This window comes from Chenopodium quinoa, unplaced genomic scaffold (genome assembly GCF_001683475.1).
Source record: "Chenopodium quinoa cultivar QQ74 unplaced genomic scaffold, ASM168347v1, whole genome shotgun sequence".
NCBI lineage: Eukaryota > Viridiplantae > Streptophyta > Magnoliopsida > Caryophyllales > Amaranthaceae > Chenopodium > Chenopodium quinoa.
The window spans coordinates 4,206,934-4,271,167 of record NW_018742815.1 but is presented as its reverse complement, the minus strand read 5'-3'; the positions used below and the strand labels follow the sequence as shown (position 1 = coordinate 4,271,167).

General features: G+C 36.0%; 10 protein-coding genes across 12 annotated transcripts in view; 8 read left to right on the top strand and 2 right to left on the bottom strand.

The window, feature by feature from the left end:
• LOC110725491 (uncharacterized mitochondrial protein AtMg00810-like) overlaps positions 1 to 281 on the top strand; it is a 1,163-nt gene extending 882 nt beyond the window's left edge. The window contains exon 3 of the mRNA XM_021904961.1: positions 1 to 281. This exon is cut by the window's left edge and continues 152 nt beyond it. Coding sequence (XP_021760653.1) covers positions 1 to 281 — 281 coding nt within the window.
• Positions 282 to 3,594: 3,313 nt separating this feature from the next.
• On the top strand, positions 3,595 to 5,148 carry LOC110725490 (protein FAR1-RELATED SEQUENCE 5-like). Its single transcript, XM_021904960.1, has 2 exons — positions 3,595 to 3,660; positions 4,192 to 5,148. The coding sequence occupies exons 1-2, from the start codon at positions 3,595 to 3,597 to the stop codon at positions 5,146 to 5,148; spliced, it is 1,023 nt and encodes a 340-aa protein (XP_021760652.1).
• On the top strand, positions 5,148 to 6,730 carry LOC110725489. Its single transcript, XM_021904958.1, has 2 exons — positions 5,148 to 6,090; positions 6,186 to 6,730. The coding sequence occupies exons 1-2, from the start codon at positions 5,148 to 5,150 to the stop codon at positions 6,728 to 6,730; spliced, it is 1,488 nt and encodes a 495-aa protein (XP_021760650.1).
• A 1,151-nt stretch (positions 6,731 to 7,881) lies between these two features.
• Positions 7,882 to 8,481, bottom strand: LOC110725488 (protein MAINTENANCE OF MERISTEMS-like). The gene has a single exon (XM_021904957.1). The coding sequence runs from the start codon at positions 8,479 to 8,481 to the stop codon at positions 7,882 to 7,884; it is 600 nt and encodes a 199-aa protein (XP_021760649.1).
• A 4,453-nt stretch (positions 8,482 to 12,934) lies between these two features.
• LOC110725816 lies at positions 12,935 to 19,317 on the top strand. Its single transcript, XM_021905285.1, has 10 exons — positions 12,935 to 13,146; positions 15,098 to 15,189; positions 15,361 to 15,573; positions 15,736 to 15,957; positions 16,043 to 16,182; positions 16,583 to 16,879; positions 17,023 to 17,313; positions 17,480 to 17,743; positions 17,877 to 18,149; positions 18,299 to 19,317. The coding sequence occupies exons 1-10, from the start codon at positions 13,144 to 13,146 to the stop codon at positions 19,093 to 19,095; spliced, it is 2,592 nt and encodes an 863-aa protein (XP_021760977.1). The 5' UTR covers positions 12,935 to 13,143; the 3' UTR covers positions 19,096 to 19,317.
• Positions 19,318 to 21,365: 2,048 nt separating this feature from the next.
• LOC110725815 (FBD-associated F-box protein At3g49020-like) lies at positions 21,366 to 26,236 on the top strand. 2 transcript variants are annotated; one of them, XM_021905284.1, is made up of 6 exons: positions 21,366 to 21,615; positions 22,008 to 22,119; positions 22,221 to 23,114; positions 23,250 to 23,393; positions 24,307 to 24,656; positions 25,930 to 26,236. In XM_021905284.1, exons 2-5 carry the CDS (start codon positions 22,075 to 22,077, stop codon positions 24,643 to 24,645), a joined length of 1,422 nt encoding a protein of 473 aa, XP_021760976.1. In that variant the 5' UTR covers positions 21,366 to 21,615; positions 22,008 to 22,074; the 3' UTR covers positions 24,646 to 24,656; positions 25,930 to 26,236. The 2 variants fall into 2 exon arrangements, with proteins under 2 accessions (XP_021760976.1, XP_021760975.1); XM_021905283.1 differs by having other exon boundaries at positions 21,982 to 22,119.
• A 1,129-nt stretch (positions 26,237 to 27,365) lies between these two features.
• On the top strand, positions 27,366 to 43,243 carry LOC110725814 (imidazole glycerol phosphate synthase hisHF, chloroplastic-like). Of its 2 annotated transcripts, none has more exons than XM_021905281.1 (20): positions 27,366 to 27,572; positions 28,416 to 28,595; positions 28,690 to 28,772; positions 30,490 to 30,584; positions 31,682 to 31,785; positions 33,008 to 33,177; positions 33,278 to 33,392; positions 34,570 to 34,625; positions 34,717 to 34,755; positions 35,168 to 35,266; positions 36,121 to 36,183; positions 36,267 to 36,329; positions 36,507 to 36,589; positions 36,675 to 36,783; positions 36,867 to 36,920; positions 38,333 to 38,420; positions 39,163 to 39,200; positions 41,293 to 41,398; positions 42,071 to 42,237; positions 42,611 to 43,243. In XM_021905281.1, the coding sequence occupies exons 2-20, from the start codon at positions 28,418 to 28,420 to the stop codon at positions 42,668 to 42,670; spliced, it is 1,770 nt and encodes a 589-aa protein (XP_021760973.1). In that variant the 5' UTR covers positions 27,366 to 27,572; positions 28,416 to 28,417; the 3' UTR covers positions 42,671 to 43,243. The 2 variants fall into 2 exon arrangements, with proteins under 2 accessions (XP_021760973.1, XP_021760974.1); XM_021905282.1 differs by having other exon boundaries at positions 27,367 to 27,572; positions 34,570 to 34,622.
• A 3,415-nt stretch (positions 43,244 to 46,658) lies between these two features.
• LOC110725487 lies at positions 46,659 to 50,168 on the top strand. The gene is made up of 5 exons (XM_021904956.1): positions 46,659 to 46,991; positions 47,034 to 48,602; positions 48,693 to 48,836; positions 48,968 to 49,849; positions 49,941 to 50,168. Exons 1-5 carry the CDS (start codon positions 46,659 to 46,661, stop codon positions 50,166 to 50,168), a joined length of 3,156 nt encoding a protein of 1,051 aa, XP_021760648.1.
• Positions 50,169 to 50,191: 23 nt separating this feature from the next.
• On the bottom strand, positions 50,192 to 51,022 carry LOC110725485. The gene is made up of 2 exons (XM_021904955.1): positions 50,549 to 51,022; positions 50,192 to 50,323 (listed from the first exon to the last, which is right to left on the bottom strand). The coding sequence occupies exons 1-2, from the start codon at positions 51,020 to 51,022 to the stop codon at positions 50,192 to 50,194; spliced, it is 606 nt and encodes a 201-aa protein (XP_021760647.1).
• Positions 51,023 to 53,915: 2,893 nt separating this feature from the next.
• Positions 53,916 to 55,033, top strand: LOC110725484. The gene is made up of 2 exons (XM_021904954.1): positions 53,916 to 54,657; positions 54,849 to 55,033. Exons 1-2 carry the CDS (start codon positions 53,916 to 53,918, stop codon positions 55,031 to 55,033), a joined length of 927 nt encoding a protein of 308 aa, XP_021760646.1.
• Positions 55,034 to 64,234: the final 9,201 nt, after the last annotated feature.

The window sequence follows — 64,234 nt, the reverse complement described above, 5'->3', positions numbered from 1 at the left end:
TGCATTCTCTTGGTGTGCGACATCGAAAACCTATCCATCTTTTTTGTGATAATCAAGCGGCAATCTACATTGCGTCAAACCCGGTGTTTCATGAACGGTCTAAGCACATTGAAATTGATTGCCATTTTGTTCGGGAGTTGCTCATGCAAGGTGTTATTTCTACAGCACACGTGCGAACTAAGTTTCAGCTAGCAGATTTGTTTACCAAGGCCCTTGGAGTTCCAACCTTTTCTTTTCTATTGTCCAAGTTGGGTGTTCGTGACCTTTACGCTCCAACTTGAGGGGGAGTATTGGGTATCTGGTTATTTTAGGAAACAAGTATTTGTTTTTTTGTTATTTACTTGGTCTGGGAAACTTTTTATGGGCTTCCTATAGTCAGTAGTTTATTTCCTTATTTTCAGCTTTTTACTTAGGCCCAAGGCCATAATCTTGTATATATGGTAAAAACGCTTCCGCTATCAAAACAAGTCAATTGACCTAATTTCTAAAATTCCCTCATTATCAAACAACAACATTGACTCAAATCTAGAATTTGAAATGAAATCAATATATCCAAACATACCATAAAGGTATTTATGTAATGGGTAATGATATATGTAGCCCTAAGGGTTATATATAAACATTAAATACACTCTTGAAAATTGTATAAAATTAGAAATTCATGACAAAAACATGCGTAAATCAGTGTAATCAACGTTTATATTTTTATGATTTTTTTTTTTAACTTTTTACGATTTTCATGTGTAATTTAATACTACCTCTGGTCCAAATTACTCGCAACTTTGGGGTATTATTTGTAAGATATAAAATATTCCAAAGTTACAAGTAATTTCGACCAGAGGTAGTACTTATATGTAGCCTTAAGGGATGTGTATAACATTTTCCTTATGTAATTAACAACTAACAGGTGTTAATTGTCATTAGTTGCTTTCCCCCTCTCCCCTCATTTTCTCTTTCCTCCTTCAACCATCAAATTTAGGTGTTGTTTGTTTGATAAGGGAATTTAATTCCCATGAGAATTTGTATTTCATGGGAATTAAATACCTATATCTAATTCCTAGAATTTGTCTAAACTTGTTTGGTTAGGATGAAGGAAGTTGCAAATCATGGGAATTTTGAGTTACATATGGGGTTAGGTAATTAACTTTCCATGTTTTGTGGGAAGTCACCGTTGACACCGAAATTTTGTTAATTATTAGGTGTCAGATATATGTAAATAAGGAGATAATATAAAAAACTATAAGATATTTATCTTCTGAATCTCATAGATTATTATCTTTTACTCTACGACTCTCTATATAAAGAGGGTCGAATCTAGGATTTAATTAGGCTCAGGTGGAATAAGTCACAAAGACCCCATCTCCTCCCTACTACCAAACATTGTAGGTCTATAGTATGGAATAAGCCGACAAGGCCCCGTACTATAAACAAATATCAAAACCCTACCCCTTTGGAGAGAGGAATCAAGAGATCTACGAGAGTTGTAACCCACAAATTATCAATAATTGATAATTGTTCCCGTATATTTTTCTACCTCTTTATTTAAATATTGCAGGTTTGAATTTTTATGGTTTACAATTTATGAGATTCAGAAGATAAATATCTTATAATTTTTATATTATCTCCTTATTTATATATATTTGACACCTAATAATTAACAAAATTTCGGTGTCAACAGTCACAATTCCCATGAATTTGAAATTTCTTCCTTTACACTTTTTATTGTCAACCAAACAACTCACTCATTTGCAAATTCCCATGATTTTCCACTTTCCCCATTTTCTTGGTGCAACCAAACAAGCCCTTAGTGATTGCAAATATTCATTTTAACACAACATTGAGGTAGACGAAATATGACCTTTAGGGTTATCCGTGCCTTTTATTTCTCCCTTTGATATTCTAGATTTCACTGCAAAAAATGATAGTGCTAAGCCGAAAGCAGTGGAGGAATGAAAACTCACATATCTTTAAGGGTTAACCTATACATTTAAAAATTGAGGAAGTCCATTCTTGGTAATTTCAGAATTTAACTAACATACTTCATAGTTTTACATATGATTCCTCCATCTTCACTGGCTACGAAGCACAAGTTGTAAGTTGAAGGTAAAGAATAGGCCTTAGGTTGTGCCAACTAGAGTTCAATAACAAAGTTAACGGAGACTATAGTAACAAAGAAAATTGAAACTTCCTCCGTTTTATAATAATTGCAATATTAGGTGTGACATAATTGAAATATAGTATAAGAAAAATTATAAGGTGGGGTCAAAAGATGAATTTAATACGAATTTAAATAAAGCATAGTTGGTAGGGGTATATTTAATTGTTACTAGGAGAGTGATAATAATACTCCGTAAATTAATGTGGGAGAGTGATAATAATACTCCGTAAATTAATGTCAATGAGGTTGATAGGAGAGAAAAATAATAAAATTTAATTGGGTTTATACCAAATAAACTACTCCCCAACTACTCCCCTCGTTTCTTATTTCTGACAACATTTGCCATTTTGGGGTGGTTTACATTTCTTGCAACAAACTTATTTTTTTCTTTATTTGGAAACTTTTTCTGTCAAAATGACCAATACCCTTACTTAAAATTTTTTAACACATAATGCCACACATAAATTACAACTCATTATAACATTAATCTAAATTAATTATATATGAAATCACACCCAAATAATCAAACCCATTATCTTTCTCTCTCCTCCTTCATCTATCATTTCGTCATCTTCATCTCTCATAATCAAATTCCAAACCATCCTTTTAGTGGGTTTCAGATCTGGTTGTTGGTGAGTTTGGTGGTTCGTCAGTGATTTTGGTGGTGTCGTGGGTAGTTCTGGTGGGTCATCGGTAGGTTTTTGTGGTTTCGGTGGTAAAGATGGGTTTTGTGGTTTGCGGTTTCCCAGGGGTGGAGGAGAGTCGTAAGGTTGATGGCGTGGGTCTGGTGGTTTCGTGGGTCTTGAACTGGTCGTTTTCGGTGGTGTTGGTGGTGTTGGTGTGTCTAGATATGGTTGTGTTGGTGGTTTCGCAGGGGTGGAGGAGGGGTTTTGGTGGGTTCGTGGGTTTGGTGTGGTGGGTCTAGGTGGTGGTTGTGGGTGGCGTGGGTTCTAGATCTGGATGGTTTCAGATAGAAGTGGTTTCGTTGGGTGATTTCGGGTGGTTCAGGTTGGTTTCGACTTTCGAGTGGTTTCTAGGTGGTTCTGGGTGGTTTCGTTGGTAGTTCTAGGTGGTAGCTTTTTGTTGCTGGTGGTTTTAGGTGGCGTACCGCGTATGTACTTGATCAGGGGTGGTGCTGAACTTTGGTTGTTTAATTAATTATTCACCCTCCCTCCTTAATTACATTATTTACATGCCCTTACTTTTTAATAATTATGCTTAAAAACTTGTGGATTGCTAAATACCGCCAACGATTTTTATCAAACCGCCATCATTTTAAGTAAAGGGACTTTGTTGCCCTTAATAAATATTTACCCAATTATTTAAAAAAAAAAATTTAACTTTAATTAATTGACTACAATTACCGCGTCACTACCTACATCGGACCACCACCACTAATAGATTGACCACCACCACGAACAGAAAAGTTATCGGAAATGGATGATAATCACGGTGATTCGTCGGAAAACCAACCGCAATCTCAACCCTCGGCTTTTGAACAAGTACGCTTATTTATTTAATTAGCTAGTTGTATACTAATATGATTATAAATTATGCTGAATTTGGAATAAATTATAAATTAGCTAGTTGTTTACATATATGTTGCCGTAAAACTTGATGTGAAACCGGTCAACCGGTGCATGAAACCGGTCAACCTCCCCGAGAATCGGTTTTATGCTGCGGTTGACCGTAGTTGTTAACCGTTTTTGACCACCGGTTGGCCGTGTTGGTCCACCGGTTTTCCACGCAGGTTACCGTGGGCAACCGGTGCTGAAATCCGGTTATCCGTCACGGTCAACCGGTGGTAAAATCCGGTAACCCATGTTGGTCAACCGGTTTGCAGCTCCGGTTGAGTGTGGTGACGATGCTTTTTTTTTTTTTTTTAATAAAAACTAATATTATTGTATTAACTTTTATACTAGTATGAATAATATAAATAAATATTATTCTATTTAAGATTATTATTATAATTATAATTATTAATGTTATATTGTTCGTTATTATTAATTAAAAGAATTATTTGTTTGTATCAGGCGTCATTATCAGATTACGGCGGTGATGGTGTTGATTATAGCCCGCATTTTCAGACTAGAGAAGTTTTCCCGACCTATCAAGCAGCTGTTGATTGGGCTAGAGAAATTGCCACTCCATTAGGGTTCTTTTTGACAAATTCATCGTATAAGAAACAAAGAAATGGGCTTCCAATTAATTACATGAAATGTGATCGGGGGGAGAGAAACAGAGGGGAAAATCGGGACCGTGAAAATGCCACACGGAAGAACACGAATAGCAAGGGTTGTAAATGTACGTTTCAAATCTCGGCTCGATGTTTGCGGGACATGGAAGGATGGATAATTAAATCTAAAAAGGGCTTGAAAGGCATGCATAACCATCCGCTCATGGTATATCGAGAGGGTCACCGACAGGTTAGTGGTCTTAGTCCAGCTGCAAAGACGCTTGTTATTGACATGAGTTCTGCTGCAGCCAAGCCGCGTCACATTATGGCAGCCGTGAAAGAGAAGTTTCCGAATGAGAGCCCTAACAAGAGACATATCTACAATGTGAGAAGTCGTGCTCGTCTAGATGCTTGTGAAGGTCGAGATGTTGCGCACCAGTTTGTTCACTTGGCAAATGAGTACAAGTATGTCACTTGGATAAATGTTGATCCAGATACCTGTGCTATCACCCATGCTTTTTTGGCCCACCCAGAGATGGCTAATATGCTACGTACGTATCCACATGTCATTGGGATGGATTCTACGTACAAGACCAACAGATATAACATGCCATTCTTCGAGCTCGTTGGTGTCACGCCTACAAATCAAAACTTTTTGATCGGATATGCCATATTAAAGAGCGAAACTTATGAAAGCTACAAGTGGGTTTTGGAGAAATTGCAGTTGTACATTGGATTTGAGGTGGCTCCGAATGTTTTTGTTACTGATTGTGATTGGGAAGGGCGCACATTTTGTGTGGGAAGGATATGTTGATGGCCGAGAGATTTCGAAATGGTAGATGGAGAAGAGTAATGTGTTCGACCACTATTGCCGAGTATGAGTTAGAGTTGCAAACTATGAAAGCGACATGGGGAGCATCGAACCCACCACTGGTGAAATATGTCGAGGATCAATGGTTGGTCCACAAGGAGAAATTTGTGCGAGTTTGGACGAATTTGGTGATGCACTTCGGCAATGTCAACACATGTAGAGTAGAGAGCCAACATTCCGTACTTAAACAATGGTTTGACAGTTCTACAGGAGCATTAGACACTATCTTCCGTCGTGTGCACAGCAACATTGAGGGTATGCTAATTGAGATTCGTCACCATTTAGAGGACTCGAGACGGCGAATGGGGTCACAACACAACATCATGCCTTTGCTTCATCTTAACGGCTTTTTGTCATTTCGAGGTCTTGATATTTTACAGGATGAGTTGAAGAGGATGAGAGAGATATCTGATGATGTGTTGGATAGGTGTGGGTGTGCGTTACTGACGAAGAACGGTCTCCCATGTGCATGCACCATGTGGACAGCAATTCTTGCAGGGACAGGGTTGTATTTGGATCAGGTCCATCCATTTTGGAAAACACTAGTGATCGGTGAGGGCGTTGACATTCTCGTTTTTGCTGATGAGTCGGAGCAGGATGCAGCCTTGTTTAGCTCTTTGGTCGATGAGGTCTTAGATCGTGATCCAAGCTTTGTGCGGGGTATCAACCGGGTCCTATTTGAGGAGCTACACCGAGATCAGACTGATTTTACTGATCCAGAGGTCAACGAGACAACAAGGGGTCGACCACCGACAGGTCAATGGTCTACGTCTACTAGGCGTAATCGCAGCAGATTTGAGCATATTTTGGGTTCTCGTGGCCGTCGAGGTGGACGTAGGGGTGGTCGTCGGGGTGGTCGTACGACACCGATTTATACAGCTTCAGGTTATTATTATTATTATTATTATTATTATTATTATTATTATTATTATTATTATTATTATTATTATTATTTATGGCTAATTTGTGCACACTTGTAGGGAATGATTTGAACTTGGAGGAATTCGCATATTTGGATAAAGTTCCAGCCTTCATGCTTCCATTTCTACGAGGGTGGAGTGATCCGCTTGGTGATGGTAACTGTGGATTTCGATGTGTTGCAGATTTCTTCATAGGTGACCAGCATGAATGGATATTAGCTCGACGATCGATTGCAAATGAGGTTGGTCATCATCGAGACATTTATTCTCGAGTGTATAGAGTTGAACAATTAGATGTTGCAATCAACCGTATCACATGGACTGGAGGGAGATGCGGCACAGATCATTGGATGGTTGCTTTTGATGACTTGTTTCCGATTGCTAACTTTTATAATGCCGCTGTCATGTGTTTTGGTGTTGGTATAGATGGTCGTGGTGTGTTCCCATGCATCACTGTGCTACCTTGGACTGCTCCGTCAACAACAACTGGTCCGTATAGGGAGTTTTGCATACTGTCTTTAGGGTGGCATTTTGTGCGATTGGAGTTTGAAGATAATTTTCCAGTTCCTCCTATTGCTACTACTTGGTTCGATATATGTGATTGATAGGAGATTTTATTGCATTGTTAATATTGAACTCTTAATTTAATAATTTAAAAGACACTATCGAATTATTTTTTCATTTATCAACCTAATCTAATAATTTTAAAAAAAGCGGCAAATCTAATGATGTCTCAGTAATTATGAACTCCTGAATATAATAAATTATGTCCCAACAATTATTAAATCCAAATCTATATATCAAGCTAAAAAAAGGTCCAAATCTAATTATCTCCCAATATTTATTAACTCCTAAATCTATAAACCAAAAAAAAAAGGTCCAAATCTAATAATGTCCCAATAATTATTAACTCCAAATCTAATAATTTAAAAAAAAATCCAAATTAACCAAATCTAATAATTAAAAAAAATATATCAAGCTTCTAACATGTCATTCCACAACTTGATTGCTTCCTACGCCTCGATCACTGTGGGGGTGATGTTGCCTCCTTGCTCAACTATGAACTTGCGTAATGGAGACATGAATAATTGCACCCACTACACAAATGAAATTAAATCGTGTAAGACAAATTAAATAACATTATTAAATGAATAAAGGTAATGAAATTAAATTAAAAAAAATTAATTAAATCAACTTAAATATAAGAAATTAAATAGTGAAATAAACTTACAAAATCTACGTTTGTCCTGTCGGGTCGAGGTGGTGGGCCAAGCACTGCATCGGGACTCATAAGAAGTGGATGTGAGTACGTGTAGAACCAGCCCTCGTAATCATCAGAACAAGTAGGCTCCTCGTCCAACAATGGCAAATAGTCTGAGAGGGGTATACAGTAAGTCCCGACATTAAATCTGCCCCAAAACTGTGGTGCACTTGCAGAGCTAACCGCGTAATTCCGCGTCTCATATGCCGGTCGGCTATTTGGTGTAAAACAGGGAGGAGGGATCCCCTGAACGAACCCAAGCTGTCGTACAACTCTATCAGGGTGGTATGGCTCAACAATGTCTCGATACTGTATCCAACCCAAATAAGTAGTTCTCGGGACCGAATGAGTTGGACTCAAATTATAAGGCCTCCAAATAACCTACAAGCAATTAAAGATAAAAAAAAAAACAAATTATTATTGTTAACTTGTAAATCCAAAAATTAAAATTTATAATAAATATTTAGCCAAAAAATATACCTCTTGATCGGTCATCTATTCAAGGCGTCTACGAAAAGAAACTACACGATGGTAGTCCCTTTCCTGAATCCGTGTGTCCCACCTGGCGGATCGAGCATCAGTCGATGTTATGGCTAAACAACCCTGAACAGGTCGAAATGCAGGAAAATACTCGTAAATCCAAGACTGTAACAACGTCAAACACCCAGCAATCTGTTTGCAACCTATCTGTAAGGCAACGCCTAACTGCCGATAAAAATAAGCAAGGGTAGCTGAACCCCATGAATAATGACAAAGCTGAACATCCTTCTTCTTCACCTCTAAGATACAAGAAGGAGGAATACGACTACCACTCTTATCGACAAAAATAGTGCTTCCTAGAACTAACAACAAGAAACCCTGCACCTTGATATCAACATCACCTCTCTCTGCTAGGCATCTCTCATATATGGCCTGACTTGACACCCTCCCGTTATTCCAAATGGATGCTGGCTTGGCAACAAGTTTGTCTGCTCCTATCCCTAAAAAATTCTGAAAGTCAGCCTTCAAAGACGCAACACCGCTTTGCTCTACAACAGCATCACCCTCCACAGGTAACCCAAGTATGTACTGTACATCATGGAGCATAATAGTCATCTCGCCGAACGGGAAGTGAAAAGTGTTTGTGTCTGGCTGCTAGCGCTCTACAAACGCGGAAATCAGGGCCCAGTCAATGTGATGATGCATGATGTTAACTAGCCCACTCAAACCAGTACTATCAACTCGTCTACGCACATCATCGACCATAGCACTGTGCATCTCATGTAAATTTGAGCACCATTGCGTCCTAGCTTGACACTTTAACACGTCACGATCTTTTTGCGGCCCCATCCAAATTTGCATGGCGATGTGACCTGCGTAACTGGGAATGAGACTACCATCCTTGGGACCACCCGGCATTTGAGCTTGAACAAGCCATGAAGTATCATTCGATGCTCGGATAACACGAATTATACGAGTTCGGGAAGTACCAAATCCAGTACTCTAAAATCTACCATCAGCACCTCTCTTCAAAGTGACTCCAGACGACGTCTGGCCTTGCTCTCCCCTGCCTCCCCGGCGTCGAAAAGATCTCAAACTCTCATCATCGTAAATCAAATCATTAATTTGATCCTCGTCCCACTCTTCCTCTTCCTCCTCCTCCTCCTTGTCCTCACCCTCACGTCCCTGAACCTCATCATCAACACATGCTCCATCAGCTATAGGAGCTGATGAACTCAGTCTCCTAGTCGAAGCAGTCACTGCACGAGTCTTGGTATGTCTCTCACCCGAGCCATCAATACGATCAAACGTCATTTTGAGCCTACCCAACTGTCGTCATAACCAAATGAACAAAATATTTACAATCAATTATAATAATAATGATAATAAAATAACTATAATAATTATAACTGTAAAAAAAACAATAACAATCATAATATTAGTCCCTCACTTTTTCATAATAATAATGATGATAAAAATTAGTACTGTGACCATTGTCCCTCACAGGTTCACTGTCCCTCAATTTTTCATAAAATATCATTGAGAAACAGTAATTGCCTAATATTCGAGCAGGGAGGAGCATCATGTGATCTATATGCAGTGTCAAATAGAAGAAAAAAATCCACAATTTAAGCTTTTTTCTCCAGCCAATATGCAACATTATCCATTAATGTGGAGTTCCTTTCAACATTAAGGCCGCTTAATTGTGCCATGTATCTAGATGCATAAATTCTAGCTATTACCCCAAAGTCAACACCGAATAGATCAAAGTTGTCCATTCTAACTAGACAATACCTAACCAAACAGTGACCAAGTCCTCTTCACTTAAAGACTCCATCTAACTAGAACCTTAAACTACTTTTAAGTCCACAACCTTAAATTAAACCTTCACTAGCTGCTTTCCTTTATCTTTCCTTGTTACAATTACAAATATTAAAACTTTAAATGATCATATTAATACAAATGCATCCAATTCAAAGATGAAAGCATATTTTATAGTGCTCATAGTGTTAGGCTGCCTTGAGGTCTACCAGACTGCCATTGCTTTGGAGTTTGGACTCTTTGAAGTTGTTGAGGTTGGTTTTAGAACCTTAAGGACAACTTTGTGGTAAATATGTGTATATAAACAACTTTGCTGATGTTCACTTGATTGGTTATGTCTTCTGATATGATTCCATTACTTGCTCGGTTTTTCTGTGGCCTTGGGAAATTATCTAGACACGTCAAATATTTGTATACATATTGTAAGATGTTTCTCTACATTTATCCTAGTGTCACCAATGATGTCTCATATTGATGAATTTTGACACTGATGCTTGATGCTAACAGAATTTGACACCTCTATTTCATATTTAACTTTTCACATTTGTTGTTGGTCGGTCCAAAACAAGGTGTTACAGAAGAAGACTATTGCATGAAGGAATGGGATGCAGATGAGCAGGCAAAAGGGCTTCATAAAGTAAGCATGAAATTTGCCGAAGGCAGCAGGAATGAGAGAAGTTCTACAACCAACAATTATGTATCAGAAGATGGTAGCACTCCACGGGGAACAATGAGCCGCTTGTTACCGGTGACTTGTGAACCTGTGACCACCGCTATTAACCGGTTATGGTTGCCGTTTGCCGGTGACAGTCAACCGGTTTTCCACGCCGGTTAACGGCGACGGTCACACGGTTACAATCACCGGTAACCTTAATTCGAATTTAAAAAAAAAAAAAAAAAAAACAACCACCGTCGCTGGTACCTAACCGGCGTGGTAAACAGGTTTTCCGCTGCCGTTAACCGGTTTCGATCGCCGGTAACCGCAATTGGCCAATCGGTTTTACACGCCGGTTGCCAGCGATCGATTTTTTTTAAAAAAAAAAATACAGAAAAAAACTGAGAAACTAACCTCTTTTGTCGAATTTCCAGCCATGAAAACACCAGGCCACCGCCGCCTACTGCCGCCTTCCGCTGATTGTGGTCACTAAGTGTGTGATTGTGGTGGTTGTTGAGAAAGAAAGTGGTGGTTGTGGTGTTTGATGGGGCAGTAAAAAATAAAAGGGTAAAAAATAAACTAAAAAAATAATTAGGGTTTAATAAGGGTAATAATGGCATTTTGCTTGAAATGAGGGCGGTTTTGATCATTTTGGATGGCGGTATTTAACACCCCCCAAAAACTTTTGACTTGAGAATCGTGCAACCCCCTTTGTTGCAAGAAATAAGAAATGGAGGGAATAATAAAGATGTGTAGCAATTACTACAAAACAGAGGGAGTGCCAAACAACTACTCCCTCCGCCCTTATTAAAGTCTCTTTTAGCTCAATTTTAGTCTTAAAATATTTACCTCATTTGTTTTTTCCAACAACCATTAATATTAATTTTTTGTTTTTTTTTTACCTAAATTCCATTTCATTTCCAACAATATTTGTGCAAATTAAATTTAACTTTTTCATGTAAATTTTGTTTTTTATGTACTTTTATTACTTTCTCTTCCTCCTTTTTTGCATACCCAATGTAAATTTATCTTTCTAATGTACTTTTCCTACTTCTATTTATGTTTATTAATTATCGTGAAAATTGTCTATAAGAGACTATCAATAAGGGAATGAGGGAGTAAAAAAAGATGTGTAGCAATTACTACTACGGAGTATTAAGTTATCATGAAACATCAAATAAATGTAAAAAAAAAACAAAGTGTTGCGATTATTACGAAACTGATGCAGTTCCAAACAATATGAAAATCGAGTATTCCCTTCGTGTTTTAATAAGTGTTACAGTTTGACCAAATACGCATGTCAAGACACAACTTTGACTATTAATTTATCTAATTATATGTTAGTAAAATTATAAGAAAATTGATATTATGAAAGTATATATTATAACGAATCTAACAATGAATTATACGACAACATTTGTTTTTAATGCATAAATTAGTAAACTAATCAAGTCAAAACCAAATACTCGTAGTAAAAAAAGTTAAACTACAACACTTATTAAAACACGGAGGGGTAACGAATGTAGAAATTGGCCTTGTTTGGCAAATGACTGTTGGCGGTTGGCTGGTTCACTTGGCTTGTTTGACCAGCTGAAATGTTTGGCTGTTTATAAAGGCTTTTGAAATAGGCTGTTTAAGCTGGCTGTTAAGGATGGCAATGGGGCGGGGCGGGTTGGATGCGGATGATGGTACCTCCATACCCATACCCGGCTAAAAATCTAATACCCATCCCCGCCCCACCACCCGTGGCGGGTACAATATCCACATCCATACCCGCCCCACCAAGTACAAGATAGGATCCATCCCCGCCCCATCACCCACTTGGATATTCATACCCACCTCATACCCGCCCCAAAATCGTCCCAAACCCTTTGCCGTGATGCTCTATTGTATCACATTAATGACAATTATATCAAATTAGATTAAGAAAATTGGGGCTTTCACTATTCAAGCTTATTGGGTCTTAGAAGATATCAAGTTTCATAAATTCTCAACTCTTCTAAAAGAATATGGTGAGGGTATAAGGTGGGTACGGGGCGGGTCTACTCTAAAATCCATACCCGCCCCATCACCCATGGCGGGTACACATTTTATACCCATCCCCGCCCCATCACCCGCCAAACCTCCCTCCATCATGCCCCACTTGGGCAAGGATGGGGCGGGTCTCCCATTTAACCCGACCCACTGCCATCCCTACTGGCTGTTTATAAAAGTGTTTGGTAAATTAATTGTTGGTTGTTAGTTGTTGGCTGTTTATTAGATAATTTGTGGGCCAACAAGCCAAAAGCCAACAAAAAAGCTACTCAAAACAGCTTTTTCATTTTGGCTTAAAAGCCAGCTTTTTCGCTGACTAAAAAGCCAATTACCAAACATATTTTTTGGCTATTTGACTAACTAAAAAAGCCAAAAGCTAACCAAAAAACCATTAAAAAGCCAATTACCAAACATGGCCATTGCCAATTTGCCATTCAAAGCACTTTACTCACAAATTACACTCTTATCCCCAACTAATTAGTGAAAGAGACGAGCTTGCCCCTAGATATACAAAGATAAGTTTCTCAGATTTTCATCAATTTGTATTTTCTCCATTTCACACCTTCACTAAACTCCTTTCTTTGTGTTGAAAAGTAAAAAAATCAAATGTTTAGTTCTTTCAGGAAAAAATATCACACATTATCACACATTTGGTATTTTGGTGGGAATCCAACTTGAGAAGCGGCAAAAATGGCGAATTTTTTGTATTTTCACCATGAAAACCCAAAATTCAGCTCTTCATCTCTAGATTAATTCCTCTGCAAAAAATGGTGAGTTTTTTTTTTTCTTTTTCTTGTTAATAAAAAATGCCTATATTTTAATAAAGTCGAGCACTGAAAGTTGTTCTATCATATTTTCTGTGATCATATCCTCAATTAATCTCTCCTTGATCTTCCTTTTTGCATGTTATGTCGTCATTTTTGCTTCTTTCTGTAAAATTGTATTTATTTTTATTATTGTATTTTATTTTTATTACATTAATTATTATTATTTTATAATTTACTATATTTGGAATGTGTAAGTCTCTTAAGTTGTGGGTTTTGTAAAAAAAAAAAAAGTTGTGGGTTTCCTTTTTGAGATAATTTTTTAGTTTTTCATGAAATGGGGTTTTTGCTTTTATGGGTTTGTTTAATGAATTGGAGCTTTTAGTTGTTTAATGAATCCTAGAGTGACAAATTGGTAATTGCAATATTTGTCTAATCATTTGCTTGTTCAATTGGTTATTCTAAGTTTGGTAAGAATGAACAACAAATTTTAGTGTATTTTGGGCTTAGAAATTTGTTAATTGATATACGCAACCAGAGATAAGCATTAAATATATTACTTCGTATTAAGTTGCTGGAGTATTATCTTTGTGAAGAAAGGAAGATAAACCAGAGATGAGCAGAATGTATGATGGTTTTTTTTATAATGTCATTTTCCTTGTTAATAATCCAGTCTTTGTAATTTATGATTTTGGACCTTTTACTTTGTAAGATGTAAGGATAAATCTGTGCGCTTACCTTCTTAAATGAAGGTTTATTTTTTACTGTTCAAATTAATCTTTTATGATGATGATGATCTTGTCCTAAATAAACACTCTATACACTTAGAAGTTAGAAGCATAATGTGGGTCGTCCTCGAGTTATCTGGTTAATATGGATGCAAGCCTGCAAGATATTAGAGCTTAGTATTTGAAAGTTGCAGGATTGTTTTTGATCCAACTGGCTGGTTCTGTAAGAATTATCTTAAGACTGCACAGGAAATGCAACTAGTTCTTAATTTACATGAAATGGTTATAGTCAATATTGGTTTCATAATCTATGTTATTGGAAAATCTTGGGGGCCTCTTTTCTTTTTAAAACATAGAGGATGTATGCCAGCTTACTTTCTTAGATTAGTAGTAAACCCCATATAATCTAGATGTACAATGTGGATGGTCACACTTGAATTACCCAAATTACCTAGAAATATATGTGGGTTGTCACCGTTGATTTACCCTGATCCGATCAGTATAATGTGGGTCGACAGCCTTGAATTACCCTCTATCATCTAAAAGTATGATTTCAGATACCCCTGAATTACCCTTCAAATTTGTTTGACATTGCTGGATTAGTGGGTTGCTCTTTGGTATAATTCATAAATTTTCTTGTTTGGAGCTATATGTTAATTGAAAAAGTAGTTTTTATAAGTGTAATGATTATAAATTAATTTTATGAAACAACAAAAGGCATGCGAGTTATGATAACAAATTGTGCAACTCAATTCCATTGTGTTGGTGTTCGCTTAATGTTGAAATGGATGCTTTAATCACGTGCTTCTTAAACCACATGCCAACTTATAAAATTACGACTTATTCTGCATGTTTGCATACTGTTTAAACCACATGCTGCTTAAACCACATGCCAACTGATGGGATTAAGGCGTTGATTGATTTTGATTGATTCTGCATGTTTGAATACTGTTTACGACTTGGAATTTCATTCAATTTAAATTTATGCTAGTTAATAAATTTTACCACAAAAATCATGGTCCGTAACTTGATATTTTTCATAATATGCGTAAACTGCAATGCATACCATCATCCTTATATACATACTCTTCTTAGCAGACTCAGTTTGTTAGCATGGTCAGAATAAGACTTTCCTCGAAAGCTCCCTTTTTAAGTTTGTCATGCACAGAGTCTCCAACTAACAAGCCATTCATGTATTTGATAGATAATGCTGTTTCTTTTCCCTGTAGGACAAAATCTGTCAAACATGTGGATATGGAGAGAAAGATTTCTCTAGATATTTAATTTATTGTACCGAATGTTGGGACACGGTTGAGCACATGTAAGTTGAACAATCATTCTTATTCAAGGAATTCTTCAGGAGTGAATGTGTGGAGTTTGATTATTTGATTTCTGCAGAAAGTCAGTTAATGGCTAGAAAACTTGGTTAATTTTCTGCTGATATCTCTGGCAATCAGGACTGTATAAAATCAACTATGTTTTTTATTTTCAGATATTGTCTTGGCTTATCAGCTGATGATATTAGTGAAGATTTCAGTTGGAAATGCGATTCATGCCCATCAACAGTTGAATTACTGGCAAAAGTGATAAAATATGGGGATAAACAAGATGAAAAGGTTGAATTTGCTGGTAGTGGTCCATTGAGAATTTTAGATTTTGCTCTGCCTGATGCTAGTGCAATCCCGGTAGTAGGGCCAATTTGGAGGTGTGGTGTTTAACATATCTCATGTGTTCTTCCTACATTTTGTTCATGTTTTGATTGGGAGGCAGATAATTTAGTTTGCTTCTCTCTTTCCTTTCTTTCCTTTTTTTTTTTTTTTTGGCTTCGGCCCCCTTCATCGCACATGGTTTGTTTGCTTCTTGATAGGGGAGTTTTCAATACCGTTGGAAGTTTATATACAAGTTTGAAAGGGCTCGAGGCCTTTATGCCAAAGACTTCATATTCAAAAGTTGTCAATCTTGTACAATCAATGCCACCCTCTATTTTTTTCAGCATGAAAAAGAGGTGCGAGGTTTGGCCTAAGGATTTTGATGAATTGGGGGCTGCTGCCTGCAATATTGGACTTTACATCTTTCCTGAATTTTTGAGGTATCATTTTTAATAAGTTTTTCATTTGTTGTCTTTAAATTTGTGTAATAAAAGAGTTGGAAAATAATACCACTTTTTTGTTAAGCTTTTGTGACAGGAATGAGGCTGATTACAACGTTTTGATGGAGTACATGAAATCAAATGACCTAGCCATGACAGCCAAGATTAAGAACTTAGAGTTGTTGGTTTTTACTTCCTTTGAGATATTGGCTCCAGAGAAACGCAGTAATTTACAACTTTATACTTCATATATGGAAACTTAATACTCCTTCCGTCTATTTTTGGTGTACTTTTTTCGAATTCAAATATTCTATTGCAAGTTTAATTTTAGATCTTGTTGATAAAATAATCACGTGGGATCTAGTTTGATCTGTCTTGAATGTGTAGTTCCCAAACATCAGAATTTTATAATTTATATAATATGTTTTCAATATTTTTAAGCTTAGATGCAAGCTTTGAAAACTTAGCAAATAGTGAAACATGAATAAAAGAAACGGAGGGAGTACTTTATAATTTATCTTCCGTTTGATGGATGTAATCAAAGGGTTGATTGGAAATTATATCCTTTACTTCCATTGATATTGATAGATAATACTTAATGATATTGACAGTTGATTTTGTTCAGAAATTCAAGGAAAATACTATCTTTGGGGGACATTTAAAGAAAAAGAATTTCGACAAGAAAGTCCATCTACATGCTACCGACCAAGTGCTGTAAAAAATGGGACCGGCAAAGGTGTAAGAGCAGTGGGCTGCCCAGGAGAAAAAACAGCCAGTCTTAGTACCCCTTTATCAACCAAAACTGGTGCTATATCCAAGCAGTGGAAAACACTCAAGAAGACTAGAAAAATAAGGTCTCATCTAAGGCGCGAATGCATACCACCATTAAGGCCTGAATGCAAGAGAGCTAGGAGTAAAAGAGGTAAGATATTGCTCTTTAAGTGAGGAGCCGAGGAGGTGCAAAGATTTATGACGGGTCTAAAACTACTAGATTCACTTTCAATGAGGTACAACTAGATTTTGCGGTTACATGTTTGACCTTTATATATGTGGGCATTAACACAGGTAAAGAAAGGAAAGTGGTATCAGGCAATGACCAGAAAGCCACTATGCTATTTCAGACATCCAACAAACAAAGCCTAGCTGAAACCTGCCCAATTGTAGAAGCCCCTCATCCAGAAGAATGTCTACCGCGAGTTAAGATAAAGATACCTAAAACCACAACTGTTGATGAGTCCTCTGTCATTACTTCAGGGAAACAAGTGAGCGCTGGTCTGCCGAATGATATGATTGATTCTTCAGAGAACATTATAAAACTGAAATCCTCAAAAGTAGATGATAGGTCAGCTAGCCAAGGTATATCTTTTCCATCATTGGTCATAGTCAATTCACTCAAATGTTTCTTGTTTATATAACAAATTTTTGGTTATCATATGCTCTAGTTTGTAAAATTGAGTTTATTAGTTTTCTCTCTCTCTCTCTTTTTTTTTTTTTTTTTTGTCCTGTTTGTTCATTGGTGAAGATCCAAAAGAGCTTGTTCCTCCTTTGACCACACTTACAAAAGAAAGATCACAAAATAACGAGACCTTGAATATATGTGATGTTTCCCGCTCTAGTCTTGGAAACCCTTTTGATTCAAAAGACTGTGGCGAGGAGACCATTTCAGTTAAGCCAATCAAAGGTTTCAATTCCCAGCAGCAGGGATCTAATTGGTCTGCAACAGTTAGGGAGAGCAGAATCATTGAAGGAAAATCAGCTGAGGCAGAGCAGCTGAACTGTGAAGATGGTATAAAGTTTGCCAAATCAAAGTTGCTTTTCATCAATATTATTCATTTTGAGTGATATATTTCCTTCGTTGTTAATTATTATAATACTAAGGAATATAGGCCTTCTCTTTTTTATATCTTGTGTATGTTTAGGTATTAAGCTGCATGGTGCATTGCTTCCGAATGAACTTTTGGAATCCTCACAGCTTCAATTACAAGACAGCAGTGTCTATCTAGCCTCTAATCCCATGAATAAAGCCTTTTTAGTCCCTTCGGTTGGTAATCAAGAAGATTCTGAGGTAAAAGAGCCGAATCCTTCAAGCAATGGACAAAGCAATCCTTTCTCTAAAGATGAACCCTTAGCTGATCATCAATATACTGTTGACAAAAAAGTTTTTCATGAAGTTAATTCCCCAGCTGATGATGGTATGTGAACAGGATAATTACAAATGTTTTTTTTTTTAATCATTTTCAACTTTCAACGTTCTATACTATTAACACCCTCCTGCTCCTGTATTAGATATTTTATCTCCTTTCTACACCTTATTTACCCTTTTTTTGGGGTATGTTTTCAGGTCTACCACAATTTCCTCCCCTAGAAGATCAGCATGAGATACCTCTTGAGAAAGGTTTAAGTGCGACTCCCGTTATTGTTGATCTTGAAGAAGAAAAGCCCGAAGCATTTATCCCTTCATCTGTTGCTCCTATTGTAATCTTGGATTTTGATGGTGAAGAATCTCCCAAAAGTGGGTCTGAAAGCTTTAGAGAGTCAAGTTTTATGACAATACCAGCCTCCATTTTAGAAATGGCAGGTAATTACCATGACATCAACTCAAATTGTGTTGGCACACAAGTTGGCCGGTACAACATCAAATCTGACTTGGCCCCTACTCTTACCAAAATTCTTGAAATGCATGGAGATATTGCTTTAAATTGCAAAATTGATCCCAAGGTTCCATTGGAGAACATATGCAAAGCTGTTCAGGACCTTGAATCAGTCTGCTTAAGCGGCCTACGCTCCCATCATGTGAACCACCTAAGAAGCGTGCTGCAACTTGGTGAAGCTGTAGGGATCAATGTGAAATGGCTCTGCAAGCGATGTAACTATCTTGAGAAGCTTGCTTCTTATCTTAGTCAGTACCCTACTCTAAGGAGTGAACTGGCTCATACCAAAAAGGATATTCAGCATAGAGAAGAGATGCTGAGTTCGAAAAGAACCATGGAGGCAAACCTGCTACCGGAAATCAAGTCACTGGAAGCAGAATTGGAGCCGCTGAAGGAATACAAAGAGAAGTTAGATTCTGCCTTGCAGTACATTACTTCGATTTTTAGAACCTTCCATGATAAGTCCTTGGTGGTTGGACTACTTTAGAAACCCAGGTTGGTAGGTTGGTAGGTACATTTTGCTAACAACTATTTCTCACAATAGTCACAAACATATACATGATTTTCACGATATTAACATGAATGTATATTCTGCCTGCTGTTTTAAAGGCTAATCCTGAAGTCAGTATCTCTTTGAATCTTCAAACTTTTGCACTATCTTGTGACAGTTAATTTAATAACTTTCAAGTGAACCACCCTTCAGTAATCATATTGTACTCCTGTACATGCTGTAAACCTATCTCCTTTCTTACATTGTTACACACATGGTACCTGTAATCAGAATCAGTATTGCAGCAACTGTGGTTCGAATCTCTAACATTAGATTTGTTTCATGTGTTAGGCGCTTACTGGTTTTTTAATGTTATATCTTGGTAGTCAATCTGGTATTCATTTCTTGTCCACATCTACATTGTACATATATTTGGTTGGGATTTCTGACTATGCATTATATGTTGAATGCTGCACTGATCAACAAGCAGTCGAACTCTGAGACATTGGTAATCTTACTCATTTTTGATGTCAAATTTTCTCGTTGATACTACAACACCTCCGATAGTGAAAACACATAAACAGCTCAGATTTTGGAGAGAACTAATTCTGTACAATAGTTATGACAGCAAATAGGTTAATGTGTACAATAGTTATGCCATCAAATAGTTATGACAATAGAAATCGATTACGAAAAATGAATCAATGAGACAAGCAATCTGAAACCAAGACACAAAAATCGTGTGTAAAAGAAGGTTAATGTACTTCAAATATACAATTAATATTGATATTGAGAATATATTCATAACTCATTTTTGCAACAGTGCTGCATGAAGTAACTAGGCCAATTCAAGATGAAATCCCATGGAGTATCCTATTTGCGGATGATATCGTTTTGGTGGATGAAACAGATGGGGTTAATTCGAAGTTAGAGCAATGGAGGCAAAGGTTGGAATCTACAGGGTTAAGCTAAGTCGAAGCAAAACTGAATATTTGGTATGCCGCTTTGGTACTTAAAGGGGGACAAACAATGAGGTGGTGAGTTTGGATGAAAAGGACTTAACCATAGCGAATGTTTTAAATATCTTGGGTCGATCATCCAGAAGAATGGTGGCATTGATCAAGACGTGGCCTACATGATTAAGTCGGGGTGGCTTAAGTGGAGAGCGGCCACGGGGTATTATGTGACCGAAGTATTCCCTTGAAAGGTTATATATATATTTTGTGAAAGATAAATATTGGGATTATGTTACTATTTTTTTAACGGCTTTTTCACCAAATGCCCCTGATTTAAATTTTTTATTTATCATATACCCATGAAAATTTCAAATTCACCATATGCCCTTGAGTTTAATGAAAATGTCATTAAATGCCAAAATGACTGATAGACATTAACTCTGTTAGTCATTAGGGCTAATATTTTTCTCGTGGCTGCATCTTATTGTTTTTTTTTTTTTAATTATTTGATTAATTTAGAATTCTTTTTTTAAATAAAAAATCACCACTATAACCACGAGCCACTCACCTTCCACCGGCAATGGAACAACCTTGCACGCCTAGCCATCTCGCCACAACCGCCACCCACCTCCCACCAGCCTCGCATCAGCACCACCCCTCCCACCTACCCCGCGCCAGTGCCCACTCTTTCCACTAAACTACCTTACCCCCTCCCTCTCTACCTAAGCTTGACCCGTAAACCGCTTTCCGCCTTTCCACCGTCGTCGAAACCCCGGGCCACCACCTTGAAACTACTTTGCCGGCAGCCTAGACCCCCACTACGCCGCGACCCTCCTTGACGTTCGTTAGTCATTTGGGTATTTGAGATCAACTCTAATGGTTGTAACTAGGACTTGCTTGCAATATTAAATAATCTCTAGCCACTAGCTTAACCATTGGAGCATGGAAATGCAATTAGTTTGGTCAAGCAATTGAAGTCCATTTAAATAGCAAAGCTATTAATTAGCCATTGGGGCTAAATTGACAATTAGTTTAAAAGCTCATGTGGCATGACAAACTAATTTGACAATTAGCTTGCCATTGGAATTACTATGATGATTTTTTGTGAAAGTCATAAATATACAATTAATTTGTAAATTTTAATGGGTATACTGCATATAAAAAAAATAACTAATCTTCCTTCTCTGTTTCAATGTTTTATTTTCCACCTTTTCTACAGAAGGGTTATTAATTTATTGTAGATATATACTTCCTTCGTTTTTATTTAGTTGACACGTTTGGTAAAAAGTTACCCTAAAAGAAAACGTGTCAACTAATTTTTTTTTCTTTCTAAAACGGAGGTAGTATATAGATAGATTGTGGGAAATCGTTGGAGATAATACCTTATTGTGAACCCAACAAGGCTTGGGGGTTTTGCGCTTTTGCCACTCTCTTGCATAATTAAAAAAAATAAAATAAAAAATAAAAGCCAAACCTGTCCTCCTCTGTCATCTTCCAACCGTAGCGCTCTCCACATTCTCCATTATTGATATTACTATCCTCCATTGAAGCAGAATCCGAGGTAAATGTTTTTTTTTTTTTTGTTTTCTTTTCTTTTTTTGTAACAATCGAATATCAATGTCAGGGTTTATGGTTGATCTAATTTAGTTTAATTAAAAAGATCACAACTTGTGATTATGTTGTTAGAGAAGAAAATTATGAGCCTAATTTGATAACTAAACCAAATTCCGTTGCTAATGTAATGCAAAACCCTTTAATTATGTGCCTAAAAATCCAATTTGGTCTTAAAGTTCCCATCTTTACTAATTCCGAATTTTTTGATGATATTTTTCATAATCATAGTGTTCAATTTGGACTTGTTAATTGTTTGGTTTACTATTATTAACAGTTAAGCTTTTCTGTTACTGGATTTTGACTACTTTGATAGTTTTTTGGTGCTGTTGAATCTTGCAGAGCTAAGTTAAGCTTAGGTTAGGTTACTGTGAAGCTTTGATTGTCTTTGTCTTTGTCTAGTTTGATTATGGAGAAACGGACATGGCCTGCACTCAAATCTTGCAAGCATCAGGTGCATTATATTTGTTTCCTTAACATTACTTATATCAGACTTATGAGTCATGCTGATTTGTGTTTCGTCTGCACTGTATGTCATGATTATAATAAGCTTAGCCTTATCAAGGAAAAGGCAGTGATAATGATCGACTGAGTCAGTTGCCGCATGATATTCTGATGTCGATCATGTCCCTCCTCACAATCAAGGAAGCTGCACAAACTAGTGTTCTTTCGCACGGGTTGAATTACATTTGGCGATGTTTTCCCATCTTAATCTTTAAAGATGATCACCCTATTGTGCATTGGGTTGCACGAAATCATCTGTTACTTCCCCAAGAAAGATCGAATTTTGTGACGATGGTGAAAAGTGTTTTGGAGTCTCATCTTGGTGTGGCTATAGACGAGCTAAGCGTGGTTTTTGACCTGGACGTAAGTTATGAGTCTGATATCGATAGGTGGCTGGCCTTTGCTATAGAAAAACATGTCAAAAGGCTTGAATTGGACTTCACACCACAAATTGGTAGAGCTTTTTCGTTGATAAATTGCTACACTTGGCCCCTTGAATGTCGTTTGTTGTCTCTTGGTTTGCATTGTAATTTGGTTTCCCTAACATCTTTGTGTCTTAAATATGTCAATGTAACTGACAAAGACATAGAGTGCGTTCTGCTTTCTTGCCATGCCCTGGAGAATTTGTGCATTGTTGATGGGTCAAGCGGTTTGAAGTGTATAAACATGCCTCAAACATCCCTACAACTCAAACATCTGGAGTTATCATGCTGTTATTATCTGTCGTGCATTGACATTATGGCCCCAAAACTTGTGTCATTCACTCTGCATGGGCATCCTATAGCACTGAATATTAGAGCTTCATCGCTTTCTAAGGTATCAATCGGAAGTGGAAATTATAGAGGAGAGGTTGTGGCCTATGCTTATAGATCCCTTTCACAATACTTGTCCAACTTGGAGTATTTGAGTTGGCACTTGTTCTTAAAAACTGCCTACCCTATCCAGGTATGCATGATATTAATGCCTTTGTGAATGACTCTTATTCCTATTATGAATAAATATCGATCCCACCTATATATGTACTTGCTTTTTTTCTTCTTCTTTGTCATATTCATAATCAACTATCACCGTCTTATGCAGTGGAATACAGGGATATCTAAACCACCAATCATGTCAAACCTTAAGCATTTAGAACTCCATGTCCAAGCAAAGGGTGATGAAAGCCTACTTGGGTGGGCTTACTTGATTGGCGAATCTCCGGTTCTGGAGAAGCTCACTTTGAAGGTAGATCTCCCCGTACACACCCTCACATATAAACTTGATATACTGTTGATTAACTTTATATTTGTATCTCATTTCATTACAAAGTCTTGTCCTGAAATAATTTAACAAAGTCCCATCACAAATTCCATTTTAAGCTCAGGGTTCTAAGTTCTAACCAAGTAACCATCATAACTAAGCAAGCTGTAAGCAGTTGTGTAGACTGAGCTAGAGCTGAGAGCTTGAACATCACCTTGAATTTGTATTGTTAACATGTCCTATTTTAAACTCTCATTTATGGACTACCTTATTTTTTATCCATCTTTGATTAGCCAAACCCACTATCCTCTTCTTTTATTCACCATTTGGTATATTTCATGAATAGTCTAAAAGGTTGGTTGCACCTGTTAGTTAATGAGCGAAGTTTGCCATTTTCCATCCTAAACAAAATTTGTAATAGAAATGTCGGACAACACTTCAACTCATATGTGAGCTGTTTATAGATTTGGGGAGCCTCCTCAATTTGGGAAACCAAATATATGCCCATTGTATATGCTCTTACCCCCACCAAAGGACCTGCATTTTGTCCATATGCTTACTGACAACCCCTGCCTTTTCACTCTTTTTCCTCTTTCTTTGATTTTTTGGGCTAACGGGTAATTGTCAAGCACATTAAAGAGTGAATGCAGTAGTTGTTAGCTTAAGTGTATAGGCTTCATATTGGTAGATGTTTGCAAATTTAGTAACTATCTTAAAGGGTAGACTTGATTTAACTTAAGAGTAAACTTTGTGGTTTTTCCTCCGTAGGGAAGCAATCTTTCTCCTAAGCTTGCATTTTAATTACCATGGGGAAGCAATTTCCTTTATCACCAGTTATAACCAACTACCATACGGGTCGTTAGTTTTTTATACTGATCTTGTTTTTCTCATGTTGCAGTTCTCAAGGCATCCTTGGGTTTATAAGGCTAATGTACCTCAAAGGAATATAGTCAAACACAAAGGGCGTCCCCTGAAAAACTTGAAGACCTTGGAGCACTGTGGTTTTTTGGGACTGCCAATTGACATTGAGTTTGCTACCTATGTGGTTGAGAATTCCATCAAGCTGAAAGATGTAATCTTTACCCATCCACAAATCATCATATATCGTGACCCTACCAACAATTACGCAAAAGGTCGTGTTTTGGAATTCATAAAGACACTTCCTCAAGAAGTTGCATTCAAATTTGGCAAACCTGCAAACCATTGCTGTCCAATTTCAACATATCCTTATTTTTAGATCTTTGCTTGGTGAGTACCATTCTGTTCACATAATTTGTTTGAAATTTTGATGTTTAGTATGATGATTCTAACATGTTTCTTCAAAAATTCTACATCCATCAATTTTCTTTTTATATGCATTTATTAGACATCATACTACATTACTACTTATAACCAACAACTCAGAAAAACTTAGGGGGGAATGGGGCTGCCGGCTATGACCAAGATCCACCCCTATCTTCACCATCTCTATCACTGGCATTGCAGATTTCAGTTAACTTGCTCTGTCCTTTGAAGTTTTTCCTCGCCAAACAGTGGAATTAGTTTTGTATACATGCCTTTTATTTATTTATGATTTGTTTATAAAAGTCTGAACAAATACCCTATGAATCCAAACATGTTTACAAAAGTCTGAACAACTAAAAACTTGTTTATAAAAGTTTGAACAATACCTATGAACCCAAACATGTATGAACAAATAAACAGTAATAAACATATGGTTGCAAGCGCCAACTGAAATTAGTAGATACAAACCATAGAACTACTGATGAAGTTATGGAATTGCATCTTCTTGAGCATTACATAAATCTGTTTCTAAGCTATATCATATTATTGCAAGTTAAACTATAATGCACTCCATTGCTGCTGTGAGTACACTGGACCATGGTATACTGTTAAAGTCAAGATATAGCGTGTTTCCAACTTATGAAGTTTCTAGTGAAAGAAACTTTGAAAGAGAATACGAAACCCTAACATGGGTTCCTCCCATGTCTGCCTATTATCCCTCAAATAAATCAGTCCAATTTTTTTACATGTAAATCTCAAATTTATCTATCTCTTCTTTCAATATACCAATTCTCACTTTTTATTCTTAGTTGTTTTTTCATTGCTTTCTTCTTCTTCTTCTTCTTCTTCTTCGCCTTGAACGCCTTAATAGTTTATCCCATTAGTGGGGTCGGCTACATGAACCAACATGAGGACTTCTCAGGAGGTCACCCATCATAGTACTACTCTCAATCATTGTGGCTCATGCCAAGGGATCTGACAAAGTTTTACATTGGCTGTCACTGGCTTACTGTAACCCTCCTCCTTTATCCAGGCTTGGGACTGACAGCGGAAAACCCACTGGCGGAGTTTTATTTTTCATTGCTTTCATTCTGTTTATTCAGAACTTTTGACTTATGTGTCTTCCTGTTTCAGGATGATTATGAGTTTGTGAAAATGTGCTTTTAACACTAGTACTAGCATTTGATGTCCTCCTGTGTAGGACTTCCCTGACTCCTTTGTGCCTCTGATTTGACAGATGTTGCCCATGTCTGTTGTGCACATTCATGGTGATGGATTGAGGTGTTGGCCACCATGTCTGGTTTTGATCTTCGAGTTTGTTGTAAATTATTTGGTTTTTCTGAATTACATATACCGGATTTTTTTAAATTTTATTTTGAGTTGCTTGAACTCGTGTATTGTTGTAATTTATGATCTTCATTGTAATTTAATTATTATGTATTTAACGGTTATTTTCATTAATTTGTAACTATAATGTATTAGGTTTCTCCTTATATGTTTCTCTCAAAAAAAAAAAAAAAGGTTTCTCCTTATATGTTTTCTTCTGCTATTATTTCCTGTGGATTTTTTCATCCTTTGGACTATGAATAATTGAATACTCCGTATGTACCTTTTTTTTGTTTTTTTTTTTAATTACTTTATTACTTAATAGCTGGATTGTTCAAGGGGCAAACTTCTTTTTTGGAAACTACTCGTATTAATCCGGGTGAATAGCTAATTACTAATTAGCTATTGTAACAAAGCTTCTGGTAGAAATAGTACGTCTGTACGTCCTTGCAAAAGTTCAGGTTATGCAAATTTTTGTATTTCGTACTCCCTCTGTATCTTTATACTTGTTCGGTTTCTCCGGACACAGAGGTTTAGAATGAGTAGTAGAAAATAGTATAATGGAAATTGGGGCTGGTTAAGAATAAAATAATCCGAAAAAGCAAAAATGAATATAAGTTGGGATTGGGGAGTAAAAAGGATATGAAAAATATTAAAATATGATATGAGGAGACCGTAAGTGGGGGAAAAAATACAAGTACTCCGTGGTAAATTATTGTTAAAAAATTCCAAAAAATAAATGGAGCAATTTGTAAAATACGGCTGCAACAAGAAAGTGGAGCAAATAATAAAACACTAACATAGCATTACAATTCACATTTTGTTGTGGATTTTTGATAAATTTTGCAACAATGTATATGGTACTTGCATTTGTATTTAATTTAGATTTATGTTTTTTTTTTCTTTCCAAATTACGAATTTTCTCCAATTCTATTATTGGTTTAGCTGAATCCACTAAACTCATATCGAATCCGCCGATGACCTACAAATCCATTTTAATTTCACACTAAATAAGTTTAACAAGGTATGGGGTTCTCAATCCATACAACCACAATATAGCTCAAGTGGTTAAGGTGAAACTATGAAATTTTCACCACCGCCCAGTCGCCCTTGTGGCTCTTTAAACACGAAAAAAGATATAGTACGAGTTTTTAGGCCCCGTTCACTTCACCTTATTTTTGCTGAACTGAAATTATTTTTACTGAAACAAAATTATATTTGCCGAACTTAAATTATTTTTACTGAAATTAAATTAATTTTACTGAATTGAAATTATTTTTTTGCTGAATTTAAATTATTTTTACTGAACTTAAATTAATTTTACTGAATTGAAATTATTTTTTGCTGAACTGAAACTTATTTTTATTGAACTGAAATTAATTTTAGTGATCAAAGCCCTTAATCAATTCCAATATGTTAAACCAAATGACCCCTTCATTAAAAAAAAACCAAAAACCTAGAGCTGTTCTCTTTCTCAGTTCTCACTCTATCAGTTTCCCATTGAAGCGCACTCCATTGAAGCAACTTTTTCCTTCCATTGAAGCAGTTTCTGAGGTAAGATGTTTGTTTCTTTTTGTAATCTTCGAATTTCAGTCTCAAAGTCTAGGGTTAATCGTTGAATTAATTCTCAGTATACTCAAATTTTCTTCTAAGCTCAATTGTTCTACTATTGTTATACAAGTAATTACTAAACTCGATTTTGTAGCTAGAGAAGAAAATTATGTGACCTAATTTGATTATTAAATCAAATGTGCCTTCAATGTTAGAATGTAACTATGAAATTGGACCTTTTCTTCCTAAATGTATGTAATTTTTGAGCGTAATTGATAATTGAATCAAATTTGGTTGCTAATATGTTGCAGAATCCTTTTATGTTAGGATTGAACTATGAAATTAGGACCTCTATAGTTTTCATGGTCTGATTAGACTGTAGAACTCTCCTGTTTACGGGGAGAAGGCGGTTCGGGACACTGGTATGTGGCATGATGGATGTTAAGGGAAGATAATGGCGGGGATATGAATTGGTGTAATTTGTGTGGTGGGTGTTACAGATTGCAGATGAAGTTTCTTGTTGCTCGGTTAGACTAAGAGATATAATGAAGGATGGCGGGTGACCAAAAGGCGCTGTTTAGGCTACTTTCCTGTCCGAGTAGTGAACCAAATACCCCTTAACCTATTAATAATGATCGATATTTATATGAGTTTTACTCTTAAAAACAGAACAAATCAAAGCCAGAAAAAAAGTTTATATCGGCTCAAAATAGGAAAATTAAGTAAGATCAAATTAGAAAATAAAAAGATAGACCATATCAAATCATATCAGGAGAATTAAGGTGAACTAAACAAAACCTTCTTACTATTATTTGTTAGTTTAACTAGCAACTTTGACTCATAAAGGTATGGAGGTGGCAGCTTCTCACACCATAACTGGGTTATGTTCATCATCAACCACCTCTCCAGTTTCTGGCTATGGTGGACTGTTTCTTCAGCAACGAGTCCACGTACCAAAGAAAAATATCAGAGTCAAGTCACCGACAACCTTCTCTATTCGTGCGGTCGCTGGTGGTGGAGATAATGGTTACCCTTCTCTCTCTTCAGCTCTATATGCGGAACACATTTTTTTCAATAGTCTGACTTAAAGTTGTTTGCACATTGTCGCTGGAGCAAACAGCTGTGACATTGCTGGATTACGGTGCCGGAAATGTAAGGAGTTTGAGGAATGCCATTCGCCGCCTTGGTTTCGATATCAAAGATGTGGGTAATTTATTTCCTTGCACGCTTTTAATTATTATATCATATCTATTTTCCTTGCACTATTTGTTTTTTCATTATGTATTTGTTTAGCATTCTTGTAATCACTTTGCTTTTAGGTCTGTGTTCAATATATGATGATGTATCAACTATCTGTAATTGAGGATCCTCAGAACGTAATTTTATGGATAAAAACACTAATGTCAATTCTCTATGTTAACAGAAGGGGTTTGTAAGAAAGAGAAAAAATAAAAAAATTTGAAAGCCAATAAGAAAGGGGGAGAGAAACAAATATAATTTTTTTTTATTTTTTTTTGGTGTTTAGAGAGCCACAAGGGCGGGGTGAGAATCGATCCCAGGATCTCTCTCCTGGAATCGGGAGGGAAGCTCTAACCACTTGAGCTATCCCTCACTCTCAGAAACAAATATAAAATGATGAGTGGGGAACATGGCTTAGGAGAGAGAAATTTAAAATTTTTTAGAAGGTTACCTAATATAGTAGCGATGCATTTATATATGAACGGTTGAATAAGGCAGGTGATGCAATTATTTAAGCGGGGGGGGGGGTATTAGAGTATAGAGTTAACTATTTGCTTTGTCTATATTATATACGATTTATTTTTTGCAGTGTGTATTCTCTTGGTGTTTGCAATTGCAACATGTGAAACAAAATCCCTAAAAGGATGTTAATTTGATTTGCCAATTGTAATTTTAAAGAAGTTACTTCTCGATTTAAAAGAGCTGAAATGAAAAATAAAAAACAATTTTTAAGAGCATTAAAAAATATCACTTGAGTAGATTAGAATTAGGGAATTCTGGATACACTTGTTATGGAGCTTTATCTTTGTTGATGAGTAATTGAAGATCCTCAAAACATACTTTATGAGAAATTTGCTTATGTGGGCCTAAGGTGCACGTGCGCCTCAATGCGCCTTTTTGAATGCGCCTCGCCTAGAGCATAGCGTTCCATCCTAATCGCCTAGTGCCTTAACACCCTTTTTATACACTGTCTTGAACTCCGCTTGCTAACAACTTTTTTTTTTTAAATCTTTGATAGAGGTGATTTAAAAAATATTTACAAGCCACTCTCGTGTGTTCTAATTTCATCTATGTAAGGCACGAGACACCAGATTTGGATTATGTGATGACTTAAGCATTGAAAACACTAATTGACGTCAGATCTCAACTCATCCAATATATGCTCTTCTATGTTATAAAGTAATTAAAACCTTTTAAAGTTTTTAAATCCGGACTGTAGCTGCCATTCAAAAAAAAAAAAAAAAAAATCTGGGCTGTTGCTCATATATTTGGTCATGGAATAGAATTTCTTACTTAATCAATTTTTTATTCTATTACATCATTGAAATAACTAATTAGCCCTTGTTTGTGATTTTGGAAGATTAAAGTTCCTCCTGAAGTTTATATTACCTCCGTTTCAATTTATTTGCAATGATGTGAAATTCACCAACATCTAGGTAAAATTTGTTTGTGAGTGGTAAATGGAGAGAGAAAAATAAAGTTGCATTTGATGAGGAGAGATAGAAAGAATGAAAAGTAAAAAAGGAAGAAAACATTTGTTGCAAATAATTTGTCTTGCTCAAAGTTGTTTGTGCATGTTTTATGAGGATAGTTGATATGTATTAAATATCTTATACTCCTCTTTGATAACAAGTATCACTCTGTTAGGTTGATTGACTAACATTTACTAACAAATATTCAGGTCCAAACACCTGATGATATTGTGAATGCAAATCGTCTTATATTTCCTGGTGTTGGAGCATTTGCTGCAGCAATGAATGTTCTAAATGAAAAGGGGTGAGTTGTCTAATTGTCTTGCAAATTGTGTTATTCTCAAAAGGCTTTTAACAATCCATTCACCCCCTTTTTTTTTTCTTGCTATTATTTTGTCAGTTCCATCGTATTTGGTAGATTATGTATTGATTTTACCCTGTAATTATTGAATTAAGTTGTATAGTTCTATTAGAATAGATGCTCCTTTATTTCGATGACTGATTACTGATGTGGAAAGAAAAGCCCTTCTATACAATTAGAGGTTTAAATTGAGAGTTTCTAAGCTCTAGACTCTCGTGAAGCCTTTTTTGTTATCATAAATTTAAGTTTATCTTTATCTCTTGGTATCCGTGTGGAGTGTTGAATGTTGTTGATGAACTATGTGTACATCTCTTTGTTTAGGCTTCTTATTCTGCTTAGCATTTTAATTGTATTTCGAGTTATATAATTTATTGTTTGTGTCAGTTCACGATGGTGTTAAGCATATTTGCTTGTAGCTGCATCTCAATGGTTATTTTTTAATAGCTGAACAAAAACTACAACTTACAGATGAATTGACGTTTATTGTAAGTGAACAAATGCCAAAGTATATTCAATGGGTAGCAAATCCTGATCTAACTAAGCAACTTTTAGTTAGCATCATTAAGACTCATCTTATGCTAAATTATGACTGACTGCCTTTCTCACTTTACCGTACTAGCTGTTAAAAAAAAAGGTTCTAGTGTTGTATCAATCATTATAAGTTTGTTTCAAATTATTGGTTAGTAATCCTAAATTTCTGTTTTAAATTGGACGGTCTGGGCTAGGTTGTTAATGGGCGCGTTTTGAAGACACATCTTATGTGAACCATAATTGATGTCCTGATACTATCGGGTTTCATAACTGTCATCTACACTTTTTGTTGTTGTTTTTGCTGTTTATTGCTCTCCTATTTGTGTTATATCAATCTTTTTATGTTTGGTTGCTTCACTCCAAGATCAAACCTTATTTCTATTGTCTTAGCTTTGTATGAAAGTCAAATCTTGTAGTTGTACAATGCTTTTTTTTTTTTTTTTTCTTTAACTTGCGTCCTTTTCTCTCTATATTAATAATCTCTTGTTTGTTTTTTCAATTGTCCATAGGATGGCTGATGCTCTACGTGATTACATCAAGAATGATCGCCCTTTCTTAGGCATTTGTTTGGGCCTCCAACTTCTTTTTGAATCTAGTGAAGAAAATGGACTTGGTAAATGTTTTATCCTTCACCTTCTTGTTCTTGTTGAAGCATTGAGATGAAACTTTTGACTAAAAGGTTGTGATGAATTTGGCTCACGCTTCTTGTCAAGTACGGTAACAATGGTAAAATTATGGTTTTTTCATATACATTTTTTTTTTCTTTGGAGGGTGGGGGATTAATTTTAATTTTAGCGCTAAAACTAATGATATTCCAACGTTGTAAAATTCATCATTAGTATGATGAATAGGACTGAAAAAGGTCTGTTATATATAAGTGGGAAAGGCAGGAAATGTGGTATTTTATCTTATTGGACGAAAATTGTAATTATGCTCACAATTAGATGAGAACAATATGTTTGGTTAAAATATACGATCTCCGAATCGAATAGCTCTCAACACTTTCAATTTTTGAAAATTGAAGAAAGTCTAAACATTTTAAATTTATTTCAATTTTGGCAAATCTCATTCAGTACTTTACCTCTCTTACCCCGCAATATATTATGTGTATACCTTTCCACTCACACACTTATATTATCTACCTTTTTCTTACACCCTTTCACTACTGTCCTCACCTCTCTTATTTTATTCACCTTTTTACGTATCCTCGCCTTTTTACTTTATATGCATGCCTACTCTTATGGCCATATGCTTTCTAGCAGGATGTAAACATTGGTGCAGAAGCAGTATTTTTATTTGGCTTATTGTTGTTATCGTCATGGCATCACCTGAATAGCCATCAAATAGCTTGTCCCATGTATTTGACTAGGTGATGCCTTCTTGCACTAATTGTAACATAACCTTCAATCGATTAAATTCTTGGAGATTGAGGCTGCAATCAGTATTAAATATGGAAAAATGATACTATATTAAGATATATTATATCTTTCGATCTGAGCTTAAATGCCACGATAAATGTTAGTGCCATTTTGTTTCATGATGTAAGCTACGTGATTAAATTTAAGCTAGGAGATTAAAAATGTAAAATAGCCTTACATTTTTATTTGTTTATTGATCATCTCAATTAAAAATTACGTCTGTATCCGTTGCCATCATCAGTTTGATGGCATAGTATTCCATCAACATAAGGCTGGCTTTATTTCATTGTATGAAATTTGATTGATATGTTATGATCAATTGTTTTTATTTTTATTTTTTATTTTTATATTTTTTTTCCTTTTTAATTTTATGAATAAAAGTCTTCGACTTGGCCATCATTAGTTGTTTTTCCTTAGTGAAGGGCTTAGGTTTGATACCTGGTGTTGTTGGACGCTTTGATTCCAGTAAAGGATTGAGAGTACCACATATTGGCTGGAATTCTTTGCAAATTGAGAAGGATGCTGGAATTTTGGAAGATGTAGCAAGCCGTCATGTCTACTTTGTTCATTCTTATCGTGCCATGCCTGTATGGTTTCATCCTGTTACTTACTGATCACAAGTCAAGTGCTTACACTTTCTTTAAGCGCCCTCCTGTTATGTTGTAGCTAACTGTATTGTTTTTTCAGTCACATAGTAATGAAGAGTGGGTGACTGCAACTTGCGACTATGGAGACAAATTCATTGCTTCTGTCCGAAGGGGAAATGTGAATGCTGTTCAGTTTCACCCAGAGAAGAGTGGAGGCAAGACATTTTCCTTGTATTTTACTTATTGTTGTGGGTTTCATATCATGATTTATCCTTCCTCCTATGTTTGACTGAGAATAGTTAGCGTTTTTTTATAATTTTCAGAGCTGTATTTGGAACTAACCTATATGATTAGAACTATTGGTCATGACATAAGAACTTTATCTTAATTTTTGTGGGTATTTAGTGATAGTGGAGTAGATGATTACGCTTACCATAGTTACGGCTTTGCTCGCTATCACGGGGTCATGATGCTGCGGGAACTGAAATGTTGCTTGATCGTGAACTGATAGTTGTAGGGATATGTTATTGATGTCTAACACTTTCTAGGATCTTACAATAATTTTACGCTATTACAGTAGTTAAAGTAGCTTCTTAGGGGCTTAGAGCCATTACTTGTGAAACGTGGGGAATCCTTCACTGAATAGCAAGTAACTTTTGAGTGAAACATGGGTTGTAATGTTCAATGCAGGGTGATTCAGTGTTTGAATGTTTGCTTTGGATGGGATCGTGGGTTTTTGAACACCCATACATTTGCACAAGAAACGTGTATAAACCATGAGCTGTAGTTATTCTATCAATTTCAGTTCTTTCAACATATCTTTAATTTGCTACAGGTGCAACATGCTTAGGTGTTGTTTGGTTGCCTTTAGTTTCCATAGGCACTCAAAATTCCCATGAATTTCCTTTTGGGTATGTTGTTTGGTTGACATTAAAAAGTAAAAATGGGGGAAGTCACAATTCATGGGAATTTCCACTTCCCACAAAATATGGGAAGTTGCTTACCCACCCCACCCTTGGTCATTCACAATTATTAGGATTTACAAATTCCTACATGACAACCAAACACATTTATGTATTTCCTAGGAATTTTTATAAAGGAAGTAATTTCCCATGGAAATTTACTTCCTACATCTACCAAACAAGGCCTTAGTCTCTGAATCATTATCTTCCACTAGCGTGATGGCATTCTTGCTTAAATATAGTTGCAATTTATTTTACTTGGGTGTTCTTCAGGTTTGATAATATATTAGATGGTCTTTTGTGTTCGTACGAATTTTTTATATGATGGATTGATAATCTTTTAATAGACGTACTATATTGCTTATGAGCAAGGCAAATTATTTACCGAGGCAACTTCGTATGCTTATCTGTCTCTGATTGAATCTAACAGATGTTGGTCTTTCTATATTAAGACGTTTCTTACACCCGGAGTCCATATCAAAGGTAGTTTGTAGAGATTTTGAAACATAAATACAATTTTATCTTGTATACGTTTGCTTATTTTCAATCTAAAAACTTAAAGCTTGTTACTTCACAGAAACAAATTGAAGGAAAAGCATCAAAATTGGCAAAGAGGGTATGCTCTTAATTTTTTTTTACTTTGTTTCATTACTTCATTTCATCAAAGTTTACAGGTCAAGTCACATGTGAAAATTTTTGTCTCTCTGATTTACTGTTTGGAGCTCCAGTGCCTCCATAATTACTAGTGTAACTAGATCCTCAATATGTTCATTTATTGCGGTAACTTGGCATATTATATTTAAGTTGCATTTTAAAACATTTCACTATATTCCGGAGAATCCGGACCATGTTAAGAACTCAACTATGGTTCTCCTGGAAAGTCTTTTTACTCCAAAAGTCCAAATTGTATATCCATTCAAAGAACAGTTTCTGTACTGCTAGATGTTGAAGTTTATGTGCTTTATATTTTAATGAATGTATAACTTTGCTTCCATTGGACATGCTAAGTTGGTGAACATGTTTTCTAGGTGATTGCTTGTCTTGATGTGAGGGCAAACGACAAAGGAGATCTTGTTGTTACAAAAGGAGATCAATATGATGTTCGAGAACAAACAGGTGAAAATGAGGTATGTTGTTACAAAAGGAGATCAATATGATATTAGAGAACAAACTGATGAAAATGAGGTACCACATAAGTATCTTTGTTGCAATTTATGATGCAACTCAATATGTGTCCGCGATGAAAGTGACATAATTTCTTATGTTTCCATCTGTTACACGTAATATTATCAATATATATGATTTCTGATGCATAATTTCTCACGGTTTTGCAAGATAATTAAACACAAATTATTAACAATATCGGTTCTATCAATTGAAAATCCTTAATAATACAGCCCAACTGAAACGATTTGGCCTTGTTGAGAAAGTCAGCATGGTCTTTGCCGCTTTCTAGTTTTATGCTATCCTGATGTCTTTGTCAATGATGGTAGCCTTCTACTTTATTCTATGTTTGGCCATTTTACCCTCTTACCCCATAATATCTACACATTTCTGCCAACTCTCTCTTACTTTGTTTCCACTCCCTTGAATCAAGAGTCTAGTAAGTGGGTATAAACTATAACCAAACATGAGTCTTTTTTTTAATTTTTTTATTCAAGCCTGTTCTTTCATAAGTTTCTCTCTTCTTAAGAATACCATATTTGTCCCTTTTGCCTCACACCCCTTCTACTTTAAATAGTAGATTCGATTTTGCCTAAAATGCTTAGACTTGGTATTGAATATTTTGAATTAGGTATTTTGTATCTTCCTCTTAAAACTCTTTGCATTAAACTCTCATCATTAACTGACAAACAAATTGTACAATAGGTTGTTTTACTTTTCTTTTTTCTTTCGCTTTTCTCCCCAGTTTTACTTAAGCAATTGCTGATTGTTGATGGAGTTGTGTTTTTTTTTTTCTTTTCTTTTCTTTTCTTTTTAGGTAAGAAATCTTGGCAAGCCAGTAGAACTTGCTGGGCAATACTATGAAGATGGAGCTGATGAGGTATGTGTTTCCCTGGTTGAATGTATACGACAGTGATACTGTACTTTAAGAGGTTGAAGCTGAAGTTATCCGTTCTTTTGTAGATCAGTTTTCTCAACATCACAGGTTTTAGGGACTTTCCATTGGGTGACTTGCCGATGTTGCAGGTTTTTTTTTTTATCGAGCTTCTTTGGCTGCAATGCTCTTTTACTTATATTTTTTTCTTCTTTTTTCCTCTGCATGTTAAACTTTATAAGTTTAGCTTTTTCTCCACTACCCATTGTGTGTGTGTTTATTTTTTATTTACTAATATTCCATTTCTGTTGTTCTCTTATTACATTTAGGTTTTGAGATTTGCTTCGGAGAATGTATTTGTTCCATTGACTGTGGGAGGTGGCATTAGGGATTTTACTGATGCAAATGGAAGGTAAATAGACCATTTTGTTCGCATAAAGTACCATAATAGACAGCTGACTAAATTTGATTTTGCTTTTGTTTCCCTGTCCTGTCAGGCACTACACTAGTTTGGAAGTTGCTTCAGAATATTTTAGGTCAGGTGCTGATAAAATTTCTATCGGTAGTGATGCTGTTTATGCTGCTGAAGAGTACTTGCTAAGTGGAGTATGTCTTGTTAAGACAACTTTTTGATATTTTGTTTGCTTTTTTATTGTCGGTTTTAGAGTAGTTTTGACTGAATTTTGTAGGTGAAAAGTGGAAGAAGCAGCTTGGAACAGATTTCACAAGTTTATGGCAATCAGGTATATCCCGTAGTTACTTGTGCATTTTTCTTTTACGGTTCATCTTAGCTGCCATATTTCATGATAATCAATGATAAAGGTGGCAGTATCTGATAGTTATGTTTGTACTTTCTCCGTTTCAAAAATTTTGGAACACTTTCCATCTTGGGAAGGTTTTGAAAATTTGCAACACTCTATTTAGTTAGTTTCAAACTTTCACCCACCCAAAACCCAAATATGCCCTTCTTAGTTTATAAAGTGTGCCCAAACTGTGCTTAGTGTAAAGCGTAACACCTAGCCACCTTATATGACAAGGAAATATTCGTATGACCTTTTTTTTTTTTTTTCCAAATTGAAAATCACCCCATATTTAAAGTGTTAATTCTAGCAGAAGCCCTCTATTTATTGAATGTGAATTCATGGGTGGCTAAACCAATTAGGGAATTTGGTGGTTGTTACTACAATAGAGATTGCCAATGAGCAATCGTTGATGGTTTTCAGCGCCAAATTTCCATCCTCACACAAAAAATGTGGTGTTTTTGGTCTGTGTGGGAAGAAGAAGGGGGGGGGGGGGGATTTTGTCTTGTGATAGGTGTGTTCCATGCATTTTTCTTTATTTACTGGCCCATCTTTCTTGTAAAGTATACTAGTATTTTATTATTCTGTGATTTAGGCCATTTTAGTTTGCCTGCTTTTTATCCGTTTGGCATGGTACTGTTAAATTTTTTTTAGCAGTATCTACTTATTTATTATTGTTGTAGGTGTGCATGTTATATTTGTTATTGAAAAAAAAAAAAAATCAAATTTAGGGAGATTTCATGAGATACTCGTGTACTTTTTCCATATGCACAATACTGTTTTCTACTAATGATTGTAATGGCGTTTGCCTTTAGCGCTCTTTAGTGAAGGGGTTAATATGTACTACTTCCATTTTTTGAATTGTACCATTTGGGATTTCACGCTTGCCAATGTATTTATTTGGAGATTAATTTCTTCAATTATACTTTAGTAAAAACCATTAAAAAAAAATTGATATTTAAAAAGTAGATATTAAGACGAATTTAACTAGATCCCACATGACTATGTTCTCCTTATAGATAAGTCACAAAAGGTGGTCAAGGATATTGTGTGAATAGAGTAAAAGTCTAAATGGTGCAATTAAAAAAAGAAAGGAAGTATTACATATTTCTCTACTTAAAATGAAACGGACAAGCCTATTTTCATGATGCTTTTGACCAAAGGTTATAGAAAATTGTAGCCATCTTATTGTAGAATCTTTTGTATACTTGCGTTATATTTTCATTATTGTTGTATGCATGCAGATGATCCAGCTAGTGGTACTGTTGTGTTGTAAAAAAAACATTTCATTTTGAATCACTTCATAATTTCATTTAGCAATGCTGTATTTAAGAGATTAATGGATTATCTTGCAGGCAGTTGTGGTAAGCATTGATCCCCGTCGAGTATACATAAATACTCCTAATGATGTGCCATTCAAGTCTGTTAAGGTTACTAATCCAGGTAGAATACCTTTCATGGTGTATGCTAGTTTGATTTTACATCTATTGCATGTCGAATTGCTGGCAAGAATACCTAATTTGAACTTAATGAATTTCAATGTCAGTTTAGTTAAAATTAAACTCAAGTATGATTTTATGGCAAATAGTGATTGGCAATTCTTTATTTGTTGTTGGAACCAAATATGTTGAATCTTGAATCATTTGGTTTTTACACGGCTCTTTAGTGCCTAATTTATATCATGATTGCCTTAGTATTCAAGTAATAGGACTTATTGCACTTAGATACTGTATTTCATGATGTTGTTATGATTTTCAATTGGTTTTGAATCTTTACATATCAAAAATAAAATAAAATACAGTAATTTGGTGTTTGCCTTTTTAATGATCACAACTCACAATAAGTTGTCAGCGTTTTGGGTGAAATCTTGATCAATATCTCCATTCTAACTCCAATTTAAGCACTATTGTCCTGTTTGACAATATCTTGATTGGGATCTTCCTTTACATCAAATTCAGTTTTAATATGTCTTTTGCACCTTGTATTAATAGTTGTTGTACTAATTTGTCAATCGGCTATAAAAAAATTGTTGGACTAGTACTTGTTTTAGTTTGAGGTTTAATATTGTATTTGTTAATGTATATTTTATATTTATTATTTTTTCTCTATCTTCAATCATCTCATGTTCAGATAATGTATTCATTTATTATGATTTTTTTTTTCTAAATGCCATGATGGTTTTCAGGTCCAAATGGAGAAACATATGCTTGGTATCAGTGCACTGTAAGTAAATTCTCTGACCTGCTATGTGATTAACTTTAGATTACTTTTAATTCAAAGCTTAATGTAGTTGCCTCTTGGAAGACTGTTTTATGTCCCTTGTAACTGCTGAATATATTTATATTTTTCTCACATTTAAAAAATCATGGATAATAGCTATGTACTATCACTATTAATTTTAGATGCAAATAGAACTAAATATAACATATATTATGATCTCCTAACCTTTTTAGTTTGATGTCACCTACCCTAAGCTTGAGCTCTAAAAGGAATTAGCAATGATTTTTGTTCTAGGCTTTGCTATGTTTTATTATACATGTGATCATAGTAGGTGCTTTTGAAGTTATTTTGAGTCTTTTGACCGAACATCTAATTTGCATATAAGAGGGTATGAGTTGTAGACAATGCATGAAAGAGGGCTGTTGTACTTCCCATTGTTGCTCCACATGAGGAGTTAGAGAAGCTTCCTTCAGTTGATTGCAGTAGTGTATTCAAAGGTTTGGACAAGGGACTGTTAAGGAACATTTTCATGTTAACAATTTCTCTGTTGCTTGACTCAGCCCCTTAAGTTTTTCTATTTTTCCTGGTTGCAAATTTGAGACGGAAGGCAAAAGTCCCTCAAAGGTGAGTTTTTTTTCTAACATTGGCATAAGGTAGGAATTGTAGGATTAATACTAATGACATTCTTCAAAGGCATAGGCTGACTAGTTCCTTCACCTGATGTTTCTCTAGTGCTAGTCAGTCTTGTTCACAGTTTTCCTTCATTGTGAAATTGCATATTACCTTAGGTGGAGAGTGCCTAGTATTCAAAATTATGGATTGTTGGCTCCAAATTTGTTTTGCAGGGTTAGGTAAGGACAAGGATATGATGTTGTGGTGCATTGCTTTCTGGCAATTTTGTACTGTGTTTGGTGAATTAAACCAACTAAGTCATCTTGGTGATTCCCTTTTAAAATCCAAGGAACTAAGGAACCAACCACTATGACTATTAGACAAAATCATACTTCCTCCGTTCCCATAATATTGCAACATGGGGATAGTGCATGGATTTTAAGATGAAGAGAGAGATAAAGAGACGTAGAATTAGAGACCCGTGTGATGAGAGAGATTATGAGAGAAAGCATGCACAAATAAGGAAATGTTGCAATATATATGAAACTTCCTAACATGCTAATTGTTGCAATATTGGGGAACAGAGGAAGTATATTATAAAATGGAAAAAAAAAAAAAAAAAGAGAGATTTTAAAAAAGAAAAAAATCCGACTCTCACCAATTTTTATTTATTTTTTTTCCTCCTTTTAGACTCGATAATGATTCATCACTTTCCTGACAATGATAATATAGGCTTAATTATGAATCATCACTTTCTTGACATGAATCATAATTCACACTTGATAATGGCACCATTCTTTTGCTTCATGTATCATCCTGTTTAAGAATTTTTACCTAGAGGTGCCACTTGTTAAATTGCCTATTACTTGCACCGTCATGAGGTGGTGGTATACAACTTCAGTCTGTTGGGTCATTGGGATGAAGATGTTGTATGAAGGAGTTTGGTCCCTATATAACTTTGCACAAGGATTAGATAAATCAAATTCCCTTTCTCTTGAATGTTGTATGGTCAACTCCATCAACGTAATGTGATTATGAGGGAAATCAACAAATAGTTTTGTGTATAGTGATTTTACATGGTAGAAGTCTTTATGTAACAAGTAATGTTCAAAATATTTACTTTCTTATCCATCTGATTGAACTAAAAAAAGTGTTTAATAATATTAGCTTTTCATCTAGTTTATCTAGATTATGAAATACTCCGTACTAATTACTTTTTTCATCAATTGATATGTTTAGGCTTGTATGTTTGGTCTAACACAATTTAATGTTGTTCCAAATGCTACGTGATATCTAGTCAATGAGATATTGCACTTTCTTATGTTGATTGGCAACAAACATGTTTATGCTCCTTTATCATGCAAGAGTTCATAAAAGTCAGCTGAATAATGTTTCTTAATTGTCTTTAAATGCTTTGCGTGATGCTATGTTGGTGTCTAAAATTTTATTAATACAATGGTGCACATGCTTTTTCTTTCTTAAGGTCAATGGTGGGAGAGAAGGCCGCCCAATCGGAGCGTATGAGCTTGCAAAAGCTGTGCAGGAGTTAGGAGCTGGTGAAATATTGCTGAACTGCATAGATTGTGATGGTGGGCTTTCCTGCTTGACAGAGAATTGAATGTGTTAAGACTCTGAATACTATGCTTGGCGTGACATAGCTGAGAGAAACATGTATACTTTGAATTAAGAGTAGTGCTGCATGTATTGTGGACATGTTTTTGACTTAAAAACCCTGCTTGTATGGTTTTCCTGTTTGGATTTGGTCTATTGTATTGTTCCTTCTAGATCAGTAGTAGTTGCATGAATGTGCTCTATTTTTCTTCTCTTATAAGTGTTGTTTCATGATCATTAACGGAAAACAATTACTGATTATGATCTTCTGTCATTGAAGAACCCCTAATACTCATGTTTTAGCCATTTGTCAATGTCAATTTGCATACAGAGATTTTTTTGCTACACATTTCCAGTCTTAGTGGTCATATTATGCATTCAAATGATCCTTGACTGGGTTCTTTAGTCATCTTGTGTAAATTTTGCAGTTGGGTGTTATTTTTTGATTCAGGATTACACATTAGGATTTCTTTGTTTATTTACTTTTTTTTTCCCCTCATTTCACTATGGTAAAGGTTTGGAGTCTGTTTTTGGCAGTTTTACATGACAATATTGACATCAATTTGTTTCCTGACCAGAAAATTAAAATTGCATTGTGTGAATTATGATTCTCATTTCCTCCTTTCCCGTGTTATTATTCATTATGCCAGGTCAAGGAAAAGGATTTGATATAGATCTTGTAAACCTCATCTCTGATGCTGTTAGCATCCCTGTAATTGCAAGTAGTGGTGCTGGTTCTGTTGAACACTTTTCAGAAGTTTTCAAGAAGACAAATGCTTCTGCTGCTCTTGCTGCTGGAATATTCCATCGCAAGGAGGTAAAGTTTACCCATGGATTCCTCTTTTAATAGCTTTCAAGCTTCTACATGACACTTCAGAAGGATGATTTGTGTATTATATCTCATGTAGTAGTTGGGATTTCCCTGTTATTTCCCCTCTTCTGCTTGAAAAATGCTTATAAGTTTACAACCCTACTGGCTATCAGAATTCAGAAATCATAAGCAATTCTGTGCCTATTTCCTTGAAATATAAAATACATCCTTTGCCTGTTAAAAAAAGTAGTATTGGTGGTGTAATATGAGTATATGACAACTTGTTGAAGTTTTTCTTTTTGAACATTTACATCCTAAATCTGATTTAATTTGCATAATCTGTCACATAGGCATATTGAAACATGTTATTTGTGGGCAGGTACCTGTTCAATCTGTGAAGGAGCACTTGTTGAAGGAAGGCATTGAAGTCAGAATGTGAAGTAATCCTACTGATATGGGGCGAACCTTAGCCTGATTGAAAGGGAAAGTCGTCTATTTTTTGGGTGGAAGTTTGATTGATAGTTCTGTTTTGGTGTTGTATGTTGTACTTATAATGGTCTTCTGCCTAGTACTCCCTCTCTCCGCAACAGATTGTCTACAACCCTTTTCTTCACTTGTTTAAGGCAAAGCCAAATCTGTGATCACGGGTGGGCAATTTTAGTGATCAGGAAAGAGATAGAGAGAGCAAGTGAGGTTGCAAGGGGGAAAATTTACCAATCAAGGTATGGAGCAATATTTTAGGGACAGAGGAACAAGTTGATAATCTTTTCATAATCAACTAACCTCAAGAGTTTCTATTGTCAGGGCAATTGCGTGAATTTATTGGATTCTTTTTTGCGGCTATAAACTGCTTGATTCACATACCATTCCCCTAATTTTGTAATGCATACATTTTGCGTAATTTATGAGCAATGAACGTTCACTTACCATCCTTACCATTCCCCTAATTTTGTATTATGGGAATTCTGAATGACCTAGGAATTCTAACTTTGAATTCCAATTACTTCCTCTATTTTGCACTTTTTTGGTTAACTAAACAACTTACCACATTTGCATTTCCTATGAATTTTGGGTGTTTATCGTAAATTAATGTAACCAAACAATACCTAAGACAATATAGTCCAGGTTGGGAAATACTAAATTTAGGAATTTGGATGGTGAGAGTCTGTAAAAATATAAGAGTATACACAATGGTTAATCATAACCATTGGGGTTATAATTTATTTTATTCATTTATCTCTCTTTTACCTCATTTGTAACCACTGGTATAGCCAATGTATCTCAATTGCAACAAACAAGCACTAAATCATTCAAATTGAAGTTGATTTTTCAAATTTTGATATTATGGGCATAATTCAAGAAGAAAGCATAACATCACAACAAAAGATTTAAGTAGAAATGTATTCGATTTGAATTGTTAATTTGTTGTTTATTGTAGTCAAGCTTAATTTGAAAAATAATTTTAAATTTTTTTTCAATAAAAATTAACAGAGGAAGTATAAATTGAAGATGAACATAGAAATATAGAGTTTTATTTTTAATTGCACATGAATAATTCTTGTTTGTTAAAGTTAAACACATATTATTTTGAAAATTGTAATCTGGATTTGATTTGAATTGAACCAATGTTAATTAGTTTTGAATTTGGTGAGAATTGATTGTAATTATAGTACAAAACTACAAAGGTGTATGGAGTATTTTTCTAAATCAGGTGTTGCCGTATGTAAGCCTCATCTGATGTAATTTTGTAAAAATCTTATGTTATTTTACGCAAATTATGCGTTATTTTACTAAAACCAAATACTACTCGTAATTTATTTTACGTAAAACTTTTTATTTTTTTTAATTTATTTTAGGCAATCTTTTGAAATCATTATTGACAATATTTTTAATTTAAATACCTTGAATAGAAGGTTTTACGTTAAACGATTTGATATGATTAACATATTAGTTTAATTTTGAGTCATGATGACTTGCGAGGGGTTTCGGCTAAATAGGATCCTTTTTCACGAGTTCGGCTATAAGGGTAGGAAACTGAGCGACGACTAAATCATTAAATTAGACGTCAAAACGTAAATTATATGAATTTGCCATCTCGAAAATCTACTAAGCTTGTATGGTTAAAGGATACTATTGTTAAGATAATAGTTGCAATTTGTTTATATACATGTAATATATTTATATTACTCTAATTTATAAATCTAATATATAATTTAAGAGTATGTTTTTGAGGTTTCTCCAAAACTTCAATCCTCAATTCTTATGCACTCTTGTTTCATTATGTTTTTTATTTTTTATGCACTATCCTCCAAATAACTTCCACCTTTTTATTTTTTATTTTTTAAATATCCAAATAACTTCCACTACTACTCTTTTTACGTAGTATTATTTTTCCTATTAACTTCCACTTTACTCTTTTTATTATTTTTCCTAATAGTAACACACATACTATCTATTTTAGTCAATATTTAGAAGAAAAAAAATACTTCCTCCGTTCTTTATTACTTGACCCGCTTTGACTTTTACATTGTTCACCACCCCTTCTTTGACAGTCTTTTGTGAATAATATGTAAGGAAAAATATATTAATGTATGATATTTTTGGATTCGTCTCAATAAGTACTATCATAATATATAACTTTTATAATATTTACTTATAGAGAATTTAAGTTATTGATCGTTAAAGTTTTGCATTGGCAAGCGTGACAAAAGAAACAGGTCAAGTAAAAAAGAACAGAGAAAGTATGTATTTAAATATATCAACCAATAATTTGGTTTTTAGAAACCCCAATATTACAAAGAATCTATATTATTATTGCACATTTTTTTCCTAATTTTCCCGCTTAACACTTGAAAATCAATCTTAAAACTATGTGTACTTCATTTAAAATAAAAAATACAACCACCATAAGATCCACTATTGTAACAATTGTTAGTATATTTTTATAAATTACTAAATAATCACCTTTTTAATAATTCAATAATTATCAAAATCAAAATAGCATGATTTTAATTTGGTTGGCCACACCGTGTGATCGACATACACACACTAAACACTAACCAGGTAACCCCAGTTAGAGTAATTTCTGAATGAATAACCCTTGCCCGACTGAGTAATCCTTGACTAAGTAACTCTTGATGGGGTTACCTCTATAACACTGAATGGATAAACCCCTATAAAACTAATAAAATAACTCTTATAATAGCTGGTAACACGGAGTGGTCAGCCATATATAAGAGTTAGTTACCATATAAAATTTAACTTCCCGTATTTGAAACATATATAATTTTTGTCATTAGATTTTTTGTAATATGATTGTATAATTATATATATCCCATGCATTGCACGGGTACACTCTAGTAACTAAAAATGGATGAGTAACTCGTTTCACCACAAAAAAAAAAAAAAAAAAAACCAGTTTCACTTAAATTATCCATGAATACTCGCAACTTTATTGCATCAAACACAATTTAAAATGACCGGTAAAATTAAGGATTTTTTACGAAACTGAGCCCTATTAGCAAACTATTTACGAATATAGACGCTTGGCCAAACTATTTACGGAATTGAGCTTCTGAGGTAAAACGCTGCCTCGGTCAGCGTTTTACCTCTGTTATTATTTTTTGGCTAAATTAGAAAATAACACCTGTTAAAAGACCTAATTTTGTTTTTAACACCTTAAGATTTCGAAGTTTAATTATAACACCTGTTAAAAAATAAAAATTTTGCTTTCACCACCAGATAACAGAAACTGTGACGGAATTTTTTGGTGGGGCCCACATAGTCGTTTACCCTCCAAATTCCATCCCCTTCAATTCGAATTTATCTTCTCTGTCATTTATTACCACCCAACTAATTTTGCTTCATTGAATTTCGTCTGCAAATCTTGAACAACCAAAATTACTGCGAACATTCAAACCCTATACTGATTATTGTGATTGAGAAATTGAGTTGGAAGAGGAGGTGTCAATATTGGAGCGAATCAAGTCAGCGAGATTCCGTCAGCCATTTCCAACATCCAAAAAGCTTGGACTTTTTCGTGGATTCTGACAGCAACAGGAGTAAGATTCCAATACAGGTACCTTTCGAACCCTTTAAGGTAGTTTTCAACAAGTACTGTGTGCTGCATTATGCCATTTGTGTGGGTGTAGTAGGGTAATTTGGGAAAAAAAATTAGGAACCCTAAGAACAGTAAAATGGGTTAATTTGTAATTAAAGTTGAATTTGATTAAATTAAGTATGATTTAGTGTAATGTGTGAATTATTTAGTTTAAATCATTGATTTTATTGACTGTTGACTGGTTTGTCATTGTGTTGGTTTAAATATGTTTGATTTTGTTGATTAAAGTATTGCGGTTGACTGTGTAATGGGGTTAGCTATGTTGGGTTTTATTGATTTGCTTTGCATTTGTTTATTAGGTAGAAAAATGGCCGACAACGAAGATGGATTAATTGATATAGTATTTAGAGTAGGGGGCGCTTTTGTTACTAAACAAGTGTCAAAATCAAAGCATTTGCTTTGTTGGTGTGGTGGGTTATGTTATTGGAGGAGGGATGTGGTAGTGGATAAGATAGATTTGCATTATTTGAGGGTAGCTGCTGTGCATGGGTTTGTGAACTTTAATGTCCATGTCCCACCTAACTACAGACTTTGGTATAAAGAAAGAGGTAGGACCTTTAACACAGGGAGAAGGGAGTTAGTAAATGAAGAGGAAGTGAAGGGGCTGCTGGAGACAGTGAATGGGGAAGGGTATGTTGAAGTATTTGTGGCTGCTAATGAAACATTAAGGCCCATACATTAGATCCAGGCCCAGTCCACTCCAGTAAAGGCTGAGAGAAAGGGGAAGAAAAGTTCAAGTAAGCCTGCTGTAGTTAGGAAGAGCCCAAGAATTAACAAAAATGAGCCTAAGGTGAGGGAGGGTGAAGAATCTCCTAAACCTAGATCTAGACAGGGGATAGAAAGGGTTGAAGGGGTTTCTGCTGAGATTAAGGGGGTTCCTGGTAAAGGGAAGTTGTTGAGTAAGGGGAAACAAAAGGGTAAAGCTAAGCTTGAAAGGGGTTTTGGCAGTGTGAAGGTGTTGGATAAGGGAAAGGGTAAAAAAAAATCTGTAGGCAAAGGATTGATTTTTGAGGATAGTAGTGAGGGCAGTGAGACTGAGAGGGAAGATGATTTTTCTTCAAGTGATGGGAGTGAGATTGACATAACTTGGGAGCCTGGAGAGGAGGAGTATGACAGTGGGGATGAGAGGTGGTTTGTGCAGAATTCTGAAGAAATTTTAGCTAAGGTAACAAGAAGTCTTGGGAAGCAGTTTGATGTACATGATGAGGGGGTTTCCAAGGATCCAAAGGCAAGGTTGACAGATAACTTGGATGTGAATGAGGTACAACTACAAGAAGAAATTGAGGGAGAATCAGATGACCTAAGGAGCTTGGATGGTTCATCTGATGAAGAGGACAAAAGTCCATGGTTTAATGACAAATCTGACTTCTCAAAGCCTGTTGTACTTGTTCATAGGCTTAGGTTTAGCAATGCTACAGTGTTGAGGAAAGCTTTAAGAGTTCATGCCATACAGAATAGGTATGAGTACTATTTTTTACACAATGATAGTACTAGGATTACTATTCAGTGTAGGAATAGGTGTGGGTGCAAGTTTGACACAAAGACAAGTAGGATGCCTTTGTGTATATGCAGGGGTGGAGTGAAGTGTAGTTTCAAGATCCATGCTACTAAGTTAAAAAGACAACAGACTTGGCAAATAAAAACCATGAAGTTGGAGCATAAATGTGTGAGAAGCAGGGAGAACAAGAAGGTCACAGCAGAGTTCATTGCTGAGAGGTATCTTGAGGATTTCAGAACTAACCCATCATGGAAGGTTAAGCAAATCAAGGATAGGGTGCTTCATGACTTGGGGGTAGAAGTGACCTACTACAGGGCTTGGATGGCAAGATGTAGAGCTAAGTTGATCATTTTTGGTTCAGCAAGAGAGCAATATGCTAGGGTATGGGATTATGGGAAGGCTGTAATGAAATACAACCCTGGGTCTGGTTGTAATGTTGTGATTGATGGCATTGAAAAGTCTGAGCCTCCCTTGTTTATGAGGATGTTTATTTGTTTAAGGCCTTTGAAGGATGGGTTCTTGAAGGGTTGTAGGCCAATTATAGGGGTGGATGGCTGCCACTTGAAAGGAGGTTATCCAGGCCAGATTTTAGTTGCAGTCTCCAAGGATGGGAACAACAGCATTTACCCCATTGCTTGGGCAACTTGTGAGGTTGAAAACAGGGAGACTTGGGTCTGGTTTCTGGAATCCTTGATGCAATGCATTGGAAGTGCAGATGGGGCAGGCTTCACCTTCATGTCAGACAGGCAGAAGGTAATATTGTTTTGATTATTGTAGTCTTATTTTCTGTCCTGTTCTTTATTGTTTGAAGTGTGACAAGTAATTGTTGATGATGTTAAACAGGGACTGGTTGAAGCTCTGTCTGAAGTTGTGCCTAATGCAGAGACTAGGTTCTGTGTTAGGCACATTTGGGCAAATTTCAAGTTGAAGTTCACTGGATCAGTTTTCAAAGAGCTCTTTTGGAGTGCTGCAAGAGCAACAACATTTGTAAGTCTCTAGGTTCCTGTTCATGTACCTACTTCATGTAATAATGTTCCTGTTGTGTATAAAAGCAAAATAAGAGCAACAACAGTTGTGTATGTTATTCTTTCATGATAATGTTCCTGTTGTGGTTGTAGGTTGAGTTTCAGATAGCCATGCAACAGATTAGGGAGCTTGATGAGGATGCTTACAATTATTTGGAGAACATCCCCACTCATCACTGGTGCAGACATGCATTCAGTGACAGTTGCAGGTCCAACATGTTACTAAACAACATGTGTGAGACTTTCAACTCTGTTATCAGAGATGCAAGAGACAAACCTATCCTCACCCAAATGGAATGGATGAGGAGGTACATGATGAGGAGAAATAATGAGAAGTGGGAGGACTCCAAGGAAATCACAACCAACATCACTCCATATGTGCATAAGCTATTTCAGAGGATGAGCTATGTGGCTAGGAATTGCATAATTGAAGCTGCCAGGGATGACACTTATGAAGTGCAGCTGAATGATGACCAGGTTCTAGTTGACTTGCCAAATTGGTCTTGTTCCTGCAATCACTGGCAATTAACAGGCATCCCATGTATTCATGCATTTGCATGCATAATGGATCAGAGGGTTGATGCTGAGCAGTTTGTCCACCCCTATTACACTATGGACACTTACAGAGCAGCATATGAGCCTGCAATTCAACCTATGCCAGGCCCAAAGCATTGGGAGAGAGTGAACATGAGAGAGCCTCATCCACCAGCATTCAAACAGCAGCCTGGAAGACCTAAACAGAAGAAGAGGAAGCTGGAACCTAGGGAGGGAACATCTGCAACAGGAGGGGAGCAGGGAAGAAAGAGGAGGAAAAGTCAGTGTAGGATTTGTGGTGGATTTGGCCACTATCCCAAGACTTGCAAGGGCCCACATGAACCTGAACCAACTGAGCAGAGAACTGCAGGAAGGCCTCCTTTAAATTCACCTTGGGTAGTTGAGCAAAGGAAGAAGAGGGAGATTAAAGCTGCTAAGAAGGTATGATGTTGGATTTGTAACTTTTCTTTTAAAATTTGTGATGAAATTGGATGTTGATACTTGTTTATTGGTATTTGTGTTTAATAAACAGAGTGCAATAGGGGCTGGTCCAAACAGCATTGGGAATAGGACTTTTCCCCAAGAGCAACCTGGCTGTGAACCATTGAGTAAGAGGAAAGGTTCACACAGTCAACAAGGGCAGCCACAAGCCAAGCATCACACCACCCCCTCTTCCAGCCAACCTGAACCCAATGCTACTGGAGTGCAGACAAGGAGGGCTAAGCTGCTGACTTCCAGACAAGGAGGGCTGACACAATGATGTTTGAATTGTTTTTCTGAACTTTAGTTGTTGGTTGTATTTTCTGAACAATCAGTTGCAATATTTGTAGCTTTACTTTTGAGTATAGGACAAGGATCCTGTTTTGTTAAATTAATACTTTGCTTTAAGGCTTTACCAGCCAATTTTGTTAGGCACTGCAACAACAAATTTGATCAACAACTTAAATGCAATATCAACTACTTAGGTACTTACTTAATTCTTTGCTTTCATAATTGTGTACATTAGTTTGCTTGCAATAGTGGTTCACTGCCACTTATAAATCATTACATTACCATATTACTGTTTCATGCAATTACTAGCATTACAAGTTATACTTAATGCATTACAAACCCCCTAATAAGAAGGATCACTAATATGACCAAACTAATCCCAACAGCAAGACTAAGAACAGAGTGATCTGATCTAGCATTCCTTCCATGCATCTCTCTGTTCATCTTGTTCCTGTCAGAGTTTAAAGCCTTGCATTTCATTTTCAGCCTGTCCACTTCATTCAGCAAACACCTCAACTGTCCACCAAGATCATCAACTTCCCTCTTGTAATCACTAATTTCCCCCTTCAACAGTTTCTTATCTAGCAACAAATTGTTGATCACCTCTGTTTTCCAGGCTGTCCCATCTTGTTCATCCACCCATTCAAATGCTTTACAACCTCTGCTCTCAGTTACAGGATCGTAGAACTTGCATGTTCTGAACTTACGACTAGGGTTCTCCCTTGTCCAACTGGTAAGCTTTGCAAAGGGAACACCACATTTGCACTTCTTCTCCTTTGAAGGTGAGAAACTTGTAGAAGACATTTCCTGCACCAATTTGCCATCCATAATAAGCAAAACCATTCGTACTATGAAAAAAATACAATTGAACCAAGGGAATTAAACAGTCACTCCTACAAATCAAAACCCCCAAATTATTTCTACAATGAACCCTAATTTCATTTTCTCGCAAATTACAGCACAATTAACACACAATGAACCCTAACTATTTACGAATTACATGACTATTGCCAGATACGACCTGAATTATGCATTTAAGTCAACAACATATAGATTAATTTACGCCTTATTTTTGAAAGATAAATTAGGGTTTCTAAAGTGCTATTGACGCAATTACCTGATTTGATATCTACGTCCCCCAAACAATGATGGTAAAATCAAACAATTTCGCCAATTTGTTAGTCAGAATTCGCAAAATGTGAAGCAATTTTGTGTAATCAGCTCAACAATTCTACATTAGTGAAGGATGTCGTAACTATATAAAGCAGTTTGGAAAAAATAGCCGTTATTGTGGGCCCAGCTAACAGATCCTCTAACGTTGTTCCAATTTAGGTGGTGAAAGCAAAATTTTTATTTTTTAACAGGTGTTATAATTAAACTTCGAAATCTTAAGGTGTTAAAAACAAAATTAGGTCTTTTAACAGGTGTTTTTTTTCTAATTTAGTTAAAATTTCTTATTTAGTGAAATATAATTTTTTTTTTAAAAAAATATGGAAATACATAAAAACGCTGCCTTAGTCAGCGTTTTTGTCTCAGGCTGTAACAGCCCTTAAAACGCCGACTGAGGCAGCGTTTCATTAATACTAGAAAACCGCTGCCTCAGTCAGCGGTTTTTCCTGGTATATTTTTCGCGCACTCGCTCTTCCTCAAAACTAAAAACTCAAACTCACTCTTCCTCACGCAATAGCCTATCTTCCTCAAAGCTCTGCCGTCGTCGCCGCCGCCTGCTGCCTGCCGCCGTCGCCGCCGCCTATTGCCTGCTGCCGCCGCGCCTCTCCTCTTCTTTATAATCACATTGTTAGTACTTCTCACTTATTTGTTTTTAAAATTTAAAAACCTAGGTTAGTTTGATAATTATATACTACATTGTTTTAATTTGATAATGTTGTTGTTTATTCTAAGTTAGTTTGATGTAAATTGACAATTATGTTGATAATTCTAAGTTGGTTTGTTGTAATTTGATAATTGTCTAGTATAAAAGCCCTAAATTGATGTTAGTTTAGTAAGAAAGTTTATGATGAAATTGTGGAAAAGTTTGATAAAATTGTTGAAAATGTTGATGAAATTGTTGATAATGTTGATGAAATTGTTGTTTTAGTTTGATAAAGTAGCCTACATTGTTGTTTAATTACGAAAATTTTGTTATGTAGAATATGTTGGTTGTTATAGTGTGAATATGTTCGTTGTGTACTTTGTTGTGGTTGTAATGTGAATTGGAACAATATTGGTTAATTATGTTTATAGTGTGAATATCTTGGTTGTTTTTGTGCGAATTGGTGGAGATTGCATGCAATTAAGATGTGTTTTTGGTTGTTGTATAGAATATGGCTGCACAAAACGCAGCTTTGTTATGTCGATGGGGGGGGGGGTGAATTTGTGTCTGATGGACCGAATGTCCAGTATAGTGGTGGAAATATGGAACCATTTCCACTTGGACCGGACATGACTTTCAACGATCTGATGAACGAGGTTCATAGCATTATTGGCTTAAACCCAATGAATGTACAACTTAACATTCAAATGAGGTTTGAGACTAATAATGCGGTTCAAGTGTTACCTTGTTCTAACGATAGACATTTGAAAGCTTTGAGGAGCGCTGTTTTAATGAGGGGTTATCCACATGAGATATATGTAGAAATAGTGTCTACGTGTACGCAACAAAGTACTTGACCAGATCAACAAGCTACCTATTTTTCCGGTTACACAGAGTCCTTCCGAATGCCCTCACAAGACATTCCATCAACTGAATATGGGATGGGGTCCTTCAGCAGACTGCTTCATGAGGATCGGTTCCAGATGTCGTTGAGTTCACATATAGCTTCACCTGTATATGGTGGAACATCTACGACAATGTTTGGCCAATCTGGGCCTTCGACATCGAACACAGTTATATCTTCTCCCATGCAACTCCAAAGTTATTCACCTACGCAGCATGATGATCATACATCACCGTCTCAACCATTGGTGAATCATCTTGAAAATCTACAACATATGGTGAATAACAAGTTGTCTCTATATGATGCGCTCCGGGAAACAAATGATGAGGCTGAGAGCGAAGAGGAGGAACCAATTCTGGATAACATGGATGTTGATTCTACAGACATGGAAGATGGGGAGGCCATGGTTAGAACTCCTATTCCTTGGTTAAGTCAAGTAAATGAGAATTATGAGGTTGATCAATATTGGGCCGAATCAGGTAGTCATACAACATTTGTGATCGGGGGGGAGTTTGAGAAGGGTATGTTCTTTGAATCTAAGAAACTGCTTCAGGAAATGGTGAAGAAGTATTCTATACAAAGGAACCAATTCTACACCACAGTGACCTCGAATGAGAAGGTCCTTCATCTGCGGTGCAAGAAGAATTGTGGTTGGTCGCTACGAGGCACCAAAAAAAGTGAGCACTCAGACGGCTTTACCATAGTCACATACAAAGGCCCGCACCGGGACACCTGTGTCACTGAAGTGTTATCTACAGATCATGCACACTTGGATTCATCCATAATTTTCGATTTTGTGAAGTCTTTTGTGCAGAAAGATCCATGCTTGAAAGTTGAATTTATACAGGAACTCATATCCAAGCATTTTCAGTTCGACGTTACTTATCGAAGAGCATGGTATGCTAGGGAGAAAGCCATAGCTGAAGTATTTGGAGAATGGGAGAGTTCTTATGGCCGACTCCCGCACTTCATGGAAGCACTCAAACAGTCAAACCCGGGAAAGAAAACTGGTAGCTGATATGAGTTTGATCGGTCATGCGTGTACCAAGGCCATACAGTATATTGTCCAAGTGCCCTTGCCTATGTGGTCTTTGTTTCACGATGCTGGTCGCAGATATGGGATATGTACTACGAACTTCTCAGAAACATTTAACAATGTGTTGAAGGGTGCTCGATTTCTACCTATCATGTCCCTTGTTGAATTAACATTCCACAGAGTCAATAAGTATTTCACTGATAGAAGGGAATTATCTCAGGCTAGATCTGAACAGGGACTTGCATACTCCCCCAAAGTCACATCCATTATGGAGAAAAACATTGCAAAGGCTAGATATCACAAAGTGGAAGCGTATAACCGTCGACTGCATATATATCAAGTTGAAACAAAGAGGGGAGATAGAATTGGTAGAAAAGGAGGCCATAGACATACTGTTAACTTTCAGTTAAGAACGTGCACATGCAATAAACCACGGATCTTCCACCTCCCATGTTCTCATGTTCTAGCAGTTTGTGTGAAGTATTCGATATCAGAGCGGCCATGGGTAGACCGGGTACTGCAATCAGAGGCCTACGCAAACACATACGCTCCCCAATTCTGGCCTATCCCTTGTGAGACGACATGGAGAGAGAATGGAGGGCCTAAACTCATTCCCGACAACAGCATGGTACGAGGACAAGGTCGCCCTAAGTCAAGGCGCATACGCAATGAAATGGATGAGACCAACCGTCCCGCGAGCAAATGCGGCCTCTGTCACCAGCAGGGTCACAACAAGAGATCGTGTCCCTCTAGATCGACCGGGCACTAATTTTTTATGTTTTATGTTATTTAGAGTGATGTAGTAGAATAGTACGGTGATTGTATTTCTACATTTCAAATGATTGTAACAGTTGGATTTTTAGATTGAAGTATGAGATTTGAAATTCTGTATTTTGTTATCGCTTATATGTAACAGGCGGGCATACTGACATGCAGGCACTACACTGTCGCGTTCCTTGGCGATTGGGTTATCGATCCCCGCATTCTGCCTTTCGTGGAGTACGCTGGCTTCATGGGTATACATCGGCTGCTGTTGGGGGCTGCACTGGCTGCTGTTGGGGGCCTGCTGTTGCTGCCTTCAGCCAGCAGATAAAACGCTGACTGAGGCAGCGTTTTATGCTTAGGTGTAAAACGCTGACTCAGTCAGCGTTTTTCTCTGTTATGGATACAAGAAAAACACTGACTGAGTCAGCGTTTTACTGTATTTCCAATTTTTTTTAAAAATTTGTATTTCACATAATACGAAATTTTATAAAAAAAAATAATAACCAAAGGTAAAACGCTGACCGAGGCAGCGTTTTATGTCAGAAGCTCAGTTTCGTAAATAGTTTGGCCACGCGTCTAGATTGGTAAATCGGAAATTTCACCATATACCACTGAGTTTAAGCATAATTCACCGTATACCACCAAAAACTTTCTATTACACCATATACCACTCAGTTATTGTATATTAACACAAAATGCCCTTTTTGCTAACTGCCGTTAGTCTGCCGTTTGGGAGTCTTTACCATTATGCCCTTATACATCTAACTGGCGCCATTGATAGGGTTGACTCCATTGACCCCCCATTTCCCCTTTCCATTGAAGCTTCTCTCTATTCTTCTCCATTAAAATCGAACCCCAAAATCAATCAAAAAGCTTCAAACTTTCATCGATCCCCCTGGCGGCAACAATTGCGATCCCAGCCACTTCCCAGATGGCCGGCGACTGCCCTCCCCTGGCCCCTTCCCCCCGCCGGCGACATTCTCGACCCCTTCCCCCTACGCCGGCGACCATCCCACTCCTACTCCCCTTCCCCGAAAATCATCCCCCACCTGTAACCCAATTCCCGATTTCCTCGCCGGACTCCCCTTCCCCGATTCCCGATCTCTCTAACCCTAAAAAAATCCTCAATTTCCCTCTTGCAAATCCCAATTGGAATATCGACGGCAAAGAAACCACCCATCAAATCTTGACGAAGAGAGAGAAGGTCGAATTAGAAGCGAAATTGTTTGAAAAAAATGCTGATAAGTCGAATGCTGATAAGTCCAATTGATGTTGTTGTATGGTTGCAGATTTTGAGTGTTGTCGGTTCAGGGGGAGAGGGAGGCCGACGCGCTGGCGAGAGAAAGGCTGGGCGCCGGCGTGGGTGGGGGCGGGATAGGGTGGTGGCTGGGGGTTCTAGTCATATTTCGTGCAAGCAGAGGATGTTAGGATAGGGTGGTGGTTGGCTGGGAGATGTTGGTGGTTTGGGAGGAGGACGGGAAGGGGAGATGGCAGGGGTAGGGGGAGCTCTAGAAGGCCGGCGAGGGAGGAGACTAGGCAAGGCCGCCGACGAGGGAGGAGGCTGGGCAAGGCCGCCGGCAGGGAGGGGGAGCTGGGCTGGTGGGGGAAGGGGGTGTCGGGGTTGGTGGAGTGAGGAGGTGGTGGCTGTTTTTTTTTTAATTCTTTATTTAACTAATTAATTAGATAATATTAATAAGAGCCAATATGTGACAGCCACGTGGCATAATTAACCTTAATTACTAACGGCGTTAACGACAGACTAACGACAATTAACAAAAAGGGTATTCTGTGTTAATATACAATAACTGAGTGGTATATGGTGTATTAGAAAGTTTTTGGTGGTATACGGTGAATTATGCTTAAACTCAGTGGTATATGGTGAAATTTCCGTTGGTAAATTGTTTGCCAATTAAGCTTACTTTCGTAAAAAATCCTAAAATTAATACAATAAAATTGTGAGTTAATCTGTTGCCGTCGATAGTCAAGTAAAATGTAACAAGATTAAAAATGAACGGTGGATTAAAAATGAAAGCCAGATTAAACACGGATCACGGATTTCGATTTGTTCCTAACAATATTACGGAGTACTCCGTATCAAATTGACAAATTCCCTCTATTAAAAAATAATAATAATTGTTTCTTAAAAAAAAAAAAAAAAAAAAAAATTAAATTCCCTTTATATTTAAGGAATGTTTCTCTCTCATCTTAATCAAAATTTGAATATTCTCTCTCCTCACGCTTTTAATTGAGTTTCTCTGCTTTCCCTCTCAAAACCTCATTTCCCTCCAACAATGGCTGCTCCACCACCACCACCACCACAACTTCCGCAACCTCGCAATTATCCTCCGCCCACGGTGAACCCACTCCCGGCCCCTGACCCATCTACTGAGATTCTCCGGCAATATGTCGATTGCCTTATTCGCAACACCAATCTTGAAGCCGCTGTTCTGGAAAACCCGAAAAACTATGGCTTACTCTCTCAGCTCCACAAATTGAACGAAGAACGTCAGAGGCTCGCGCAGAAACTCGTGTCTTACCCGATCGTCACCGTTACAAACTACTCTGAATTCTCTGTTTTCTTGGAGGATGTTGAGCTTCCAATGGACACTAAGATATGGGTTCACGAGATCACTTCCCCGAGGTCTGTGGCGTGTATCCATGACCGCCACGAGGAGTCGAGAAGGGGTCGAAGGATTTTGTTTGCTTCCGAGCTCACTGCAGAAGAAATCGCCGGTGACAGAGATCAATTGTTCAATTCCAAGAATCCAAATTACTCTTCTGATTCTAGTTGATGCTTCCTCCGGTTCCTCCAACGGGTATTCCGATGAAGATCTTGCCGCAGTTGCTGCCGAGGCGGATAGGCTCCAGTAAATGATTCTCACTATTACACTAGTGCATTTTAATTTCTTCAATTTTGAATCAATTACTATCAATTTCTAACAGATTAGATAAGCTAGCTCCAGTAAATGAAATCTTACTATTCCATTAGTACATTTTGATTTCTTGATTTTTGAATCAGTTACTATAAAGTTGTAACGGATTAGGTTTTGCTCAATTCTCAAACTATTTCAATTGGGTTTTGTTCTTTTGTAGATGAGTGTTGTCAAATTACTCAATAGTACTTTCGATTTTGTGTACACCCTTTGTAATTGAATATGTTGAATTTTAGTACATTGGATGATTTTAAGCAATATTAAGTAAGAAGATTACTAGTTTAGAATTGTTAATATTCTATACTATCTGGTTAATCAACAAGCAATTGGTTATACATCGCGCTTGTAAAAATCTTTTTTATATGATGTTAACTTGTTCTGTATTGTTTTTGGATGAATGTTTTGGTTGGAACAAGTTTTTTTTTGTTAATCGTTATGTACATAGTATGTGCCCTATTTATGTTTCATACGTTCTGCCAGCCTCGGCCCATGCCGTCTTCACATGATATATTAAAGGCTGACAAGCTTGTAATTTAACAAAAATAATGAGATTGAGCTTGGAAGGTGATACTCAGGCATTTGTGCGCGTTTTCTATATATATTTTACTTCATATTCATGTCGTCTATTACAACTTTCTTCTTTCTGAATTATTATCTATAGTATTAGTCAATTAGATGCTCGAACTTGATTTCAGTATTACCTGAAAGTGTCTAAGCTAGTTTTACAGTCCACTTCAGCTGTCCAAGGCTTTGTTCGGTGAATTGAGTTGGAATAGATTTTACGCCTTTGGCTGATGCCATTCTTGTGGCATTTCAATAAGTCTACTGTGAGACCTTTGTCCTAAAGATCACGGCTCAAAGATTGAAATCACAAGGCTACTATGGAAGATTTGGGTGCTCAAGTTAGTTTCCAGTTCTATTCTCAGACAAATAAATTTCCTCTTCATTTCTTTTCTAGTCATGACAATGACCTAGAGCAAGTAAACACTAGTCGTGTCAGTCCAACTGTTAGCACTGGATCAAGAAAAAACCGGTATGATGAACATAAATCAGTTTTCTGCAACATTTTACAGCTCAGAAAAAACTACACAGTAATATGTGTACAAGAGGGATTTACAAGTGCTGGTACCATGGCTGCTGCTCTGGTCATTAGAGTAAATAGATATCTTTGTTTAGGCATCCAATGACCAAATTGAATCGTGAACTCATAAATTCTGTGAATTATTTGGTGTTACATCATCAGGGTCTGCATGTTAGGGTGGTAAAACATTGCTCTTTGTTGGAGTCAAAATGTCTGTAAATGGTTGGTGAAACAATTGAGTTTCTAACAAACCAGGCTAGAAGTCTGAATCGCCAGTGGGGCTTTGGCATTCCTGTTAGTGAATATGTTGAAGATATCGCTACCTTTACTAGTTCTCAGGCCACTCAGGTGACTCCTTAACATGTTAAGTTTTTGTGTCAGCTCATTCTACATATTGTTACGTACTGGTCATGTTACTTATCCTTTCTTTTGCTATGAATTCTTATAATATAAAAAGTGTTAAGTGTTCCAGGCAACCGGTATCCATAGTGCTTTCTGTGACTACCGGTATCCATAGATGCTTTCACATTGAATTGGCAATTGCTCCCAAAAGATTCATCATATTACAAGAGCAAGCGAACTGAATTTTATTGTTTTACTCTTAACTGGATGTTACTACTAATTAAGATAGGCTTATAAAAGAACCTTAAATTGCTTTGGTGGAAACAAAACGCTGGATGCCTGCTAAAAGTTGTAATTCTTGCTGTAGTGTATCTATAGTATAAGATGGCTAACAGAGATATATAGGAAACCATCTAAATTTAAAAAATGTGTACTAAAACTGCTGCATGTATGTATGATCTTGACTGATCCAGCATGTCCGTGTCTGGCTCATTAAACACATCAACATGCTTGACAGCCCAATGATTGAATCTCTGTGCAAGAACCCAATTTAAAGCTTCCACCCAATTCCGCGTTTTCGCAAATTTTAAGATGCACCATGGTGCACCTATTTAGGTGCACCACGCGTATACTTTTGAACAATCAGTAAAAAAAAACTGAACAATTGCAAATTTTGAACATGTAGTAAAAACATCGCAAATTTTGAACATTTAGTTAAAAAATCCGAACAATTGCAATGCATCATGCCTATACTTTTGAACATTTAGTAAAAGAAATCTGAACAATCAAGAATTTTGAACATTTAGTTAAAAAATCTGAACATCACAATTTTGAACATTTAGTAAAAAAATCTAAACAATTGCAATGCACCACGCCTATAATTTTGAACTTTTAGTAAAAAAAAATATGAACAATAAAATATTTTGAACATTTAGAAAAAAATCTGAACAATCGCAACTTTTGAATTATTACGAGTCAGACAAATTTTGAACTAACTCGTAATAATTCAATAGTTTCGTAATATAAATTGAACATTTAATGTATACAAAATGAACATTTCTTGATAAAATATGAACATTAAAATTGCATGTTTATGTTCAACTTTTGTGACGTGTTCATATTCTTTTTACTAAATGTTCATTTTTTGTAAAATGTTCAATTTTTTTTACTAAATGTTCAAAAGTATAGTCGTGGTGCACCTATTTCTAGGTGCACCATGGTGCACATAATACTAATTGTCGCGTTTTCATTGTTTAAAACATGTAATGCCACCTGTTTAAGTCCAATATATGTCAATTGGGCCGGTCCATAAATGATTCAATTATCAAGCCCAAGGGCAAAGGTCCAAACCTCCAATCCATGCCAAGTCAAGGTCAGCAGCCCAGTCAACGTGGTAAGCCCACTTGATTCGTGGCCCACATCTCTTCATTGTACTAAGGTATAAAAAGCCTTCACTTCTCCCACTTTGCATTCATTCACAAATAGCCTCAAGCAATCAATTCTCTTGCATAACACTTTCTCGATCTACACTGTACTGACTTCGACATCGGAGGGGCCTTCCTCGAAACTACCCCGAGGCCAGTTTACATGTACTTGCTGTGCAGGAAACCCTCGGCCCAGACTCACTTGGACTGAGTTCAGTCTTCAGCCCTTCAACAAGGACCTCGCCAAAAGTCCCATTGTTTTACCCGAAACACCACCTTAACAAACTCATGAGTCATAAAGCTCATAACTAGCCAAAGGAGGCTATAAAGCTTAGACATTCTGCTAACAGATAATATATACTCATAAAAGCCATGGAGTTGAGTCATTCTACAACTAAAAAAAATATTTGGCCACGGAAGCTAAGATCCTGTTAGTTGAGACGATTAATACAAGAGGGGGGTGAAAGAGTTCCTAGTGACTACTTTTTGCGGATAAATAAACAATGCGTATAGGAACTTATGCAAACACACAGTTTTTATGAGGAAACCTTCCAGGGCCCAACTGGAAGTAAAACCTCGACCCTACCTTAGGGATTTCAAACACAAATCACTTCACTATAATAGGGCAAACACCAAGTTACAACCTATTAGACACAGACCTTTATTTCACAAGTTCCTCACTGGACTTGCTACTTGATAGGACCCTATCCTACCCAATCTAAGTACCACACTTAGATTCACTTGTACCACCAAAGTACTACCCGTACTTCCAAAGTACAAATTACTTGTACCACCTAAGTACAAAACTACTCACAACCTCACCAAAAGGCTTAAACAAAACTGTGTAAAAATCAAACTATAAAATCACCCAAATAACCCAACCAATACAAATACACGATGCCTATTATGATAGGTAAGCAATGCACGAAATCCGAAACTAATATGATAAGTTAAAAGCTTGGTAAACTTACTCGTTTAAAGCACTTAGATTTCTTCACGCATAAACTCACAAAAACCTAAAACATTTTGCTATCTACTATTTATACAAGTAACACTTGTATAGAAAGTAGGTTTTCTAAAAAGATAAATATGTTAACTTGACTTATCTTTTATTAAACACGGTTTTTGTAAATCTAGTGGAATAAAATCTTTTCTGAAAATAAGAATAAAAGATTTTTATAAAGAAAACTTATCTTTCTTAATAAACCGACTTTAGATAAAAATAATCTTTTTGTTACGAAATCTTTTCCTAAAGTCTATCTTTTATTATCTTCCATATTTATTTTATTTACCAAGCAAACTTATCACGTTTCTAATAGATCTCGTGCACTAACCTACTTACCATATTTACAATAATTTCTAAGAATAAACTTTAACAATTATTGATGCGCCGCATGCTGGTCAGATGAATTACTTGGGCTTCAAGCATATCAAGTTCCACCAAAGAACTTAACTGCTAGTCTTCGAGTTCCTGTTAGGGAACGTTCCTGTTAGGAAACTTAGTTCTTGTTAGAGAACTCTTCCTCTGATTTGTTTAACTTCTTCAATAAAGATCTTCTTCATGTCTTCTTAGATTCAGACAGTTCTTCAATCACCAAGATTATTCTGCACCTTGACTAATCACACACTAGAGAATCTTTATTAGATGAGTTTGCTTTTAGTTTAAGTTTCTCATCATCAAAACCTTTATGCATCAACAGATCCGTTTTATAACTTCACTAAACAACATCTCTCATTCACTTGCCTTACCAAATATGTACTGTTCATGGCCTTCAAGAGAGAATCTATATATCTTTAACATTTTCTCATTTACATCTTCCCTTTTCTTTTTGCTAATTTTAATCCTGTGTAATGAGAAGATGATTCACATTTTTGTTTTTGTGCCGCAAAAATGTTCTAGTTTACCAAAATTTCTTTCTACTTCATAGTAGTTAATATGAAACACATGTACGAGTAGTATTTAATTAAATATATACACTAAGTTAGTTAGTTGAAAAGTAAGTTTTTATTTATAAGGACAAATATGTCCTTTTACTTTGTGTTTGAATTACTTTGAAAGTAAATTAGTCATAAAATTCCTGTAAAATAAAATAATAAAATAAAATAAAATAATATAAATTGGTCATAAATTCTATCGGGTGATTTTGAATTTGAGATGTCAAACGTAAAAATTAATCATGTTAACAATTTTTTAAAATTAGATTTAAACCATTTATGCAAATTTAATCGTTCAACATACAAATTTATATATATATAAACCAATGATAATGATCCTATATATTTATATTATAATCATTTTATAAACCAATAATAATCAATAACATTCATTTTGTTTAAAAAAAAAACACACACACATTCATAGAATTATTCTTCCAATATGTTCAAATTTGACATAATTGTGTATTCTATTTCACTAAATGATAAAATTGAGAAGTGTCAAATCACTAACCATTAAGGATATGCCATGAATCTGACTTTGTTGTCGTGTCTACCAAAATCTAGCTTTTTGATTGCAATTAGTAAATTAAACCTGTCATTACAGTGCGCATTACCATAGGAATTAGGAAGTTAGGAACATAAGAACAACTTTTCATACTACGTAATACTTCCTTTATTTGAAACTCCATTTTCCGATTTTTATAATATATATATTCTCTTAATTTCTAATTGATAATCGTGTTTTACTTGTAAATGGTTATTAATGCATGTCTTTGATTATTAATATTGCCTCTAATAATTAAATTTGATACGATTTAAAACACTAATCAAGACAAATTAAACAAAATTCACTATAGCTTCAATAATCCAAACAAGAGCATAATAAACAAATAGAGGGATCAGAGTATATTTTTAAAAAATTTAAGGAAGGAGTATGTATCGCTTATGCGAAGTAAAAATAAAAAACTTTAGCTTGACTTAGGGCCTGTTCTCATTTACTGAACTGAACTGAACTGAACTGAGCTAAACTGAACTGAACTGAACTGAACTGAATATTTTATAAGAGAAGGAAATTAGGAGCTGAACTGAACTGAAATGAACTGAATTGAGCTGAACTGAACTGAACTGAGCTGAACTGCGCTGAACAGAATTGAATTGAACTGAATTTCAACGTAAGAGAACAGACTCTTAGGACTTGTTCTCTTCAACTTATTTCAAATACTTATTACTTATTCCTTAAAAAATTCATATCAAATCATAGCAGATAAGAAATATTCAGATACGATCATATCAGAACTTTTGATTATCATTTACTTATCGTTAAATATTGTTAATTGCTTATTATAAAAATTTATAAACATGACATATTTAAAAAGTTCACAATGAGATGAATCTAACAAGATCCATTTTGATAATGTTTTTATTTATAGATTAGTATTAAAATGCGGTCAAAATTTAGTCAAATTATTAAATCAGATCAAATCAGACCAGATCAGAAAAATTAAGATAAAAATATTCAGACCTTAAAAAATTCAGATCAGATCTACTTATTTCAGGTAAAGAGAACAAGTCCTTATATACATAATATACGCTGTATTACTTTTATCATTTTATGTGTGGATATTGTTGGGTTCATCTGAACATTATTTAGATATTCATTTACTTAATATTTTTGACTATAATATATACGAAGTATATATCATTATCGTACACCCTCCGTGTTTTAATAAGTGTTACACTTTGACCAAATATGCATGTCGAGACATGACTTTGATCATTAATTTATCTAATTATATGTTAATAAAATCATATGAAATTT

Coding starts and splice junctions, on each gene's coding strand:
- LOC110725490 (XM_021904960.1), top strand. CDS start 3,595: ATGGATGATAATCACGGTGATTCGTCGGAAAACCAACCGCAATCTCAA. Junction 3,661..4,191: donor AACCCTCGGCTTTTGAACAA/GTACGCTTATTT, acceptor TGTTTGTATCAG/GCGTCATTATCAGATTACGG.
- LOC110725489 (XM_021904958.1), top strand. CDS start 5,148: ATGGCCGAGAGATTTCGAAATGGTAGATGGAGAAGAGTAATGTGTTCG. Junction 6,091..6,185: donor ACCGATTTATACAGCTTCAG/GTTATTATTATT, acceptor GCACACTTGTAG/GGAATGATTTGAACTTGGAG.
- LOC110725488 (XM_021904957.1), bottom strand. CDS start 8,481: ATGACTATTATGCTCCATGATGTACAGTACATACTTGGGTTACCTGTG.
- LOC110725816 (XM_021905285.1), top strand. Junction 16,183..16,582: donor ATTGGCTCCAGAGAAACGCA/GTAATTTACAAC, acceptor GATTTTGTTCAG/AAATTCAAGGAAAATACTAT. Junction 18,150..18,298: donor TAATTCCCCAGCTGATGATG/GTATGTGAACAG, acceptor GTATGTTTTCAG/GTCTACCACAATTTCCTCCC.
- LOC110725815 (XM_021905284.1), top strand. CDS start 22,075: ATGGAGAAACGGACATGGCCTGCACTCAAATCTTGCAAGCATCAG. Junction 22,120..22,220: donor TCAAATCTTGCAAGCATCAG/GTGCATTATATT, acceptor TAATAAGCTTAG/CCTTATCAAGGAAAAGGCAG. Junction 23,394..24,306: donor TGGAGAAGCTCACTTTGAAG/GTAGATCTCCCC, acceptor CTCATGTTGCAG/TTCTCAAGGCATCCTTGGGT.
- LOC110725814 (XM_021905281.1), top strand. CDS start 28,418: ATGGAGGTGGCAGCTTCTCACACCATAACTGGGTTATGTTCATCATCA. Junction 33,393..34,569: donor TCACCCAGAGAAGAGTGGAG/GCAAGACATTTT, acceptor TGAATCTAACAG/ATGTTGGTCTTTCTATATTA. Junction 41,399..42,070: donor GAACTGCATAGATTGTGATG/GTGGGCTTTCCT, acceptor TCATTATGCCAG/GTCAAGGAAAAGGATTTGAT.
- LOC110725487 (XM_021904956.1), top strand. CDS start 46,659: ATGGCCGACAACGAAGATGGATTAATTGATATAGTATTTAGAGTAGGG. Junction 46,992..47,033: donor ATGGGGAAGGGTATGTTGAA/GTATTTGTGGCT, acceptor CCCATACATTAG/ATCCAGGCCCAGTCCACTCC. Junction 49,850..49,940: donor AGATTAAAGCTGCTAAGAAG/GTATGATGTTGG, acceptor TTTAATAAACAG/AGTGCAATAGGGGCTGGTCC.
- LOC110725485 (XM_021904955.1), bottom strand. CDS start 51,022: ATGGTTTTGCTTATTATGGATGGCAAATTGGTGCAGGAAATGTCTTCT. Junction 50,324..50,548: donor TTGCTGTTGGGATTAGTTTG/GTCATATTAGTG, acceptor TTGTTGTTGCAG/TGCCTAACAAAATTGGCTGG.
- LOC110725484 (XM_021904954.1), top strand. CDS start 53,916: ATGAGTTTGATCGGTCATGCGTGTACCAAGGCCATACAGTATATTGTC. Junction 54,658..54,848: donor CGGCCTCTGTCACCAGCAGG/GTCACAACAAGA, acceptor TATATGTAACAG/GCGGGCATACTGACATGCAG.